Source organism: Chenopodium quinoa, unplaced genomic scaffold (genome assembly GCF_001683475.1).
Source record: "Chenopodium quinoa cultivar QQ74 unplaced genomic scaffold, ASM168347v1, whole genome shotgun sequence".
Lineage (NCBI taxonomy): Eukaryota > Viridiplantae > Streptophyta > Magnoliopsida > Caryophyllales > Amaranthaceae > Chenopodium > Chenopodium quinoa.
Window position 1 is genome coordinate 3,813,530 of NW_018744693.1, and position 72,089 is coordinate 3,885,618.

General features: G+C 37.8%; 1 protein-coding gene across 2 annotated transcripts; it reads left to right on the plus strand.

Moving 5' to 3' along the window:
• Positions 1 to 26,173: 26,173 nt before the first annotated feature.
• Positions 26,174 to 55,539, plus strand: LOC110702621 (alpha-mannosidase At3g26720-like). 2 transcript variants are annotated; one of them, XM_021880359.1, is made up of 29 exons: positions 26,174 to 26,610; positions 29,633 to 29,716; positions 29,840 to 29,928; positions 30,077 to 30,251; positions 33,267 to 33,386; positions 33,767 to 33,850; positions 34,013 to 34,084; positions 35,505 to 35,618; positions 35,767 to 35,867; positions 35,953 to 36,046; positions 36,143 to 36,310; positions 36,387 to 36,461; positions 47,232 to 47,297; positions 47,390 to 47,446; positions 48,238 to 48,454; positions 48,550 to 48,683; positions 49,191 to 49,259; positions 49,412 to 49,471; positions 49,588 to 49,659; positions 49,828 to 49,875; positions 49,956 to 50,075; positions 50,317 to 50,382; positions 51,012 to 51,124; positions 51,227 to 51,311; positions 53,592 to 53,702; positions 53,790 to 53,885; positions 53,964 to 54,011; positions 54,959 to 55,027; positions 55,120 to 55,539. In XM_021880359.1, exons 1-29 carry the CDS (start codon positions 26,401 to 26,403, stop codon positions 55,336 to 55,338), a joined length of 3,036 nt encoding a protein of 1,011 aa, XP_021736051.1. In that variant the 5' UTR covers positions 26,174 to 26,400; the 3' UTR covers positions 55,339 to 55,539. The 2 variants fall into 2 exon arrangements, with proteins under 2 accessions (XP_021736051.1, XP_021736052.1); XM_021880360.1 differs by lacking the exons at positions 26,174 to 26,610; positions 29,633 to 29,716 and having other exon boundaries at positions 29,834 to 29,912.
• Positions 55,540 to 72,089: the final 16,550 nt, after the last annotated feature.

A 72,089-nucleotide genomic window follows, 5' to 3' on the forward strand; every position in this document is an offset into this window, starting at 1 on the left:
ATCTAGGGGAGGGCCTAATATGATTTATCATTCCGTATGCAATTAGGAATGGTTTTAGTCTTCTAGATTCTTCTAGAAGGTTCTTTTCTTTCCTAATTCAATTAGCATTGATAAATTGACTTTTGTTGACTTTTCAGAGTTTTAATTAAAATCAAAGAACATTTTTGAGGAAAAGATACGATTTTATCCTCCTATACGGCAAAATTTATTTGATTTTCGAAAATGCGTCAAAAACAGGACTAGCGCCTCACACCAGGCATTGGCGCCTGGAGCTAGGCCTGGCGCCTGGCGCTGGCATTGGCGCCTAGCGTTAGTGTTGGCGCCAGATGCTCTGTTTTGATATTTTATCTTTTTGGCTGATTTCTCTTTAAATAATCATCTAAAACTCCGTTTTCATTCATCAATAACCAGATTTCATCTTCAACCAATTTTAACGAATACATTCACCTACAATCAGTCATCAATTCTCATCAATTCTTATTCTTTCTAATTCTCACCAACTCTCATCAAGAAATTCTTGATTCTCTTTCTCTTTCTAGCCTAACCTTTTACTAACACAATTCCGCATTCATTAGATATAGAAACACCTAGTCATATTCGAAGTTGCCTTCGCCCTAGACGTGAAAGGTTTAATTTCTGAGGGTTTGGTCCCAAATCTCTATTTCAAATATTTAATTTAATTTTTTTGTTTATTATTTTCCTTGAAGTTACTAACGTGTGTATTTTGTTATTAGAAAGAGGTATGAGGCATCAAAGTAAGTACTTTAATGATTTTTATTGATGTTATGATGTAGAAATCATGTTTAAATTGTTATTATGATATTCCTAGTATCATGTCTAGGGTAATTTTAATATCAAATATGATTGTTACGATGCATCCTATGTTCTTCCTAATATTTATGATTGTTAGTATCATGTTAGGGTTAAAGATTTGATTTTTATTGCTTAGTGACATGCTAGGATTTGCTATTAATCTTGTTAGTATCATGCCTAGAATCTTGCTATTATTATGCTTTAATATTAACATGAACATGATTATGATTATAATTGTTATAATTTATGATGATTATGAATATTATTATTATTATTTTATTTATGACGATTATTATTATGATTATTATTTTTATGATTATTATTATCTTGATGATGATTATAATTTTATTGTCATGATATTTATTATTATTATTATTGTTGTTGCTTGATTTATATTTATTGCTTGGTCACACCTTTAATGCATGTTTAAAGGGAATTATTACTTGTAATCACGCTTAATAAGATAATTAATAATCTTGTTTAGGGTTAATATGATTACAATTCAAGCGATCGCCAATAATAGATTTATTTGTGCATTAATATTCAACCAACATAGATAAACAGGTTTAGGGTTATTCCTATTGATTGCATGTTAGTCAGAAAGCGCACATGAATACGATCAGAATAAAGTAGAGGCCTATTATTAGGGCAGGTTCAATCTCTTTTAGGTTGGATTTGTACCTTCATCCCCGAACCCTATTTGGTTCAAGACCTTATGGAGTTGACGATCTATTGGATCGTTAAGGGGTGTAACCTTCACCTCGTGAACGGTTTACAAGTTCCTAAAACTTGTTGGCGACTCTTTTGCTCTATCTTCTTCCCTTTTGGACGCCACCGTACTTTAGTGTATGATCACAGTGGGGTTCAAGCAAGGGGATTAACGCTTGAAATTTATTCCCTACTGAAGGGAATAATAATCATAATTATAATCATCATCAAGATAATAATAATCATAAAAATAATAATCATAATAATAATCGTAATAATAATCGTCATAAATAAAATAATAATAATAATATTCATAATCATCATAAATTATAACAATTATAATCATAATCATGTTCATGTTAATATTAAAGCATAATAATAGCAAGATCCTAGGCATGATACTAACAAGATTAATAACAAACCCTAGCATGTCACTAAGCAATAAAAATCAAATCTTTAACCCTAACATGATACTAACATGAATAAATATTAGGAAGAACATAGGAAGCATCGTAACAATCATATTTAATATTAAAATTACCCTAGACATGATACTAGGAATATCATAATAACAATTTAAACATGATTTCTACATCATAACATCAATAAAAATCATTAAAGTACTTACTTTGATGCCTCGTACCTCTTTCTAATAACAAAATACACACGTTAGTAATTTCAAGGAAAATAATAAACAAACAATTAAATTAAATAATTGAAATAGAGATTTGGAACGGTTTACAAGTTCCTATAACTTGTTGGCGACTCTTTTGCTCTATCTTCTTCCCTTTTGGACGCCACCGTACTTTAGTGTATGATCACAGTGGGGTTGAAGCTAGGGAATTAACGCTTGAAATTTATTCCCTAAACAAAGAGGCGCACAAGGAAACCACCATAATCATCTCCACAAGATCCATCTCTAGTCTACTTTCAACCAATGGCTAATAAGGAAGATATCGAGAACATCAACAAGATAATTGAAATGTTGTCTAACATGATGCAAACACTCACCACTAGGGTCAACACGGTAGAGAAAGACAATCAAAACAATGTAACTACCGTTGCAATGGACAAGATTAAGGAACAGATGAGTAAGATTTCTGAAGAATTCACTTATGTGGAACAACCTGTCACCTCTTCGTCCATAATGGACAAGCTTCCTGAGAAGTTTTCCACTGCTGATATTCCCAAGTTCAAGCCTATTGATAATTCGCTTTTTCATTTGAAGGCTTTTTCTGCAACCATGGCTCTTAAGGGAGTAGATGTGACACTCTTCCCTACAGTGTTCCCTCTTTCCTTGGAGCATGCCTGTCAACAATGGTTCTACTCTTTGGAATCCAAACATGTCGCGACCTGGGAGGATGTTGCTGAAAGCTTTATGAATAATTACAAGTGTAACATTCAGGCCAAGACTTCTGAACGTGAACTCTCCATTCTCAAACAGAAAGAGAATGAAGGCTTCACCACTTACTTAAGCAGGTGGAGGGAAACAGCCGCGCTCTTGGTGGATCCCCCCATTGAAAAAGAGATGGTTCGCTTATTCATTGCCAATCTGACTCACAAGTACAAGCAACACTTGAAGTTTCTGCCTCTGAGTACCTTTGAAGTTGTATACGATATTGGGATCAATATCGAGGATGAACTAATGAAGACTGCTGGTAGCAACAATAATAACAGCACTTGGAAAAACAAGAAGAACGACACTCCTTCTTCTTCGTCTTCCAAGCCCAATAATGCTACCAACAATATCAATATCAATGATGTGCTGGCCCTTAATGCTCCTCCTTAAAGATTCCAAAGGCAAAGGAGGGTTTACACGCCTTTGGGAATGACTTGTGATGCTGCTTTTGACCGTTTGCATGGTCAAGGACTGATTATGCCAATTGGACCATTTCCAGAACCTCGACCAGAGAATAGGACCGCTAGCTATGACCCCAATTCTTATTGCAAGTTTAATCAAGGCAAGAGTCATAATACTGAGAAGTGTTGGAGGTTGAAGGATGCGATCCAAGACCTAATTGATGTTAATCAACTTCCTGTCCCTCCAGGGGGCAAGAAGCCTAACATTCAAACAGGTCCTCTTTCTGATGCTTTGGCTATCATGGGAGATGAAGTCTCCTTTGATCCGTCAATACTCATTCAACCTGTGAATGAACCTCTGCCAGAAGTTGTATATGACTCGAGTTTTGAAGAAGTGAATGGAATTTGGGATAGTGACGATGAAGACGTCTATCTCAAAGATATAGCCTGTTCGTCTCTTGGCACAAGTGAAGATGTTTGGGGAGACCTTGAGGTCAAGGTTCTCACCAGAAGTGGACGGTTGCAACAACCTAGTCCACCTCCACCTCCCTCGCAATCACATCCAATAGTTGATCCCATCGACCCTGTGAACAACGATGTGATCAAACAATTACAAAAGACCAAGGTGGAGATGAATTTATGGAAGCTTTTGGCCACCTCTCACGAGCATCGAAAGGTTGTGATGAATGCTCTGGTGAAAATAGGAGTTGATGATGATATGACTCCTCAAGGACTGGTCAACTTTCTCACTACTGAATTGCCAAGTACTAGCAATCTGATTTCGTTTTCTGACAAGGATCTGCCTCCGGAAGGGGACCAACATAATAAGGAATTACACCTCACTATGGTGTGTAGGCAGATGAATGTTCCTATGAGCCTGGTTGATAATGGCTCTGCAATCAATGTATGCCCACTCCGCACTGCAAAGAAGTTGGGCATAAAGAATGAAGAACTGACTCCCTCTACTCAAGGGATTCGCGCTTATGATAATACTCGCCGTCAAGCCGTGGGTACTATCACACTAAACATAACTACTGGGGTCATTGAACGTCGCACCAAGTTTCAGGTGGTAGACATTAAGGCCTCTTTCAATCTGTTGTTAGGACGCCCTTGGCTTCATGAGCTAAAGGCGATTCCATCATCGTTGCACCAGAAAGTGAAAGCCATAGTTGGAGGGGTTCCAATTACCATTGATGCTTCTCCCATGTGCATTTAAGTTATCGACACTCCTATCGTCCATGTCGAACATGACGAAGAAGACGAAGATCTTTGGGGTTTTCACTCGATGATGTTCTCATGATCGAAGAAGAGGAGAAGTGTCATCTCGACTTCGATCCCTATTCAAACACCAACATTAATTCCATTATGAAGAAGCAAGGGCATTTCCCTGGAATGACCCTCGGGCTCAAAAAGAAAATGGTTGAACTTTGGGGCCATCCTGGTGCACTCAAGAAGGATACTTTTGGCTTGGATTTAAGCCAACAAAAGAAGATGTGAGACAAGCCTTCTTGAAAATGAAGGCTCGCAATAATGCTCGAATCATGAAAACGGAAATGGACATGGATCCATATCCATTCACTCTCAATGGCCTGTACATCAAAGAAGGGGAAGACTTCCCATGCTATGAATTCCCTGAGCCATTCGTCCACGATGGGAAGCGTGAACCAGAATTCGAGATGTTCCTCGATTGTGACTTTGTTAATGAAGACAAAGAGCTCTTCACAACTGAGAAACCAGCTATCCCGAGCTCTGATGATCTAGGCATTAACCTTCTTTTTGGAATGGAGAAGATTGAATCTAAGCCCGTCTGCAATGATATTTCTGAGCTCGTTCAAGCTGTTATAGCAAACAAGGATTTTGACCCCTCCGAGTTAATTGTCCAAGATGATAATATTTCAAAAGGATGGCGCAAGACATTGAGGATCACTACGCCAAGCGGAGAGAAGTTGGAAATAACAGCTGGCGAAGGTCCTATGTTTGATGAGTCTGAGTCGTCTGGTTCCGAGTCAGAGTCTGAGTCTAAGTCTGTAGACGTGTCCTTAGAGTCTGAGGCTGACCCTCTTTCTGCTATAGAGTCCAATCCCGAGTCTCTTGTTGAGTCTTCTCTTTCCGGTGAGGTCACAGCTGACCTTGCCCCTCTTGATGTATTAACCAATGAATTCAATAAAACGAGTACCTTTGCTTACGATGCGTGTCATTCCCCTAGCAATGGATAAAAATGACAAAGAAATAATAAAAGCAATGGAAGAACACGAAAATAAAACGGCAGTTATCGAAGATATAGAAACAGTTAATATTTCCAATGATACGACTGTTAAAGAAGTAAAAATTGGATTAACACTAAGTCAATATGAACGCAAAGAGCTAATTAACTTGCTTAGTGAATTTGTTAATGTATTTGCTTGGTCATACCAAGATATGCCAGGATTTGACAGGGATATAGCTCAGCATACGATACCACTCATTCCAGGTATGAAGCCTGTCAAACAAAAGTTGCGCCGTATGAAACCGGATGTGGCTCTCAAAATCAATGAAGAAATCAGAAAGCAGTTGGCCGCAGGTTTCATCAAAGTATCCAAGTATCCAGAATGGATAGTGTAGGGAATAGTTTCAAGCCTTTAAAAATCCCACTAGCTTGAAACCCACTGTGATCATACACTAAAGTACGGTGGCGTCCTAAAGGGAAGAAGATAGAGCAAAAGAGTCGCCAACAAGTTTTTAAGGAACTTGTAAACCGTTCACGAGGTGAAGGTTACACCCCTTAACGATCCAAGAGATCGTCAACTCCATAAGGTCATGAACCAAATAAGGGTTCGGGGATGATGGTACAAATCCAACCTAAAAGAGATTGAACCTGCTCTAATAATAGGCCTCTACTTTATTCTGATCGTATTCATGTGCGCTTCCTGATTAACATACAATCAATAGGATTAACCCTAAACCTGTTTAATCTATGTTGGTTGAATATTAATGCACAAATAAACTATTATTGGCGATCACTTGAATTATAATCACAATTAACCTAACAAGATTATTAATTATCTTATTAAGCGTGATTGCAAATACCAATTCCCTTTAGACACGCAATAAAAGGTGATCAAGCAATAACAATATAAAATAATATGCATATCAAGCAACATAATAAATAATCAATAATCAATCATAACCATAATAATCATAAATATTAGGAAGAGTATAGGAAGCATCATACTTTTAATCATACTTAATATTAAAGATACCCTAGACATGATACTAAGAATCAAAATAACAATCTAAGCATGATATCTACATCATAATATCAATTAATCTATTAAAGTACTTACTTGGATGCCTCGTACCTCTTTCTAATAACAAAATACACACGTTATTAACTTCAAGGAAAATAATAATCAAAGCAATTAAATTAAATAATTGAAAGAGAGATTTGGGACCAAACCCTCAGAAATTAAACCTTTCACGTCTCGGGCGAAGGCAACTTCGAATATGGCTAGGTGTTTCTAGATCTTGCGAATGCGGAATTTTGTATGAAAAAGTAAAGTATAAAAAAGAATTCTAAAAGATTAATATTATTGAAAAGTGATGAATGAATGATGTAGATGAATGAAGAGAGTTAATGAATGAAGAGAGTTGATGAAAACTTAAGAATAAAGAGTATTGGTGAATCATAAAGTGATTGTTGATGAAGACTTAAGAATAAGGAGAATTCGTGAATGAAAACGGAGTTTTTAATACGATATTTATAGAGAAAATCATCCAAAAAAGATAATTTAACAAAACAGAGCCTGAAGATCCCAAAACCACCTTGGCGCCAGCCCTGGCTCATTGGTGCCAGGACCAGTGGCTAGCGCCAGGCGCCAATGGCTGGCGTCTGGCGCCAATCCTGATTCCAGGCGCCAAGGCCTGGGGTTGGACGCCAAATTAGATTTCAGCGCGTTTTCAAAAATCTGATAAATTTCCCGTACTGGAAGATAAAATAATATAATTTCAGTCGAAAATGCTATTTGATCTAATTAAAACTCTGAAGAATCCTAATTGAAGTAGGAATGATAACTCATATTAGGCCCTCCCCTAGATCATTGGGCCGTACTTAAAGCTCAAACCGGGCCCAGTCTAGTAAATTGGCCATAACTTCCTCAATATTCATCGGAATTGGGCTTATAATATATCGTTGGAAAGGTCTTTGCAAACCCCATCCAACTACACCACTATTGGACCCATATTATGGACCAACCAAACTGGATTGGCTGTTTTCTTATAATAAAGTTTTCAAAAACAGGAAGAAGAGAAAAGAAATAAAACTTTCCGCAACACTAGACCTTTCCACACTTTCGTTTCATTCGATTATGATTCGACGTGAAAGGTACTCATCACTGGGTTTGGTTTTGGGGAGAGACGAATGGGTGTCTACAGATAGCAAATGTGGTTCCAATACCAAAGAAGGATGGAAGGGTCAGAATGTGTGTTGATTACAGGGACCTCAATAAAGCAAGCCCGAAAGATGGGTTCCCTCTACCTCACATTGACATTCTGGTCAATAACACGTCAAACCATGCACTCCTATCATTCATGAACCCGCTACGCCGGATATAATCAAGTATTGATGGCTGAAGAAGATATGGAGAAAACCACATTCATCACACAATGGGGTACATATTGCTATACGGTAATGCCATTCGGGTTGAAAAACGCGGGTGCCACCTACCAAAGAACGGCTACAGCATTGTTACATGATATGATGCACAATGAGGTGGAGGTCTATGTCGATGATATGATCGTTAAGTCTAAAGATCGCCCAAGCCATATCATTGCACTTTGCAAGTTCTTTGAAAGACTCCGCAAGTACAACATGAGATTAAATCCAGCAAACTAGCAAAGTGTGCATTCGGAGTCACATCAGGAAAATTACTTGGATATGTGATCAGTTCTCGAGGGATTGAAATAGATCCCACAAAGTCAAAGCGATCATGGCCATGCCACCGCCCAAGAATGAGAAAGAAATTCGAGGTTTCATTGGAAGGTTGCAAATATAAGTAGGTTCATATCGAAACTCACGGCGATATGTGAACCTATATTCAAGAAGCTTAAGAAAAATGTCCTAGTTACATGGGACGACAATTGCCAAAAAGCGCCAGCAATACCTGACTTTCCTCTTCGACTCTACCTTACGGTCACAAGAGAAACGATGGGGGCAATGCTAGTACAAGAGATTGAAAGCAAGGAGAATGCAATTTACTACTTGAGTAAGAAGCTTCAAGGATACGAGACACGATACACACCACTTGAAAAGTTATGTCTCGAACTTGTGTGGGCTGCGCAGAAACTAAGACATTATATGCTCACTCATACAGTGCATGTCGTGTCCAAGATGGATCCTCTCAAATACTTGTTCGAAAAAGCAACACTCAATGGCAGGTTATCAAGGTGGATAGTCAATCTTGCTCAGTTTGACTTGAAATTTGTACCACAAAAAGCCATCAAAGGTTCTGCGGTTTCTGACTTCTTAGCAGACTTTCTGCTAGAAGAAGTTGAGAAAGAAGAAGATGAGTACGATTTCCCTGACGAAGATTTACTCATGACCGAAGATGATAGCTGGACGCTCTATTTCGATGGAGCTTCAAACCAAAAAGGTTGTGGTGTAGGAGTCTTACTTGTATCACCCAATGAAGAACATATCCCAATTTCCATGAAGCTAGACTTTGATGTTACCAACAATGCCGCAGAATATGAAGCATGTATTTTGGGGTTAGAAACAGCTGTCGCCTTGGGAATTAAGAAGCTCGGAATCTACGGTGATTCTTCACTAATCATTAACCAAATCTCCAAGAGATGGAAGGTGAGAAGTGAAAGTCTCGCTACGTATCAAGCTCATCTAGAAACTCTCACGAAGCAACTAGATGAAGTGGAATATACGTACTTGCCTAGAGAAGAAAACTAGTTCGCCGACGCACTAGCTAAATTAGCATCAATGGTGTGAATTCCAACATACACAATCATAATGCCGTTGACCATAGAAAGAAGGTATGAACCGGCTTATGTTCACGCACTCGACGATGAACAGGAATCATAAGAAGAAGATGAAGTGCCATGGTATACAGATATCCTTAATTATGTGACAAGAGGAGAATACCCTCCTAATACTGATAAAAGGGCACGCCGTGCTTTGAGGCTCCTGGCCTCACAGTATGTGCTAATCAGGGGAGAACTCCACAAGAGGACTGAAATGGGGAGAAATCTCTTATGCATAGCCAAGAAAGAAGCACACAGAAGCATGCAAAACCTTCATGCCGGTATATGTGGAACGCACATGAATGCAAAGATGTTAGTCCAAAAGATTCAATGACAAGGTTATTATTGGACTACTATGGAGAGAGATTGTCACGAATACGTCAAGAAATGTATGAAGTGTCAAGTCTACGCAAATTTACAGCACGTTCCACCTTCGCTTCTCTACACATATACTTCTCCATGGCCTTTCTTTACTTGGGGCATCGACATCATTGGAAAGATAACGCCACCAGGACAAGGGGGCATGAGTTCATCCTCGTAGCAATCGACTATTTCACCAAATGGGTCGAAGCTGCCTCATATGCTAAGCTAACGACAAAACATAAAGCTCAATTCATTGAGAAAAATATCATATGCCGCTATGGGGTATCTCATGAGATGATCAGTGATAATGGAACACATTTCCAAGCTGAATGCGCGGAATTATTACAAAAATATCATATCAAACATCACAGATCATCACCTTACAGACCACAAACAAATGGTGCGGTCGAATCGGCCAACAAAAATGTGAAAACTATCATCGAAAAGATGACAGAAAATTACAAGGATTGGCCAAGTAAGCTACATTTCGCCCTATGGGGTTATCGAACCTCTGTTCGTACATCAACGGGGGCTACCCCTTTTTCTTTGGTCTATGGAGTTGAAGCGGTACAACCAATAGATCTCGAAATCCCTTCTCTCCTAATCGCGTTGGAAAGTCAACTAGATGAAGTCGACTGGATTAGAGCAAAATATGATGAACTAGTCTTACTCGATGAAAAACGCTTGCCAGCTTTGCATCATTTCCAAACCTACCAACAGCGTATGGCGTGACATTTAAATAAAAAAGTCAAGACTAGGAACATCAAAGAAGATGACCTGGTGCTTAAAGCACTCCGCAAAAATGTGTTGGATCCAAGAGGAAAATTCAGACCAAATTGGTCAGGTCCGTACATTGTTAAAGCCATCTTGTCTGGTGGAGCGGCACAATTGGTAGACATGGACGGTAACGGTTTCCACAATTTAACCAACTTGGATCAACTCAAGAAATTCTATGCCTAGTTGCATGGGTTCATGACCCAATAGAGCTACGTTTGGCCTAATTCCTTCTTAAGGATACGTAGGCAACCCCTCAAGGGGGCCCGGCCACTTTAAAAAATAAAATCCTTCCTCCGTCGATCAAGCATACGCGCCAGTTCAGCATCGCGTCACGACAAATATAAAAAAAAAAAAAAGAGAAAAAAAGGGGGGGATTGCCGCGTCACGGTGAATTTGTGGCACGGTGAATTTGTTAAAAATAAAATAAAATAAATTTTTGCACCACGGGAAACTGTACCGTGTCACGGAAAATTTTCACCGTGGCGCGGTGAATCTGAAAAAAAATGCCGTGACGCGGGAATTTCCAATGTGTCACGGAATTTTTTACCGTGGCACGGTGGAATTTCATATTCTCCGATTTTTTTAGCGATGTAGTGTGTTCGATATTTTTTTATTTTCATTCTTCTATTGCGTCCGACTCCTTGACTCTGATGTTAATAAAAAAAAAGTCATTGTGATTTTTATTTAAGGCGAAAATAAATATGCTATTATTATTGAAATAAATGTGACTACAATTATTGGCATCATGCGCCTTATTTCTAAAAAATTATAAATCATAAAAGCAAAGCAATACTGATCTAATCCCGCTTCACTTTAGGAACCTCCTTCTCCTTTTCAACTAGGTCGGCCTTCACCATTAATGTGTCTTTTGTAGCCCGAACCGTCACACCCCTAGTCGAAATTCCACCGTTCTTAGAATTTTTTGGTTGTTTCTCTCTATAAACCATCTTCTCTTTACCCTTCCCTTTTACATAGTTTTTCCTTTTAGACATTATAAGAGTCTTAAACTCAATCCCTTGTGTTCTTGGACCTAGACGATCTGTAGGAGGTGCTTTCTTATTTCCAAGACAGCTCTTCACATCAGATTTATGTGATCCGACTCAAGATTCAATCATGCCTTGTATGCACTAGATAAGGGAGGAGGAGCTTGGTTACTTGCAGAAACGGTCCACAAAGGTCTTCCAATCCAATAAGTCTCGTATTTGTGAACGTTACTTTCATGCAACGATACTTCACGAGGACTATCGTTATAGCGTGGAACTACTTGTTCAAGTCCATACTGTCGCATCAGTCGAGAAGGACAATAAAAATTCAGTCTTGAGATACTAGGAACACGGAAATACGGAGTATCGTTCATGCAACGATACTTCATGAGGACTATCGTTATAGCGTGGAACTACTTGTTCAAGTCCATATTGTCGCATCAGTCGAGAAGGACAATAAAAAGTCAGTCTTGAGATACTAGGAACACGGCAATACGGAGTATCGTTCATACCAACCATCCTAGTAAGCCTCCACCAAGGCACCACCCAACGAATGGAAAATTCTCTCTTTGCAAAGAAAATTTTCCAATCTTCATACGACATGTTCACAGAGTAGTTCTTCTTTCTGCGGACTAGATCGTTAGGGCCATATTTTTCTATATCGTCGGGAGCTTCAAATAGTTCTAAACGCTCCATCAACCAAATCTGCAAAAAAAAAAAAAACAGTCAAATAAAAAAAATGCAGATTCTACCGTGACACGGCAGAGTTCACCGTGTCACGACAGAGGGCTACCGTGAAACGGAGCCTGTTTTTTGTCACGAGGGCTACTCAGAGCGTGTTTTTACCTGTAGCAGTACTAGAGAGCCCTTCCTGATGGCTTTCCGGTCAGCTTTTGCTTCGTCAAGGCCATGAAATGTTTCTCCAAGGCACGTAGGCATAGGAGACCTCCCAGATTCTACATGTTCAAGCACGGATGCTAGACAAGCATGTCCTCTACCGTTTTCAAATAAAAGCTTGCTAAACAAGCAAAAAATATATGCCCTTCTACGGTATACATGATAAGACTCAGAGATAGGGCGATTGAAATATAAATTTGCAAGTTTTTCTAAGTCTACCTCATTACCACACACAATTCTATTTAAATCTTGATCTGTTAGATTCAGATGGCGTTCAAAGTCTTGGTAATAGTACTCCCATAAGGTAGGCATGGCAATAAGATTTCTGGCAGGAAATCCAAAGATGGCACCAAATTCCTCCAGCAGGGGACAGATTTCATTGTAATCAAATTTAAAACAATGTGTTTCTGGACTCCAATAGTTTGATGCTGCCCTAAGAAAATCATGTTCAATCGCTACATGCCTTAGGGCTAGTAAACCCTTGACATGAAACAATTCCAACTCTCTTTTGTCAGCATTGGTCAAAGAATAAGACCAGTCGCGCAATGTATTTTCAAAATTCTGAGACATTATTATTGAAATATGAAATTCTAATTATTTTGTGTTTTGTAATTATGCATATCACGAATATAATGGTCCTATTTTATAGAAAAAATGCTCGGAACTACTCAGAAATTATCTTTCTATACGCGTAAACCACACCGTTGTGGAATACGCGCACCGTGACACGGGAAGTCCCACCGTGTAACGGGAATTTGTGCCGCGACACGACAGATCTTGCCGTGACACGGTGTACGGTGTCGTGTCGCGGAGCCCACGCGTTTTCTTTTTTTTATCTTTTCCTGTATCTATCCGGATTTTTTTACAATTTTATCTTCACCGTTTATTTTTCTGTTTTTCGAGAGTTTCATTCCTAATAAAATTCTCAAATTTTTTATTATTAATATTTTTATTTTTTATTTTTATCATTTTATTTTTATTTATTTATTTATTTATTTATTATTCATCGTTATTATTTATTATTTCTATCATTTTAATTTTCTTTGAGGAAGTTATAAACCTCGTCCCATTTCCAAACATATTTATTTTGGGAGTAGTTGTAAAACTTATTCAGATTTTTCTTTTTTTTTTTATTTCTTTTTCTTTTGGGGAAGGTCGGTACCCTCCACTTACTCCACTTTTGTTTTTGCGTCATTAATAAATACACAACCACACACTAACACACACTAATAAATACATAAACTGTGAATAATGTACAAAATGAGTCAAGCAGCGTTAAGTGTCATCACAGTATGTACAAATAAAGACCCTTGTCAAAAATCTGCAGAACTAGAAGAGTTAGGATCAGTGTCATCTCCAACATGGGAATATGGGAAGGGTGAGCCAAAGAGTCCCGCCATCATCCGAGTACGAGGAGTAGTATCCCTACTAGTACCTGTAACTCCATCAGCAGTCAAACTCAAAGCAGGACCCGTCCAACCGGTAAACGACGTTGACTGACTCAAAGAAATGGGAATCGTCGGTGGAGGCATCGTCCCATACACTGGAACTAAAAACAAACCCGACATCGGTGGAGGAATCCCAGACGACAGAGCTGAAAATAAGCCAGGATCCACGGGAGTCAAAACTGGCCAAAACTTAGGCTGTGAAGGCTGTGAAAAAGACCGTCGCTGCCTTTGACCCTGAAAGCGCTGGGAAGACTGAGGCTACTGCCACTGAGCCTCCTGAAACGGCTGAGAAATCTGAGGATCCCGCGGAGACTGAGAATGCCAATGAACCTCAGGAGATCGTCTACCACGACTAGGCTCCCCGTCGTCCGAGCCTCTATGCCTCGAGCGTGAGCGGGACCTCCGTTGCTCCTGAAAGATACAAAATCAAAAGACGTCAACAATGAAAAATAAAACAAATGGTAGAAATGGGAAAAAATGATCATACCTCAAGAACATCGCCAAAACTGCTCCGACAACTCGCACCACGCCGAAGCTTGATGATGCAGTACTTCAGAGCGTCAACCAGCTTTATGAATCCCATCATCTCCGGGCGGGTAGGCTAAGAACCAAACAGATAAAAATCAGTAACAAGCGGTGTTAAAAAGGATGAATAATGCATCAAAAACTTACCGGCTCAAAAACCTCAGGCAGAGACTCCTTCGCCTGTCTGAAACCCTCTGGCGTGTCAGCAATATGGTCCTCGGTAATACCAATCGGCCCTGGGTAGCGGACAGATTGAGGCGGAATCTCAATCCTCCCCACGGGGCGAACAGTCGTCTGAAAATACGATCGAATAATCAAGTTATTCGACTATTTAAACAGAGACTAGCGACAAAACTCCTCAAAAGAAATCATACCTCAGGAAGGCGGGGTGGAGGAGCCAGAGAGGGAAGCAAGTCCTGCGCGTAATCACCCTCCATACGCACAAGCTCCTGCCAAGGAAAAGTGTAGCGCTCTCCCCTGTTTATCAACTCCCTAAGCAAGCGCGAGTCCAACATCGACTCTGGTGGAGATAAGGGCACCACAACACGATCACCATTGTGCTGACGAACGACACACTCCCCCAGATACCAGACAAAGCGTCTGGTACCAACCAAAACAGTGCGGTACGCTGAAAGCTGCAAGGCCTCAGGAAGATTAGTCATCCCAGCCCAAGGACAATACTGGACATCAATAGCAACCTGAAAACCATAAAAAGTTGGCATGAAGCACCGGAAATAACGTCAAGAGAGAAAATAACAGGCTACAAAACTAATTCTTGCGCCAACAGAAGAGGTGCCTCGGCGTAGCAGCCCGCGCAGTGCAGAGACAGACTCCACCCGTGACTCTCCTCGGTCACGCCAGCTGGCCCCGACAGGGAAGTCATGAACCGCTCCACGACGCCGTCGAGGAGCCAATCCTGGAAGTACTCGTAGAACCATATCTGCAATGAAAAGTAATCTTTGAGCACATGAGTCGAACAAATTAAAAAACAAGAAGAGGAAAGGATCGTCACCTCTACGACTCTCCATAAACCGTAGACAGTGACAGGGGACTCGTCGTTCAGCTGCCTACAGCCATGACGTAATGACAAGAGAAGGTCGGCAAATCCGAGGCTGGCCCAGTTAAAGGATCCTATCTCACTGATCATGACTAAAGAAGGAAGGTAGCAAAGGAATGCACGTGAACTCCTATCAGGAGAAAGAGTCATGGAAATGAGAATCAAAATGAAGATCCGCACTCGCTGCTCAGCTGATGTCTCCTCCATTTCAAAACCACGGGCTAGAACCGAAGCCAGCTCTGATCGCCCGCTCCTAGGACCACCTCAAGACACTGGTTGGGTCCTGATATGCTGAACGATCGGACCTAATAAATCGGCTGCCTCAGCCGCTCCCCAAGAAAGATCAGACATCTGTGCTACGGCCCGGTCAGTGAAGCGTAGACCGCTAATCATGCTAAAGTCCAGAGGGGTCACTGTCATCTCCCCCCAAGCAAAGTGAAAGGTGTTGGTAGTATCCCAAAAATGCTCCAACAACGCGCGAACGACTGTCGCACCACAACCCCGGGGGCTGCGAAACCCTACGACCGCCGAATAAAAGTCCACTAAACCAGCTAATTCCCATAAGGCGTTCGTAGCAGGATCCCTCGTGATAATCCGGTGAGGTCAAGGAATCAAATCTCCGGCTCCAAAACCGTGGTGGCGAAGCATGCCGTCAACTATGCCGGTAAGTGGGCGATGAGAAACGTGGTTCTCACGACAGAAAACCAACTGGTCTGAGGTCCACGGGGGTGGAACCCACCTACCTCTACCCGTAGAGGCCCGAGGCTCATAATCTAAGGCGTCGTCATCCATACCCTCGGGAATCGTGGGAGTGTGCTCCCGAAAAGCCTGACGTCGGCCATGAGTGGAAAGATCGCGATCCCGTCGTCTAGGCATGCTATTATAAAAATAAAAATCTAAATGCTTAGCATCATTTCCTAAGACATTTTGTTATTTATATCGAGTTGCATTTTAATAAAAAATCTAAATGCTTAGCATCGCTTCCTAAGTTATTTAGTTATTTATTGCATTATACGCTAAATTTTTACCTCAAGGCTAAAAATTGGCAAAATAATGAAATTATTTATAGTACTTAGTTTCTCCATGACGAACTAATACTATGTTCTCCTAATTGCATGATACTATGTTCTCCTTGACAAGGTAGTACATACACAACACAAAACATGTTTCAAAATTGCACAAAAACAATAGATCGACGCATCATAGCATATTCTATAAGATCTACAACCAACATGTCATCATTTCAAGTGCAAAAGAACAACAAGGAACACCATTTACCACAAGTAGCACCAAAAATGGTGATTTGTTCAATTCTTCACCAAATCATGCAATTTTTGTCTCAAATCACTTACAAACACGCATACATACATATACAAGTAAATTCATAGCAAGAATTTCAACATAAACCCCAAAATCAAAAAAATCCCCAAATTGATTTTTAAGGGTTTTGTCATGAAATTATTTGAAGCAAATTCGAGACAAAAGTCAAAGGAAACTTACATAGATCCTTGTAGAGAGCCAAAAATGAAGAAAGTAGAAAAAATTTAGAGCCAAATTGATGAAAATTTGAGCTCCAAAATTCGCAAAAACGTGAAGACACCAGAGCAGTCGTCGCGACAAGGTCAGCCTACACCACGACTTGGTGACCAGTTACCGTGTCACGGAGCTCAGATACCGTGTCACGGTGATTCCAGAAGTCGCCGGAGCTCCAATCAACAGCAACGAGCTTCGAACAGTAGCACAGCAATGAGCAGTAGCGAAATTTCAGCAAAAGCAAAAAGAAAAAAAAAAGAAACCCGCAGAACCGCTGTGTCACGGGAAAACAATCCGTCTGCTGGGAAAATCAACCGTGCGCCGGTGACGAGCCGCCGTTGCACGGGAATCTGGGAAGCTTAAACTGAAAAATGGAGATGATAAGTGCGAGCAGGAGAGGAAAGAGAAATGGGGAGTGAACAAAAATGGGAGCAATGTCCGATATTTAAAGCCAAAAATAACCGTTGCACAACCCCGTTACCGTTCCACATTTTCCGTTATTGAGTAACGGTGTTCAGGCGCGTGGAACGAAGCGCGTGGAATTTTTTATGCCAAAAAAATTCCCGTGACACGGGAGTTACTCCCGTTTAACGGCAATCCAAAACCGTGTCACGGGATTTATCCACGTGGCACGGAGTTCAGGCTTTTTTCCTGCACGTCCCTTGAAGTGGTCAACGAATATTCCTGGCTTTTGGACTAAAATTGAGCGATTTTCCGCGCAATTGGGCAGTTAATTTTTCAGTAAAATTACGCGGAAAATTCTAACTGACGGTTGAAGGGTATCAAAATTACTATTTTGCCCCTAGGAAGCGTCAAAATCAATTTTGTCGATATTTAAAACATCTAATATGGTCGGATAATCGACTTGAAGGTGTGAGTCATCCGCGACCCACATTCGGGGATAATCGAACCATCATGCACTTGCAAATTTCAGCGATTACAGTAGTTGTCGGCTTTCCTCAAGCATGGAAAGCGTTATCGGTGGATTTTTCCTTCAAGTATAGAAAACCGCCAAGTCGGCTTTCCTCAAGCATGGAAGCGTGATCAGTGGATTTTTCTTCAAGTATAGAAAACCGCCAAGTCGACTTTCCTCAAGCATGGAAAGCGTTATCGATGGATTTTTCTTCAAGCATAGAAAACCGCCAAATTCCTTTGTCGGCTTTCCTCAAGCATGGAAAGCATCATCGGTGGATTTCTTCAAGCATAGAACGACACCAAATTCATACGCCGACTTTCCTCAGGCATGGAAAGTATCATCCGGTAGGTTTCTTCAAGCTTAGAAAACTACCAAACTCCTCAGTCGGCTTTCCTCAGGCATGGAAAGCGTTTCAACGAACGTTATCCGGTGGATTCCTTCAAGCATAGGAAGTTGCCAAACTCATTTGTCACCGATACACTGGTGACAGATACGTATTCTATCCTGTTACTCTTTTATCTGTGGAATTAACATTTTTCTGCAGGTATCGGCGTGTAAAGAATGATTTAGGATCGCAGAACGTCTTAAATCATTCTCCGTCCCTATCGACTACTTTGACTATCGTTTTTGAAACTGACATTTCTACAAACTCAGTCAAAAGTGGGGGCTTCTGTAGACACCTAAAAATGTCTCCCCAAAACCAAACCTGATGATGAACAACCTTTCACCGCCACTATTGGTCGGGTTCGGTATTTAATCCCGGGAGTGCTTAAAAAATCGTATTTGATTAAATTCATATTTTTGAATAGTCCTTGGATTAGTCTTGATGTTTGGTATAGTAAAAGCATAGTTTTAATTTTAGCCCAAACCTTTTTTATTTTATTATTTTATTATTTATTTTTGGCCCAAACCTTTTATTTATTTTACTTGCTTATTTTCATATTTTAGCCCAAATAACAATAAATCAGAAAAGGCCCGAAATTATCAATCGGCACTTAAAATGCTGAACAAACTAGGGTTAAAAATGAATTTAGACGGAAAAGCGGACTGAAAATTCCCTCGCCACGGCATTTGTCCACCGTGTCACGGGAAACTTTCCCGTCTGACGGTGGGATTTCCCGTGACACGGGAAACCTGTTGTGACACGGGAATTTCCGTGTCCTTTCCACGTAAACCCTTAACGCGTTTTCTTCCCCGTTTACTAAATATTTCCTGCGTCACACAAAAATTGCACCGTGTCACGGGAATGTTTCCCGTATGACGGTGAGACTTCCCGTGTCACGGTACAGTTTGCCGTGTCACGGAATACTTTTTAGGGTTTTTATCATTTTAGGGTTCCGTGTGTTCCCTCAGCACATTTTTTCTATAAATACCCCCTCATTTCTGATGTACGGGGCATCAAGAAATTCTCTAGTTTTTTCTCTCATCTATGCTCTAGCCTACTCTTCTTCTTTCAAAATTCCTTCTTCAAGCACTCTAAGGAGTCCATACTTTACTCGTGGTTCTGTCCTTAAGCCAAGGCGTGAAAGGTAGAACTGTTTGAGGGTTTGGCCCCAAATCAACTCTACTTAATTTAATTTAATTTAATTATTGTTTTATTATTATTTCCTTGAATTTACTAACTCGTTTATTATTTTGTAGTTGCAAACAAACAGAATCAAAGTAAGAATTATGTTCCTTTTTATTTTTCTAACGATTTTGTATTGTTAGAATTATTGTTCAATTGCTTCCAATATTGATGTTATTCTATTATTATTTATGATCACCATATTGCATGTTAAAGGGAATATGTAATTGAAAACCACGCCTAATAAGATAATTTGGACAACCGTTTTAGGTTCCTTTTTAATCTTGTTGTTTAATCAAGTGATCACAAATATTTTAGAATAATGTGTTGCATTAATATTAAACCAATTTAGCATAATAATAGTTTGGAGCAAATTGAATTTTTGTTTGTATACCTTTGAGATCGCAGGAATGATTTTCACTATAAGAATCGAGTAGAGGCCAATACGGGCGAATGTAACTCCATGACTCACTTCGTACCATCATCCCCGATCCTCCTTTCATGGTTCCAAACCATATGGAGTTAGTAATCTCATGGATTATGAATGGGGTGTAACCTTCACGGGTCAATCGTTGTTGCCTTTCGTTGTCCCTTATCGTGGTTGCCTTTTATGATCCGTGAACGGTTTACAAGTTCCTTAAAAACTTGTTGGCGGCTCCCTACTTTCCTTGTCCCTAATCGTAATGTCAATTCCCACTTCCTATGAGTGCCAAGCATATTCACACATGCTTTTAACGTAGGCGCACTTCGAACGACGCCTACAACAGGTCTAGGTTCATCTCCTAAATAAACCAAGGATATTTATCTAGGGCTATAAATGTCTTTTCACGTCATTAGTTAGGGGTATGGAGGTTATATGAGGGTTACGCAGAATTTTGGTTTGTGAATGTGGATTGCTAAACATCGCCCGCAAATCTCCACATATAGCCCACAAACTTATATTGAAGTTACAATATTGCCCTTGACCTTAAAAAAAAAAAACACAACCTCAATAAAAATCAAAGTACGGGGATGTCGAGGCTCGTGGCGGCAGGGTGGTTGGCTCGTGGCGGCAAGGTAGTGGTGGCTCGTGGCGGCAAGGTGGTGGTGGCGCCAGGTCCAACAGCCACGTCCACCGGCCTGGCGTCTGGGCAGGACGCCCAGCCACGGTGAGTGGCGTTTGGGACAGGCGCCAGTCACTGTGGCTGGGCGTCCTGCCCAGACGCCAGGCCGGTGGACGTGGCTGCCGGACCTGGCACCACCACCAGCCACGGGTCGTCCTGGCCAGGCGCCCCAGCTGCCTTAAATTTTTTTTTTTTTTTTTTTTTTGGAAAATCAGAAAAAATTTCTAATTTTTTTTTAATGTGTTTGATTTTTTTTTAATAATTATTAATTTTATGTGTTATTTTTTATAAGTCTAGTATATATATTTTTTATAAAATCAAATAAAAAACATAAATTTCCACATCCTAAATCAAAACATAAATTTAATAAACATAATTTTTTTAAAAAAAAAGGCAAAAAAAAAAAAATTAAAAAGTAAGGGCGGCGTCCAAACCAGACGCCAGTGCACTGGTGGTGGCGCCTGGCCTGGACGCCAGTGCACTGGTTGAGGCGCCTGGGCTAGACGCCAGTGCACTGGTTGTGGCGTCTGGCCTGGACGCCAGTGCACTGGTTGTGGCGCCTTGCCTGGACGTCCTTGCCATGGTTCCGGCGTCCAAACTAGGCGCCACCTCGTTTTCCGTCGAAGACGACGTATCTCCGGCGACCCTCGCCTCTCCGGCCTCCCTGGGCAACCCAGTACGACTCCACATTTGTTAGATCGAGATTTGTTCACCTTGGGTACGATTTTAAAAATGGGCAAAATTGTCAAACCATGTCTAATTTGTGGGCTTTATGTGGAGATTTGCGGGCGATGTTTAACAAATCCCTTGTGAATAGCGTTAGCTCCAAACATGGATGTCATTAAGTTTCAAATGGTAACCGTAGTTAGTTGGTGTTACTTCTGCAACTAGCATCCGCGGATCAAGTGAATGCTACCAAGTTTTTTTTTTTCCATTTAATTATTTTCCTTCGACTTGCCAATCTCCTGGGTATTGCAGTCGATCGTTTCATAAATTTTCTGTACAAATTGGGGTTTAATTTCTTTTTAATTGGGCGTAGATTTAGGACTTGATTTCTTGATCGTCCAATTTAATTGTTGATTGGAGTTGTTGTCGTCTCGTCGGTGATTAGAGTTATCATCTTAATTAGGTATTGGATATGATTTTTTGACTTCTTATATGTTATTGCTTTTGATTGTTGTATATTTTGTATATTTTGTTATTAGTTCAAATTATTGGGTAAATTAGTATATTGAAGTGTTGAACTTCAATTCTCACAATGTTTTGCTGTAGTTATTATATTAGTGTTGATTAATTGTATTAGAATTTATTTTGGTAATTTTATTGTAATTATGGAGTTAATGTAGATGTTTATTGTTACAGGCTTACAAAGGATCCATTATGCAATTTTCTTATGAACTTGGGTATTCTTATCATAAACTTAATTGGACAATCTAACCACCATCTACCGATGGTATCTACCCAGGACGATCACCGTATATCGATCGGTTCCCACCACCACAATCACTATATACTGACTGGATCCCGCCACTACGATCATCTTTAGATTTTATTAAACCCTTGTCTCAAGATCATTCGCATAACACATAATATATACCATTTAACTTTACTGAAGTCCTAGATTGACTTAACTCACCTTGAGTTGACTTAACTCACCTTGAGTTAAGTAAAGTCGTGGAGCTCATAAAAATAACTTATTTTGGTCCGTGAAACACCTATTTTGCCTACTTTTTGCATGCCATCTAGATACATGGGCTGAAAAATAATTTTTAAATGGGATTTCACGAAACCCAAGTGAAGTTTATTACAATTTACAAGAATGCCATGTAATAAACTTATAAGTTTATCTAGATGTTAACTTGGATTTTTTCATATGATATTACAACTAGATAAACCATTATTGTTTATCACAAAGATGAACTTGTATTTTTGAGAGAAAATTTGCCAAAAATAACACGACCTTTCTGTGGTCTTCCAAAAATAAAAAGACCTTTGATTATCTCAAAATAACACGACCTTTTGTAACACCCCAATAATTCTCTCTTTAAATTTGTGAGGACCCTGAACAATATTCAAGAGAATTACTGGCGTGCTACCGCCACGTGTTCAAACGTTAAGGCTTTATCAGAAAATAGCAGCGAAAAAACTAATTCAGTTATAAATAAGTTTTAAAACCAATAACCAAAACCAAATTAAATCATACAACTTGGAACCATTAAGGTCCTTATTCAAAACCCCACAAAAGTAGTAAATAAATAAATCAAAGTTTAATAAAATTCAAACTTATGAAAAGAAATAAACTACAAATAATAACCACCTCTCCACTCAAAATCCCACAACCCTGATGTGAATGCTGCGTGTGCAAGAACCTGTGGTTAATCTGCTCCCCAATATTACAAGTGTAAAATTGGATCGTCACAGGGTCATTGAAAGGCGAAAGCCATGACCAAAGAAAGACACACACGAAAGCACGCAATCAGCAAAGCTGAGTACATACAAGCTGCGAAATAAATTAAGAAATCTCTAACATGCTACTAATAATCAAACATCATGCATCATTAAATTATAGACTCAATACACGACTCAACTATTTATATTACTAACACTCCATTAATTAATAATAGGTATATCATTATTTTTATTCATTGGATTACGCAAACAGAGAAGGTTGTCCAACCCATGCTCCATTTGGAACATCAATAAAAGAAAAACTCCATGCCTCCTTTCGGAAACATCAATAAACATCCAACGACCACGGGCGCGACTCCGTGACCGTAGTTAGTATGAGATCTCACCTAACTCCTAGTTTTGAAAAATATTTGAAATAAGAGACTCGTAGATCAGACGGCCTCGAGAAAAGTACACGGCTAATACCCCATGTACCCCAACCTCTGATTGTCATTACTCCGGATGTGCACCAATCCAGAGTTTTATTGCTCATCCATCTTGCACTTTACGTGATTTTCAGGTTTAGACTTGGTGATGACTCATATGCAAACAACACAACCAATCCATTATCAATTCAATCAAGTAAAACAACTTTCCAATTCCAATTCTTGATTTATTAGTGACAAGCAACATTTATTATTTATTCTTTTACTACCTCGGTGTATAAACACCTTGAGTGCATAAGGCAGCCCAAAACCTTAACATCGTCTTATAAGACTTGAATTCTTCCTTTACTCATCCTTTTTCATTAATTCTTCCTATTACCAAAGGTAGTAAGTCTTTCTTAAAACGTTATTTCCACATGGAAAACACTACTTTTTCATCAAAATCGGATGAGTTCAGAATCTGATCGGGATTAAAACGGGATTAATATTAATGAACGAAAATCTAAAAATTAAAATACGAATCTACGTGTTCAAAATAATCTGGAATTAATTTAAACTAATCAGTAGTTATAATCACCAAAATTTCAAAACATCATTACTATAAAAGCCCTAAATCAATTGTTCATAAAAACCCTAAAATCATGATTTTCAATAAATTGAAACCCTAGGTTTATAATTCATAAAATATGAAATTTATAACATAAATATAATCTGAAATTTATAATCTTTATACCATTAAAATATAATTTGATACTAAAAATATAATCTTTATACTAAAATCAAAACCCAAAACAATTAAATTAACATTAAGCAAAATAATGAAACAAAGGAGGATGAAAATAAGACTAACCTTTTTGTGTGGGAAATTTTTGGAGATTCATGTGGTATTTATAGGAGAGAATTATTGTAGGGTAAAAAGAAAGATTGGGCCTCATAAAAATAATGGGTCGATTAAGTAAACAAATGAGTTAGGATTGTGTGATTGGACATAAATTGTAGAATAAAGGTGCATAAAACAATTTGTTCAAATAATTTTTGACCCACATTAATAATTTGAAACTTTTGAAATTAAATTATGAAAAATAACAAATAAATATTATAAATAAAATAAATTTTCATTTATAAAATATTTAAAAATACGGAGGATTACAAAAACAAATCAATAACTTAATAATAAAATAGACACCGGGAATGACACCTGTCACATTTTGGTGTTGTTTTTTCCCTCCAAAACTCCCCTTCCCTTTTTAACCCTTTTTTTTATTAATATTTGATTCTATAATAATATCATTTCAAATCTTTTATATTATATTATCTTCATGACAACTATATATTCCTTTTTATTTGGTGTTCATAATTATTCTATATATTTCAACTTCTTTCGGGAAAAAAAATCAACTCCTTTTTAACTATATTTTAAATGGAGTATTATTATATTTTGCCAAAAAAGTTATAATAAATTGTTTCATATAATAGATGTTAAAGAAATTACTCTAAAACATCACTTATTTTTTTAAAAATACCTTTAGCTAATATTTTATTTTAATTCAATATAACTATATATTCAAGTTAATTATAATTTCGTTTATGAAATTTTACTATTATACGTACATATTATCATAAACTGATATACTACTATAAAATAAATGCTGTGTTTAACAAATGATTTTTTTAGATATAAAGGTGATATATTATTTGTAATTTTGTGTATGTTTTCACTTTTGCTAATAATTTTAGAGGAGATTTTAGTTTGTTGTTTGATTAATTTTGGATGTTTCTTAAAAATGCATTTATAAATAAGTATTCACTAATATAGCTACTAGACCTGATCTAGCCCAATCGCAAATTCTCGAGTTCGGGCGGACTAAGGGCCTGTTCACTTTAGCTTTATTTTAACTCAGTTCAGTTCATTTAGCTCCAATCAATTCAATTCATTTCAGCTGCAATGAGTTCAGTTCAGTTCAGCTCCAATCAGTTCAGTTTAGTTCAACTTCTAATTTCTCTCTCTCATAAAATATTCTTTTCAGCTCAGTTTAGTTCAGCTCCAATTACTTCACTTCAGCTCCAATCAGTTCAGTTCAGCTCCAATTAGTTCAGTTCATATTAGTTCAGTAAATGTGAATAGACCCTAAAAAAACCCTTTTTTAGATAATTTGTTGCTTTGCCTATTTATATATATTATGACATTATAATTTCTCTATATTTGATTTGTACGTTTTATCAAAATTTATTTGTTAGATATAATTAATTTTCTTAAAAAAAATTAGACTTATCGGGTCTTAAACTAGTTGACCACTGAAACTTTGACACGTGGCATAGGTAAAGGCCTTGTTTGGCAAATGACTGTTGGCGGTTGGCTGTTGGCTGGTTCACTTTACTTGTTTGACTAGCTGGAATGTTTGGCTGTTTATAATGACTTTTGAAATTGGCTGTTTAAACTAGCTGTGTTATAAAAGTGTTTAGTAAATTAATTGTTGGATATTGGCTGTTTATTAGATAATTTGTGGGCCAACAAGCCAAAAGCCAACAAAAAAGCTACTCAAAGCAGCTTTTTCATTTTGGCTTAAAACCCAGCTTTTTCGCTAACTAAAAAGCCAATTACCAAACACATTTTTTGGCTGTTTGACCACTTAAAAAAGCCAAAAGCCAAAACTTAACCAAAAAGCCAATTACCAAACATGGCCAAACTCTTAAACAAGTTACTAATAGGTCACGTTCTATTACGGAAGAGATGTGTGAAACGTATTATTTTTAACAAATTTTCATCTATTGGACAAAGCTATCCTCACTTCATCGTGGGTCATTTTCCACTCAATTAAGCAGAAAACGCCACATAGCTTGCCGATGAAGTCACTAGAAACCATGACACAAAAAAGACAGTTTGAATTTTAAATAAAATTAAACAATCACACCATCATTTTTCTTTGCTCAAACAAAATCATGTCAACTCCACTATAATCTCCTCTCTTAATTCTATTCTTCTCCTCATAAATTCACCCAAGTCTGGGTGTCTTTCTACACAAAAACCCACCACTAATTTTCTAATTTTTTTTTTTTTTGAGTTTTACCAATGGCGATTTCCACTAGTTTAAGCACCATTTTAATGGGTATTTTCCTGCTGTTTTTGTTGGGTGTAAAATCAGAATATATAGCATATAATAACTCAGGAAAAATAGTTGCGGGTAAAATTAATGTTCATTTGGTTCCTCATACTCATGATGATGTTGGTTGGTTGAAGACTGTTGATCAGTACTATGTTGGTGCCAACAATTCTATCAGGGTTCTTTCTCTTTCTCTTTCTTTTCACTCTTTTCTTTTTATACATTAATATTATACCCATTGATATATGTGTATTTGAATGATTATCTTGTCCTTAGTTTTGGTATAAATGAATTGCATATGGAATTTTGTTACTTAGACCTATCAATTTGGATTCTTTTCTCACTTGATGTTGGTGTAGAATATGGTTTAAATCAACTAGTTCCTCTGATTTTTTACATGAAAGTTGAAACACTTCAGAATCTACACTACTCACACACTATACCATCTTTGATTTTAACAAAAAATTGTAAAAAGAAAATAGTATCATGTTAGATTCATCTCTATTTATGCTTTCCGAACATTAAATTTTAATTTTTTTTACGTATTGATAATAAATTATACTAAAAGTATGCATTGCAGCATCGGCAAACTTCAATAAACTAAAGCTTTACAAATATATGCATTGAACATTTGAACTTATATTGAATTTATATGTTAAGTTTGTTGGGGAATTAAAAATTATATGTATAAAAGAAAAAATTGCTAAAAATAATGCAGCCTTTAGCCCATTCTTTTTTAATTATACAACCTTTGGATTATTTTGTAATAATACAACCTTTAGGGGTGTTCATTTTAAACAGATAAAATTAATTTTTCGGTGGACTTTGGGCGGATGAGTTTTTGGTGGTGGGGAATATCCCCTCCTCTTCTCCCACCTCAAAACTCACCGAAAATTCGATTTTATCTTGTTTAAAATGAACAACCGCTAAAGATTGTATTATTACAAAATAATCAAAAGGTTGTATTATTAAAAAAGAATGGGATAAAGGTTGTATTATTTTTAGCATTAACTTCTGCTACGCCCTAATGGCGACCTCCCTATTTTTTTTATTATACAAAATGACCCCAGTTTAAAATTTCATCTCACTCATAACCTTATTCCATTAAATATTAACTATGGTTAGATTTATATTAAAAAAAATATAAAAAATAAAAAATAGAAAATAAAAAAAATTAACCTAACTACCCAAAAAAACACAGCCACTCCTACCTGCCAGCCCCATCTCCCTTTCCCTTTCCGGCGACAAAACCCTAGGCACCTCCAACCGCCGGCGACACTACCTAGGCTCCCTAACCGCCGGTGACGCTGCGCCAGCTCCACCTCGACCACCTCCAAGTCAGATTCCCAAACCCCCGCCCACGACCCACCCTCTCTCTCCTCCTTCTCACCGTCACCACCACTAGACCATCAAACTCAAAATCACTAATCAGCCACGCACCACCACACAAAACACCGCACCTCCCTCATAAGCCCACACACTTACCGCCAAGCAGCCTGGAACAACCATTATCACCACAATCCCAGCCACGCTACATCTACCTTTCGCAACCACATTTAACCACCTTGCCCCTAGTGCATCCCGCAACAACCACCTTACACACCATCTTACAATTTGTGGCTCTAATTGTTCAAATTCGAACAATGTAGAATGGAATTGGAAGAACCCTAGAAATTGGGAAAAATCTAAGAATTGACAATTGCTTGATTTAAGGTTTGAAAAACACATAGTGATTGAAAATAGAGGACAATCGAACGAATTAAAGCTCTGATTGCTCAATTGCGAACTTAATTTGAGTGAAAATGGTGGTTGCAATGGGAAGAGGAGAGAGAGAGAGGTTCATCGACGGGGTTTGGGTTCTGGGTAATGGTGGGGCTGGGGTAGCGTCGCCGGCGGGGGACTGGGGAACCCTAGACGCTGGCACTGGTGGTGGGCTGGCTGGGTTGGTGGTTTTTCTTTTTTTTTTTTGTTTTGTTTTGTTTTGTTTTTTGTTAAAAAAAAAACTAATTAACTCTCATTAATGTCATAAGTGAGATGAAATTTTTAACTAAGGTCATTCTGTATAAGTAAAAAAAGGGGAGGTCACCATTGGGACGTGAGGGTCACCGTTGAGAATTTCCCAACAATTAATTGATATTTTATTTTAAAATAAGAGATGTGGGAACAAAATAATTAAAAAGTACGAGTTGGGACCATGAGAGTAAAGAGCTATAAAACACAACTACATTATTTCACTTTAAAATGTTTCACAATCTCTACTTTCATCTTTAACTATAGTTATGATAAGAGCAAGTTAAGCCCCAAATCTTAAGACTTGAATGTGATATCATTTTTGGTGGTCCCCATTGAAAATGATGTCATCAAATTCTTGTTAAGACTCACTAAGACTTACAAAAATTTATCACTTTAGTCCTAAGACTTAAATATTTGACATATTATATGTAGAAAAGTGTAAGAAAAAAAAAGGGATAATAAAAATAAAAGTGAGGTGGGAGTAGTGGGTCCCAATCTCAAGTCTTAAGTTGAGTCTTGAAATTTCAAGACTTAATTTGAGACTTACTTGAGATTTTTGAAGAAAAATGGGAAAAATTTTAAGCATAAGGCTAAACTTGCTCTAATTTATTCCAAAAAAATACATAGTATGTTGGATTTTTCTTAATGTGCATGCTCAATATATAAGCTTTGGATAATTTTTACTTATTGAGATATGTTTGATTTGTGTATTATTAAGCAATAACTCATGATATTTCAAAAAAAAAAAAAAGAAGCAATAAATCATGCAATAGATGATTTATGTGAATACTATAAGTCAAATAACTTAATTGGTACAGTCATGTGGAGTGGTACACTAGTCCATGACACACATTTGAGTTATAAAAATAAACTAATACTCGAAAAGTGATTACTCCCTCTGTTTTCAGTTGTTCCAATTTTAAACTTGACACTATTCACAATTATATAAAATAAAATATAGTCAAGAAGGGTCTTGTTTGGTTCATCTCAAAATGAATGCTTTAAGAATATGAAAGTTTTATAAATAGAGGTATTGATGATCAATGTGTAATGGCAAACGTGTTTTGTCAAAAAAGGGATAAAAACTTTTAGAAAATGAGAGTACAATGATAACGTAGAACGTAGATACGTGCTGGACATATATTTTAGTATGATGAGGTGAATTTTACGTGGATTTGATTGGATTAGGGAGCCTGTGTGCAAAACGTGCTGGATTCAGTGGTTTCATCTCTATTGGAAGATAAGAATCGCAAGTTCATTTATGTTGAAATGGTATAAGAATCCAAGAACTTCTATTTCTTTCCTATAATTTGATCAAATACCACTTTAATTTGATGATGTGAGATCATAATTTCAAGTTTTTATTCCGTGTTTGGGGGCCGGGGCATTGTTTAGGCATTCTTTCAACGATGGTGGAGACAACAGAGTCCAAAGCTTAAGGTGAAGGTGATGGAGTTGGTCAATTCAGGTCAACTAGAGTTTATGTACTATTCTTCAACTGAATGTTTCATTTTTTATGAAGTTCTATAAATTTCACAATTTCATTTTGGAGCAGTTTTCTACTCAGACTACTCTTCTTGGTTGTTTGCCGATTTTGAGTTGTTTTCTCATAATAATTTTGGGTTGATATAGAAACGGGGGAATGTGCATGCATGATGAGGCAACTACTCATTACATTGACCTCATTGATCAGACAACTTTGGGCCATCAGTTTATTAAGAATGAATTTGGTCAGATACCACGCGTTGGCTGGCAGATTGATCCGTTTGGACATTCAGCTGTTCAGGCTTACTTACTAGGTGCTGAGGTATTTATATATTTTTTCTCTACATTTTGTTTGTTTATAACTTGCTTGTATTCTCCTGTAGCATTCTATGCTCTGTTGTAAACTGCATATTCCACAAGAAAACATTACTAGTGTCAACAATCACAGCAGCATTCATGACTTTGATTAGGCCTAACAAGGTTAAAATTTGCTCATCATAAATTTTCATTAGTCGAGATTGACAAAAAATGTTTATCAAAGAAGATCTGAATGGCATTGTATCGTGAAGGAAGAGGTAGAGAGAAAAGTCAAAAAGTGAAAGTCAGTAGCCTCTTAAAGCCATAATGGGAAGAAACGATTGAATCTAGGAAGTAGTAATGAGTTATAGAGACTTCTAAAAAGACAACACTAAGGTCAAGTAAAGTGAAGGGAGGTGTGTGGAGCAAAGGTTTCTAAATACCCGGAGGCTCGCTAGATCATCATAGACCACCATTATTTTATCACAGGCAATATTCTTGGTGTGCATTGACATATGAGTCTTACCTGATCATTACTTCTTATATAATCACAAGTCTACCTTGCTATCATCTCAAGTAATCTTCTCATGTATCTCCAGATGCCTCACCTATACATACCTTAAACATTTAAATTATTCTTGTATTTTGAATTCTATACAAGCTACACACAATTTATCTCCTATTGCAATATTGCTTCACAATTTTTAACTTTATCTAATTGACCTTAACATCTTTACCCAGCTCAAGAATGCATATGGTTTAGTTTTCAAGGGTTGTCTTTCATTGAATTTTTGTAGTTTAATTGCTTGTCTATTTTCAGTGACAGAGTCTTGGCTGTTTTAAGCCTTATATGTTACTTTGGGGCAGCTTGTGATGTGTGGTTTCTCTCTACTTCAAAGTTCTTATTAAGTTAACGTGGAAGTAATTACAAGGTCCTTTTGGGTGAGATATTCACCAAGTGTATCTAGGAGCAGTGTATGAATAGAATGACTAAGACATTAGAGGTGGATCTTGGATTTCAAGTTTGAAGGGGCATTAAACCAATCAAAAGACAAACAAAAGTATTATACAATAAGCCGAAGACATATACTTGTATAAACCAATCAATTCATTTAATAATATGAATATTTTAATTTGACATCCACAAATCTAAATTTTATAGGAAAAATGGTCAAGAATAAAATGATATTTCAGTGTTCTTCCAAAAATAAAACAAGCTTTTGATCATTCCAAAATAAAATGACCTTTGAAATACATCTTCTCAAAATAGAACGTAATCGGTTGGTAACCTGTCAAACAAGTTATTGTGACATGTGCCGCTATGTGATTGGTAGTTTTTTAATTTATTATTTTTTACCACTTATCCATCACCCCATCCCTTCACTAACCACTACCCTCTCAGCCACCAACACCACCCCCATTCACCCACAACCCTACCCTCAAACGTCGACCCAACTAGCAGCCCACTCGTGAACCCCCACTTTCCCACCCTTGTCCTTTGCAACAAACTCCACCTTGAACTCCACCTCTACACAGGATTTTGAGGGTCGGTTGAGGTGGGGTTTTTGATTGGGTTGCCAGTGGGTTAGAGGTGGGGAGTTGGCAGGTTGGTTTATAGGGTGGTTTTGGTAGCTGAGGAGGGTTTTGGGGTGGTTTCAAGGGGAGTAGGGTGGTTAAGGGGTGGTATAGGGGGCTGTTGGTGGGTTTTGGGGTGGTGTCGGGGGCTGCTGGTGGGTTTGGGGTGGTATCGGGGGCTATCGATGGGTTTGGGGATGGTTTCGGGGTTGTTTCAAGGAGAGTGGGTTGGTAAAGGGGTTGTTTCCGGGGTCGCGGGTGTGTTTGCGGTGCTTTTGGGGTTGTTTCAAGGGGAGTGGGGTGGTTGAGGGGCTGCAGGTGGATTTCAGAAGGGAGGGAAAGTGAATTAATGTGTTGAGGTGGTGGTGGGGAGGCCGTTCAAGTGGCTCACTAGGAGGAGGATGGGGAAGGGGAGAGGAGGAGAGAGTGAAGGTGTTTTTTTTTTTAAAATTTTATTTATTTATTTTCTTTTTTAAACTTTGTTTATTTTTTTAATTAAAAATCAATTTTTTTTTTAAAAAGAAAAATGTAAAATAAAAATAAAAATTCTGACAAATCACAAAGAGGCACGTGTCCGATTTTAACTTTTATAACAGGTTATTGGTTTTTTGTTCTATTTTGAGTAGATGTATGTCAAATATCGTTTTATTTTGAAATAATCAAAAGGTCATTTTATTTTTGAAAGATCGTTGAAAGGTCATTTTCTTAATTTATTTTTTCCTATTTTATATTAGTCGACACATACTATAAAACTACATTAATGATATTATAATTTATTGATTGTTTAAAGTGTATTGTTGAGATTGCAATTGGGTGTAGATAATATTAATCAATCAATCAATCAATCGGGGCATTAACCATTAATCCCATAAGTGGGTGGCTACATGAACGAAAAGTGATTATTCCGTGTAGTTATCGACAAAAATCTTCCTCCTCCATCCCTTACGATCTAATGCCTCATCCTCATGCAAATCCTTATACTTCATATCCTTTCTAACTCTTTCCAACCAAGTCATTTTCGATCTCCCTCTCCCTTGTTTAACCCCTCCATGGTTCCACTCTTCCACTAAAAGTAAAAAGAAAAATAGGAGTTTACTGCTCTCTTAAAGAAAGAAGTAGAGCTAAAGAGGATGTTGGATTTGAGCTCCTGACAAAAAATGATGCTGAGGCACTTGGATTTGCAATCTTAAAGCTCAAACACTGCAGGAAAATCTGTTACGGTTGTGCATAGCTGACGAATTTAATGTTTATAATACAACTATGTTTCAAGCTGGTTTTATTTTTATTTTTATTTTTTTTTTCTGCGTGGCATGTGGCACCAAGGACCCTTGATGGATCCGCCTCTCTAGTGTCAATTCAAGTATCTTCTTTTGCATATGTGCACTCATTAAGTTTAGCTGTTCTTTTTTTTTTCCCAATTTTTTTTTGGTAAAAGGATTTGTTTTTATGATTTCTTTATTTGCAGGTAGGATTTGATTCACTCTACTTTGCTCGCATTGATTACCAAGATAGAGCAAAAAGAAAATATGAGAAGGCTCTTGAGGTAGTATGGCGTGGTTCTAGGACACTTGGTTCTACCTCACAGGTACATGAGTAACTAAGAGCTTGTTCGTTATCCTTGTAATATTTCATTTTCAATATATTGAAAAACTATGATCAAGCCTTGGGAAACCAAAATTCTTTGAATTAACTCTCTTTAGCCGTCAACTTTAATATATAAAGGTTCGTGTATAAGACCTTTTTCTTTCCACGTTGAATAGAGTTTAAACAAAATCAAGTACAGATAAAGCTAATAACTTAAGCTAAGTTAAAAAAAAGGTATACTGATGTTTCATGACCTTCATCTTTACTTGTAAACTATGACTTGCGAATGTTGATTTTTCCTTCCACAATATTTTTGTTATCTCCTTTTGCGTGGGTCTTTTCCTTTCTTGAATGGTGTGAACCTTGCCAACTCACTTGCAGATCTTCACTGGTATATTTCCTAGACATTATAACCCCCCTGATGGATTTCAATTTGAAGTAAATGATGTGTCCTCTCCTATTCAGGTATGTAAATTTTCAGTAGCTTGATATTTTTTTTTTTTTTTGTTTGAAATTTTCTTTCTTACCGACTTTCTTGACTGTAGTTCAAACTCTTCAAAAGGTTACTAAGCTGCACTCAAAGTCTTCTTCATACAAGTTTTTTTTTTTTTTTTTTTTTGGTTGAAGGATGATCCACTACTATTTGACTATAATGTCCAAGAGCGAGTCAATGACTTTGTTGCTGCAGCCTTATCACAGGTAAGTGTCTATGAAAAAGGTGTCAAAGTGGTCTTATGAATATTTCATTCTATTGCAAAGCTTTCTTTTTACTGAGTCCGTCCAGTTCGTCATTGTACCTTCTCTTTATAAGTAACTTTGATGATGAATTTAAGGCAGGTCTTGTCAATAAAGTTGTATATAGCCTTCCAAAGCATAAGGGACCAATTGTTTCTGCCTGATATTTAGCTGGTCAAATGGCAATAGGATTCTTTTGTTCAACACCATCCTCATTCTTCAATAATATTCAATAACTAACTTAAAATTGGTGATGTGACAGCAATAAGGGTAGATAAGACTTAAGATGATTTTTATCTGACTTTGTTGGGATGAAGGGTTTGGAGGGGTAATTCTGAGTTGGGGGAGCGGTCTCCTCTGTGTGAAGGATCAACACGTCTTTGATTTTCAAGAGATCTTGAATCTTTAGTTTTTAAGAGATCTCAACCAAAAATGCTAACAAGCCTTATATTCTGTGTTCATGGGTAATGTACTGGCTTGGTGCTCTGTATTTCTTCAAAATTGAAAGAGTCCTTATTAAAATGAAGCGTCTTTTAGTGCTGCAAAGGAAAATGTATTAGAAAACTGTAACTTCTGATTGTTTGATGGGAGTAAGTAATGTTCTTGGCTTTGCTTAAGGTTCATAATGGTGGGGGGTGTTTGGACAATTTTGTATCACATTTGTTAGCTGTTTTTAGTTTTGATGAAGAGCTGCTTAACATTTTATTAAACTATATCTTCATTTGAAAGAAAAGAATCTGATGCTTAGCATAACAAAGGAGGAGAAAAAATTGCTAGACTAATTGAATGTGCATAATTTGTTGGGCAAATGTACTTTTTCATGAGGTCTTCATCAATTGTGGCTCTTACACCCTTTAATTTTTCTTTATTGTTCTTCATCCGAAGGTTATTTGACTAGTTAAAACGAGTTTATTTTTTATTTTTTATTCATTCATTTTTTTATCTCCATCCATTGTAAATTTAATTGCCTTCCCTTCATCATCAAAAAATGTAAGTGATATTTTTTTCTTATTTGGGCTGGGATGGGGGTTTATAGCCTTTCTATTGTTAGGAGAATGTAGTGACCTCTACAACAATTGTTTTAAGACTTTTAACTTAAGTGATAGAAGTCCTTAATCCTTTGGCATTTCTTACTTATAGTGAAGACTTAAGAAGGTAATTTGAATTGTAGTCTCTTATAATTCTAAAAGATTTTAATTACTAGCCAGCCATCTTGTTAATTCTCATATTCTGATAGCAATTATTCTCTAACCATCGTTATTGGGGCCTGATCAAATGCTAACACGCAAAATTGTATTTTCTTCAGTATCGTATTGTATCGTGCATTTGTATAATGTTAAGCAATCAAGGAGATAACTTACTATTATTTTCCTATTTCCTACAGGCTAATGTGACTAGGACAGAACATATCATGTGGACCATGGGTGAAGATTTTCGATATCAGTATGCCAATTCCTGGTTTAGACAGATGGACAAATTTATCCATTATGTTAATTTGGTATATACTTCGTATTTGTATTTTCCCTATAAAGACAAGTGCCAGTGTTAGCTCAGTGAATTTGCATCGAGCATTTTATTCATCTTTCGCTTATATCTTCTCCAAATGTTGCATTCACTTTGGTATAATTTTTAAAAATTGAATGTAGGATGGGCGTGTCAATGCATTATACTCAACGCCATCAATTTACACAAATGCAAAATATGAAATGAATGAGTCATGGCCTGTCAAAACTGATGATTTTTTCCCGTGAGTTTTTGAGTTTCTGGGTGGTAGTTGGCTGAATCAATCTCATCCATGTAGTGTACTGAAACAACATGATGTGATTGTTCAGCTATGCAGATCGTGTTAATGCATACTGGACAGGCTACTTCACAAGTAGGCCGGCATTTAAAGGATATGTCAGAGTGATGAGTGGTTACTACTTGGTAAGACACGTAGTGCCTCTTTCATCTTTTGAGGGGCTGAGGGCCTTACCTGCATGATGTTTGATGTGTTGCCCCAATTTTTTTGTTTGCTATCAGGCAGCGAGACAATTGGAATTTCTTAATGGAAGGAACAGTTCACTCTCCAAAACAGATATATTGGCTAATGGTTTGGCAATTGCTCAACATCATGATGCAGTTACTGGTACACAAAGACAGCATGTAGCTGCCGATTATACAAAGCGGTTGCATATGGGCTATGTAGAGGTGCGGTTGTTTTTCATGGTTTCTCATTTTTTCTTATAGTAAGTCTTCTAATTATTCAAATTTTTATCATCTGCAGGCTGAGAAACTGGTTTCGGCTTCACTCAATTCTATGATCAATAAGAATGGAAAAACTGAAACGAGCTTTCAACAGGTAACAGTGTAACCCGCTGTCCATATGCTTTTATGCCTCAAACCTGTCAGTGTCTCTGTTTCTTTTATTATTCAGAATTTCATGTTGTAATAAAGGCTTCTAAGTCATGCATTACACCATCAAGCTACCTATGATAACTTACTTTAATTCTTTTCCCTTGGTACATAAGATGCATATATAGGGGAAGACTCTCGTGAGAATTTTCTTATGTGAGAACACTTTTTATGTTATAAATTTTTACTCGTATGTTCTAAATTTTAAATATGATGTTCTAAACTTTTCCTTAGGTGTTCTAAATTAAATCAGATGTTCTAAATTAGTATTCACATGTTCTAAACCATAAATTAGTTAAGTTAGATACTTCGTATTATAAATTTCGAATGACTTATTCCGACATTTTAACTTATATGTTCTAAATTTTAAAACGTGCGTGTGTTCTAAGATTTTTAGTTTTTTTTTTTTTTTTTTTTTTAGATTTTAAGTTATATGTTCTAAATTCGAAAGTATATATTCCAATTTTGACTCACATGTTCTATATTTTTACTTATATGTTTAATATTTTTACTCCCATTTTCTATATTTTTATACCAAGTGTTCTAAATTTTTTATTCACACGTTCTAAAATTTAAATCAGATGTTCTAAATTTTAATCATATGTTCTAAATTTCATTAAGCAAATTTTTTAAATTTTTACTCTCATATTCTAATTCTTGAATCAGATGTTCTAAATTAGTGCTCACACATATGTTCAAAATTAGTAGTCATATTTTCTAAATTTAAATTTGAGTCGCATGTTCTAAATTTTTACTCGTATGTTCTAAATTTTTACTCATGTGTTCTAAATTATAGATCAGTTCTCATATAAGTATGAATTCTCACATATGAACCTATTCTCATCGGATCCCTCCCCTATATATATGAGAACCACAATAGTGTGTAGTATATTTGTGGTCTAATCACTACGTGAAAAAATGAAAATGGCACCGGTTCAAACCCGGCCTAAGGCACCGGTTTGAACCGGTGCCAATGTGGGGGGTGCCAATAAGTGGTTTAAAAAGGCACCGGTTCAAACCGGTGCCAAAACTCAGAATTGGCACTGGTTAACCGGTGCCAAAAATGGCCAAAAAAAATTATTTGCTTGTTTTTAGCACCGGTTAACCGGTGCCAAAAGTGCCCAAAAAATATAATTTTTTTTTTTTTTTTTTTTTTTTGTCTTTTTTTACTTAAAAATTAATAGAAAATAATATTTTAAACAAAATACATACAATAATCACATTCATCAAATAAATTAATAATGACATATATATATTCATCAAATTACAGAAAAAAAATTTGATATTACATTACATTAATACATTATATTACAATTTCAGAAAAAAAAAAATTACATTACAACATCGAATTAAAACACCAAAATCTACATCATCTTGATATTTGAATCCTTTTTCTGGGTGGAGTGTAAAACCTGATCAAATTTGGACAAAAATTAATAAAAATTAATTTTTTTAATAAAAATCCTCAATAAACTACAATCTCATTATAGAACAATAATAAAAAAAAAAAACAATTACAACCAAATTAAAGCAAAAAACAATAGCAAAAAATCTGGTAATATGGAACCAATAAAAATAGTGTTCGGCTATTCAAAAAAAAAAAAAAAATCCCTCAAATTAAACCCACAACCACTGGCAACCAAATGAAACCGCAACCACCGGCAACCAAATTAAACCCAAAATACAAAGCTAACCCAGAAACACTACCCTCAAACCTTCGAATTCCACCAAAAATCTCAAAAAAAAAAAAAGTGAGAAAAAAAAGAGAATTTACCTCGAATTACACCAAAACCCCCCAAAATTAGCTTTAATTTGGGTTATAAAGGTCGAATTCGAACATGAAAACTCCAGATCTAGAGTTTTCATGGTCGAATTTGACCTAAAAACCTTTAATTTCATCACGAGGGGGAGAGAAAGTGCGAAAAAAATGAGGAAATCGCTGGTGGTGGTGATGATGTTACGGTGGTGGTAAAAATGGCCGAAAAAAAATGAGGAAATCGAACTTTGTGGTGGTGATGTTACGGTGGTGGCGGCGGCTTTGCGGTGTTGTTGTTGTTGTTGTGGTGGTGTTGTTGTTGTTGTACAGAAAGAAAAGAGATTGGGAAGGAGAGATCGAGAAAGAGAGCTAGAGGAGAGAGAAAGGAGAGGAGAGAGTGAAGGAGGCGGAGTGAGAGGATAGAGAAGGAGAGCAAGATTTAGTTTTAGGGTTTTATTTAAAGGGAGAGAGTATGAGCGGTTTTTTTTTTTTAATAATTAAAAGGTCCGGTTCACAAAGGCACCGGTTCAAACCGGTGGCCTTTATGTTTTTGGCACCGGTTTGAAGTGAACCGGTGCCTTTTATTTTGGTTCAGCTTCCCACCAATTTTGTAGGCCAGTTTTGGCACCGGTTTGGACTGAACCGGTGCCAATTAGGGGGTGCCTTTTTGATATTTTCGATTAGTGAATGTAAACAAAACTTTTTGAATAATTTATGATGATAATTCTCGAAAAAAACGAATGCAAAACAAAAGAATGAAAAAGAAAGTTACTATACTTCTTTTCATGCCTTATTTTCGTCATATGTTACTAGAACATATATATAGCAAAGCAAATAAACTCCTAGCACCGTTTGGTTACTTTGTGATGTCTTGTATGAGTGGATAATCTCAACCATTCACAAGAGTATTAATTTCCATTTAAGCCAAATGATGCAATATAACTTACTGTCACAAGTCCACAACCGTCACTAGTATTATTTGGTCACAACCGTCACTTAGTATTATTTGGCCATTTGAGCCAAATGACACAAAGCATTATATAGCCAAGTCATACGATTAAAACCAAAGACAACAGTTAATTTATGGTTATTTGCTTTGATTACTTATTTATTTAATTAATTTACTTAGGTTAAATAACATGAAAATAGTCTACAATTCTCTAAATAATTCAACAATCCTCCCCCATTTAGAGAATTAATCTAGACTCATTGCAAAAACATCATCATCATAAAAAACAATCTTGTGCATAAATGAAAGTGTACAAAGACTTGAACTTCCACTTAGTATAATATACAACTCAAGAATCGGTATCCAATTGATATCGTTAAGCGTTTGAACCAATAGCAATACATATTAGAAACTTGAAGATATTACACACACTAGATCAAATAACTTGAATACATTCTATACTTGACACTTTGTTGCCATATGTCCATATCTATTCATAAGTACATCAAAGCTATGCCCAAATAACTTCTTGAAGCGGCCAAACCTCGTACTTATATAGGTAGATCTTTCATTAACATGCTCCTGTGACTAAGCGCAATGTAAAAAAATCTATTAAGATAAACAACCTCTTTTCATCACAGTAAAAATGGAACTTACCTAGGATGAATATCAAGTTCCCAATCATCAAATAAGGAAATTAATCTTATTGAACTTAGACCCAACGTCTTATTGGGCGTTAAGTTAAGATTTCCTCATTCGTGATTATTATAAGGCTTCAATCCCAAATTGATTGCCATCCTTTTATTAACATCTCTTGCCAATGCTTTTGTGAAACAATCGGCTAGATTAAACCTCGTTCGAACATAGTCAATAGTGATCACACTATCTTTAATAAGTCCTTGGATGTAACTATGCCTTACACCAATGTGCCTTGACTTACTGTTATACACTTGGCTATATGCCTTAGCCAGAGGATTGTTATCACAATGTATCACTATTGGTGATATTGGTTTTGGCAACAAAGGTATCTTATACATGAGATCGTTCAACCATTCAGCTTCTTTACCAGTCGAATGTAAAGCAATGAACTCCGATGTCATTGTGGAGTCTGCAATGCAAGTTTGTTTCTTAGAAGCCCATGAAATAGCACCTCCACCATATAGGAAAACCCATCCACTTGTGGAGGAGTGATCTTTATTAGAGATCCAACTTGCATCCGAATATCCTTCTATGACCGAGGGATATCCACTATAAGACAAACCATAATCCATGGTTTTCTTCAAGTACTTTAACAAACGTCGAATTGCTTGCCAATGTAGCATACTAGGATTACTAGTATATCGACTTAGTTGACCAACTGCATAAGCAATATCCAGTCTAGTACTTGTCATGGCATACATCAAACAACCTATTACTCTTGCGTATTCTAGTTGTGAAACTGCATTACCTTAATTAGGTATCAACTTTACGCTAGGATCCATAGGTGTTGAATAAAGAGAAGTCGAAACATCATTAACATTGAATTTCTTAAGCACTTTCTCAATGTAATGAGATTGTGATAAGATTAACTTTCCTTTTTCTCTCTTTATTCTTATGCCCAAGATAACATCTGCTTCTCCCATGTCTTTCATGGAAAACTGTGAACTAAGGAAGGATTTTGTCATTTTAACTTGTGACAAATCCGTTCCAAAGATCAACATGTCATCTACATATAGACAAATTATGACACCTTGACCTTTGTCATCAAATTTTCTATATATACACTTGTCTGAATTGTTCAGCTTGAATCCATTAGACAACACAACCTCATCAAACTTTTGATGCCATTACTTAGGTGCTTGCTTAAGCACATACAAAGATTTAATTAACTTGCAAACTTTTCCTTCTTGACCTTTCACAACAAACCCTTCCGGTTGTCGCATGTAAACCTCTTCTTCTAGATCTCCATTCAAGAACGCTGTCTTGACATCCATTTGATGGATCACAAGATTATGGATAGTCGTAAGTGCTATCAACAACCTAATAGTTGTAATTCTAGCAACAGGTGCATATGTATCAAAATAATCGATACCAGGCTTTTGCGTAAAACCTTGTGCCACTAATCGACCTTTGAACTTTTCAACCGTTCCATCAATCCTCAATTTCTTTTTGAAGATCCATTTGCACCCTATTGGTTTACATTTTGGTGGTAAATTAGCTAATACCCAAGTATTATTTCCCATGATGGATTCCATCTCATCATGAATAGCTTCTTTCCAAAATGGAGCATCACGAGACCTCATAGCCTCATCATAGGTCAAAGGATCATCTTCCACCTTAAAAATGTATGGAAATTGCGTCGTACTAGAATTCCTTGATCCTTCGACTAAGTACACATGAAAGTACGGGCCAAAAGATTTTTCTTTCCTAGCCTTCTTCTCCTAGGTTGAGATGATAATGTAGATGCCTCATCAAAATGATCTTGGTCATCTATTACTTGATCAAATTCAATTTGGTCAAAACTTTGAGCATCGGTATTTGGAGTTACATCCTTTGGTCTAGGAATTGATGAAATCTAATTTCATCAAACAATGCATCTCTAGACTCAATAGTGGTATGAACCGACCAATAGTCAATTTGTTCAATCACATAGAACCTATAGGATTTGCTATGTTTCGCATATTCTATAAAAATGCATTCCACTCCTCTTTCACCTAACTTTTTACATTTAGGTTCCGACACTTTTACTATTGCCCTACAACCCCAAACTTTGAGATGACTCAAATTTGGTTTCCTTTTATACCATAGCTCATATGGGGTTACCTCATTCCTTTTCATTGGAACTCGGTTTAAAATGTAACAAGCGGTTAATATTACTTCTCCCCAAAATCCATCATTCAAACCCGAATAGGATAACATGGAATTAACCATTTCTTCTAAAGTCCTATTCTTCCTTTCCGCTACACCATTTTGTTGTGGTGTATATGCTGCGGTTGTTTCATGTACTAATCCTATAGATTGAAAATAACTTGGATTATAGTATTCGCCACCTTTATCGATTCTTAACCTTTTAAACTTTTCATTTGTTTGCAATTCTACTTCATTCTTGTAGATTTTAAATTTGTCAAGGGCTTCGTCCTTAGAAAACAATTAGTAAACATAGCAAAATCTTGAAAAATCATCAATAAAAGTTGCTAAATATTTCTTATTTCCGAAGGAAGGAGTGTTATGAAAATCACATAAATCACTACGCACTAATTCAAGCAATGAAGTATTCTTTTCTACATTGTTAGGAAATGGTTTCCTTGTAATTTTTGTTAGCATGCATGTTCTACACTTCAAACAATGGAATTAAATCATGCTTAGACATAAAGTAAAGTTTCTTATAATTAACATGTCCAAGTCTAGCATGCCATAGAGAAGAATTATCATTTACAACATACACATTGTCCCTAACATTATTACAAATACTTAATTTAAACATTCCATCATACAAATAACCAAGTCCTACAAACATACCACCTTTAGATAAAATAAATTTGTCCGACTCAGACACCATCTTAAAACCTAAACGATTCAAGGTAGCACCGGATACAAGATTTCTCCTAAGTTCGGGAGCATACAACACATCCCTAAGAATTAGATATTTGCCCGAACTAAATATTAATTCTACTTGTCCCTTGCCTAAGACCTTTGATGTTGAATCATTCCCCATGTAAAGAATCTCTTCATTGGTAACTTCAACGAAAGATTTGAACAAAGAACGATCCTTGCAAACATGTCTCGATGCTCCTGAATCGATGTACCATGATACATCACCCTGCACACAAAATTTCAGAAATCACATACAAATAACTCATTAAAGAATTAAATGAAACTTGTGTACAAGAATTACCTTGTCATGAGATGACCGGGCTTGCCACACACCCAACAAGCACGAGGCTTTGGTGCATTACCATCAACCTTAGGCTTATTGCTTTTTCCTTTGTTAAAGTCTTTACCCCTCTTTTTGTCATTTGACTTTGAGTCCTCCACCACATTAATGGTAGAAGTCGGATTTGCATCCTTTTGTCCACCATGAAATCGGATTCCCTCTTCAATCCGAATATGGGAAGCCAATTCATAACATTTATTTCATCCTTCTTATGCTTTAAAGTGTTTCTAAAGTCTTTCCATGAAGGTGGTAATTTATCAATGATAGAAGACACAACAAAATTCTCATCCATACTAATGTCATGTTGTTTAAAACTTCATAAAATTCTTTGTAATTCATGAAATTGTTCCATAATTGGCCTACTATCAACCATCTTATAATTATTAAAATTACTAACAAGAAATTTCTTACTCGAAGCATCTTCGGCCATATACTTTGATTCTAAATCATCCCAAAGAATTTTAGCACACTCATAAAATTGATAGACATCAAACAAGTCATCAGATACCGTTAAGAATGTGTCCTCGACATATGTAGTCATCGTTTTCCCATTTGTTCCACTTCCTAGAGTTTTCTAATGTCTCATTTTCTTCCTGTAAAGGCTTCGGGGTAGTGAGGACATAGGCCTCACCAAGAGATGTCAATAGGAAGTGCATTTTCTTTTGCCATCTTCGAAAATCCACGCCCTCGAACTTATCAAATTTTTGGAAATTTGATGTCAATTCCTCAATGGTGGCCATCTTTGTATGTATATTACTTTGGATTGTTGGGGATTTTACTAAACAAGGGTCACAAAAATGATGGAAATTAACAACAACGGAAACCTTCGAGGCGTGAACGATATCACTTTCCCAAAATAATATTTCGACCCTGATTAATGACAGGCTAAAGTCGTATCACCCAATCAAAAGTAATTCCTAAAATTTCTAACTAATGTAGATAGGGAAGTAGGGTCGAATCCACTGGGAAACTGGTCTTTCTATCCTAATTAATTAAAGCAATCTAAATTATCAAGTAACAATTTAATAATATGGATATAAATTTAAACTACGGAGATTAAGAGTAAAAAGAAAACAATGAATTAAAGGCCTAGGGCATAGGTTCACTTATAAATAACATTCCAGGGTAAAACATAATAATCAATCATCAATACATCAATTAATCAGATCATAAAGGGCTTTCGCTACGTATTATAATCACAGAATTAATCTACCGGTATTAAATCTCATCTCTCGAATCTCGACTTAACCATTAATAAATTAATCTGCCTATTGAAACTAGACCTAAACATCAATTCTCATCTCTCGAATCTCGAATTAATATTGTCAAACTCATGCATAAAAGATCAGGCCTAATCTAGTAACAGAGCATTAAATCAATTAATAGGAAATTAATCTAGCATTGATAATAAACAACAATAAATTACCCCTTTATATTATTTATGGATCCCCACAAACCGTAGAAAGAAAAGTACTCACACATAATTAAATCTAAGCTAATCAAAGCAATAAAATAAGACATGATCAAAGGAACAAATAAATAACTGAGATTAAGAGAAAAGAAATCGTTACCAAAGTAATCTGGAATTAAGAGTTGAGTTAAGAACAAAGTATTATGGAGAGAAACTAATCTAAAAGCTAAGTAGAGAGAGAAAATCTAAGAGAAGAATTCAGAAAGAGTAAAAGAAGATGTTAAACTCGGTTAACGGAAAAGTATTTATATTAAGCAAGAATCCTAAACTAAAACAAACTTAAACGACGATTAAAACCTCCTAATAAAGACACGCACCCGATCGGGCGAGGCACTGCCCGATCGGGCCCGCCTTTTCACTCTCAGGTGCGTCTCTCGCGCTCGGCCGGGCGTAAGTTCGGGCTCCAACTCCTCTTCCCCGCCCGGTCGGGCGCGCCTTCGGGCGGGACCTCTAATGGCCGGGCGGCACTCTTGGGCTACTCTTTGGACTTCGATTGGGCTCCAATTCTTCGGGCGAATCCGATTTCCTCTTCGGGTGTTGAATACTCGGTCCAAATGCCCCGGTACCACATATACCGAGCCCTTAATCACCGGTTCGATGGCTCCAACCGGCCTGGGCCATGAAGGATGGTCGTGCATCTCCAATGCTCGTAGATACTCCATAATATCTCGGGAAAATGCTTCAAAAGTGCAAATCCCTATAAAAGTCAACCAAATCTACGAAAACACTAGAAAACACCAATTAGTAATAAAAGTGGCTCTAAAGAGCTAAAAACACTACTAATTATGACCAAGGGACGGGGGTAGAATACTATATAAAATGGACATATCAATTAAACACACCGGTTATCACGAAATTACTAGGAGATACAACGAAGACAACCACAATAGTGTGTAGTATATTTGTAGTCTAATGTAAACAAAACTTTTTGAATAATTTATGATGATGATAATTCTCGAAAACAACGAATGCAAAACAAAAGAATGAAAAAGAAAGTTATTGTACTTCTTTTCATGCCTTATTTTCATCATATGTTACTAGAACATATATATAGCAAAGCAAATAAACTCCTAGCACCGTTTGGTAAATGTCAGTTACTTTGTGATGTCTTGTATGAGTGGATAATCACAACCAAGTATTAATTTCCATTTAAGCCAAATGATGCAATACAACTTACTGTCACAAGTCCACAACCGTCACTTGGTATTATTTGGTCACAACCGTCACTTAGTATTATTTGGCCATTTGAGCCAAATGACACAAAGCATTATATAGCCTAATCATACGATTAAAACCAAAGACAACAGTTAATTTATGGTTATTTGCTTTAATTACTTATTTATTTAATTAATAATACAACACCTTAACCTAAGTAAATTAATTAAATAACATGAAAATAGTCTACAATTCTCTAAATAATTCAACAACATGTTCATAATCTAAATCAGATGCTCTAAATTTCACTCATATGTTCTTAAAGCAGATTTTGTAAATTTTAAATTACTTGTTCTAACTCTTAAATTAGATATTTTAAATTATTACTTACGCAGATGTTTTAAATTATTACTCACGCAGATGTTCTAAATTATTACTCATACATCGTAAATTTTAATTTGAGTCACATGTTCTAAATTTTAACTTGTATGTTCTAAATTTTTACTCACTTGTTCTAAATTTTAGATCAATTCTCATATAAGTATGAATTATCACATATGGACCTATTCTCACTGGATCCCTCCCCAATATATTTTCATACACAACCTTTATTATGGTGTGTGAATAGTTTGATGGAACTGTTACCAGGGTATTGTTGTTATGTATGATAATTTTTTTTCAAAAACTGTATTGGATTCATTCAGAGCAGCATTTCCAATTTTCATGTAGTTACTCACTTTTGAATTCTGGATTTGTTTGCTTAAACTTGGTTTATAGTGTCAATTTTCGTATTGCAGATGTAAGAAATAATTTTAAGAAGTTAATGCTGTATAAGTTGAGTAGGCTGTGTAAATGGGAGGAGGGATGATGTTTATAATAATTATGTTACTCAGACTCGACACTCGGACATGGGTAGGACACTTGGACACTTCATATTGGTTCAAAATGATGGAAAATTTTCACAAAAAAGCCGAATCGCCACTTGGACACGTATCCATGCCGGACATGGGTGCCCGAGTCCTAGTAACATAGGTTTATATAAGATATTTTAGAATGCTGGAGGAATAAGAATGATTCTGATATATTGATACAACAAGCAATAAGCTGAAAAGAGGTTCAAGAATACAATGATCTTGAGAGGTCTGCTCACACTCTCTTCAGCCTCTACCTGAGGTTCTGTATATTTATACCTTGAACTACTACAGGCTTACAGTGTATTAGGACTGTTGACTTCTAAAAATTACTGTTACAGGGCTTTTATGGCTTAAATTAATTTTAATGCTTTGGTGTACTGCTATTAAACACGATAGAGCACTGGAATATTAATCAAAAAAAAAAAGAAGCTATACTGCTATGAAATACTTACCAAAAGCTGCATGCATTACTGAAGCTAACTGTATCCCATGTATGCTGATCCTGCCTGATAGCAACAAGTAAATTTGTTCTAATTATGTTTTTGTGGTATGTCTACAGTGTCCTCTTCTTAACATAAGCTATTGCCCACCATCCGAAACTCTTTTGTCCAATGAAAAAAGTTTGGTAAATACTCATATCTTTCTGTTTGTTGAACACATTTTTATCGTTGAGAAATATGTTGGGTTTAAATAATATGTTTTCTGTTCTCTGTCCAGGTAGTTGTTGTGTACAACTCTCTTGGATGGAACAGAGAGGAAGTGATACGAATTCCGGTTAGTATTTCGTTTCTTCACCGACTTGCCTCTTCTTCTACCCTGAATGCATGCATACAAACTGAACTTTCATGTCTATCTTTGATTCTTATTTCCTTGAAACTATTTGGTAATTGCAGTGCACATATTCTGTCACCAAAACATTCAAATCCCTATATGATTAGCTGTATTCTCTCTATACCTCCACTCCTGAAATATAGGCCACATGTCTTATTAGTTCATCTCAATATAAATAGGTCACTTCCTAAATTTAGTAACTTTAACCTTGTACTTATCTATAACTCCCATATTACCTGTAAAGATACCTAAAACTTCCAAAGAGAGATTACATTGGTGGGGTACTGTGGTAGAGAGGTAAAAGCTTGAAAAGTGTAGGCTAAGTTTGGAATTTTAACACAATTTCTTGAAAGTAAGGCCCTATTCACTTCACCTTATTTTTGCTGAACTGAAATAATTTGTACTGAAACAAAATTATATTTGCTGAACTTAAATTATTTTTACTGAATTTAAATTAATTTTATTGAACTGAAATTATTTTTGCTGAGCTAAAATTTTTGTTACTGATTGTCTATTATAATTCTTCTTTAAGATAGCTGAATTTTACTTAATTGAACTTATTTTTACTCAACTGAAATTGTTTATACTTAATATTATCTTTTTAAGGTGAAGTGAACGGGACCTAACTGTGAATTAAATGTGGGCTATTATCTAAAATTAAAAGGATTTATATTCTTTTCTGTGGTTTAGATTTTCATTGCACATAAATTGACTACAAATATGCTCTTTTGTAGGTAACTATTGACAAGGTCATAGTTCGGGATATTGAAGGAAAAGAAGTAGAATCTCAGCTAATACCTTTGACTAATGCCTCACTCAGTCTTAGAAATGATAATGTGAAAGCATATCTTGGTAAACCCTTAGAAAATGCCATCAACCACTGGCTTGCTTTTGCAGTATCTGTGCCTCCCCTTGGTTTCAGCACCTATATTGTGTCCGGTGCACATGAAGGTTAGCCAGTTTCTTTAATAGCATGTCTTCATGACAGTTATTTGATGTGTTGCTGAGGCAAATACTATCTTTTTTGCTCTGAAATCTTAACATAGGTGCAAGGTCAATAATGTCATCAGCATTCTCTGTTCAAGGAAATATAAATAACACTATTGAAGTTGGACAAGGAAATTTGAGGTTGCTCTATGCTGGAGGGAAACTTTCTCAGTATACTAATAGCAGAAACTCAGTAAGCTGTGTTTTGTTCTAATGATTTCTCTATCTGGTGTTTATTTTGGTTTGCCTGTTTAATATCTTTGTCTGTGTGCCCACTGGCGAAGAGTTCTGCTGTTAGTCACTATTATCTTGTTTGGTTTTCTTATAGTTGTATTGAAGTCAGACTCTCAGATATGTACTTGCCCCTTTCAAAATTTAGACATATCTATAGTTTTGGGACATGGAGTACACTCGGATATGTACCCATATTGGCATATTGTGACAATTTTCACATATAGAAATTATTAGCAAATGTACAGAACGCCTATAATGATGTGAGTATTACTGTAGTATTATGATTGATAAGTTTCAAATCATGTCTGCACATAGTTGGTTTAACATGGTCGAAAAGGTTCACATTGAAAAATTCTGCTATCATACTGCTTTTGACTAAACAGGCTTAGCTAGTTATCTAAAGAAAAGCATAAAGTACACATGCACCAACTTTTATTAATTTTTTACTTTTCCATCGTTGATGAAGGTTAGTGCAGTTGTCGAACAGTCCTATAGTTATTACACTGGATTCAGTGGAACTAATGAAGATACTCAGGTAACCATAAGTATAAGTTGTTTTATTTCTCCGTTTCATGTTTTTATCTATTTAAAATCTTTTTTCACTTTGGTTATAATTGAGCGGAGTGTGTGAAGACCTTTCATAGTTTGGTCACTAACTTTTTTTCTTTTCTTTTATTGTTGTTTTAGGCATCTGGTGCTTATGTTTTTCGCCCAAATGGCACTTTCTCCATTAAAAGTGAGGGAGAGGTATTAATTTGTTTTTCGTACATAATGCTTATCTACTGTTGCTGCAAAGTGCAATTTCAATAATTTTAAAGCTCCTATGTAGCTAGAGATCACAAAGTACTTCCCACTTGTTCCAGGATTCATTGACTGTAATGAAAGGCCCACTACTTGATGAGGTTCATCAACAACCTACTTCATGGATACATCAGGTATTATCCATGAGAAAAGATTAAAGAGCATAGAAAACTATTGTACTTATATCCAGTAGTTTAGAAGAATTGTCTCCCATAGTTTTTACACCTGTGCTTTTATTATAGAGCAGAGAAAAAAAGAAAGTGGTAATGTATGCCATGAGAAATTGCGGTTTCCTTGTGCAGGTAACTAGAGTATACAAGGAAAAAGAACATGCTGAAATAGAGTTCACGGTTAGTTTCTGGTATTATATCTTCATATAAAACAAGTTACAATTGGTTCTAAAGCTCATACTTGGTATATATTTGATTAGATTGGACCCATACCCATTGATGATGGAGCAGGGAAAGAAATTATTACCCAGATCAAAACAACCATGAAAACAAATAGAACTTTCTACACTGATTCTAATGGCCGCGATTTCATAAAGAGGGTGAGTTAATACTTAATTACTTAGCAAAAGGAATTTATATTTGTGTATTTATATTATGTCCAAACCAAGTAGTGTTATAAAAGATGATGATTCATCTGTTACCTTTCATTTGTCTTTCCACCTCACAGTTAAGTATATACTGAGAATGACTTCAAGTTGTTCAAACTTGTTAGATTTTTGCATGACCATGACTTTTAACAAAGTTGAACTGCCTGTTTTGAAAAATTGATTATTATTTCAGATTCGTGATCATAGGACAGATTGGGAACTCGAAGTCAGCCAGCCAATTGCAGGAAACTATTACCCAGTATGTTATGCTCCTAGAATTTGTTCACTCCAAGGTCTTTGTTGCAACAGGTTTTTTATTTTTATAAATGTTTCCTCTTTAAATTTTTTTATTTTATTTTTATAGTGATGTTAACTCTTGGGTTAGCTATATATATATATATATATATATGCTTGACTTTACTTAATGTTGGAGTAGAGTCTGATTGGCTTGTGCTAGTGGCCGGCTCTTTGTTCCCAGTCAAGTTGGATTATTTTGAAGTACTTGTGCTCCTATTGTTGAAGTGGATCATTTAATTGATTTGTTATAGTTCCTTTTTCGAAATTAATGTCATGATTTTGATTAAATTAACTCATGTGCTTGTAAGTCTCATGGAAACATTTTGTAAAAACCCTTACTATGATTTTATAGATGACAAGAAACCTTGGTATGCACTCTTTGTCTTAAATCATTTAATGTGGCCAGTTGCTGCTGGTAGTAATAGATTTTTCTTTGGCTGGTTTTTATTGTTAAACAAAAGCATATGCTATATGGCTGACAACCTGAATGCATTTCGTTTGGTTCGCTCTCTACATTAGAACATCGTACAGAAAGTGAATGTGATTGCTTATCTCATTGACAATATATTGATGATCATTCTTCTTTTGCAGATAAATCTTGGAATATACTTAGAAGATGAAAACAAAGAACTTTCTGTGCTTGTTGACCGTGCAATTGGCGGGTCCAGCATAATGGATGGTCAGATAGAATTAATGCTACATCGGTATGTCAAAATTCTCAAATAGCGAGTTTGGTCTCCTGTGACTTAAAAGTATTGCAAATTTTTGATTCATCTTGTAACAAATAACAAGTTCCTGTTTGATAGGAGGCTGCTTCATGATGATGCTAGAGGTGTTGGGGAGGTTCTTAATGAAACAGTTTGTGCTCTCGATGATTGTAAAGGCTCAACGGTATGCTTCTTACTTTCTTAGGAATTTAAGTGTCCTTGTTCATATTAATACTTTTGTGCGCTGCACCACATGCACTGATGTGCAATATATGTCTTGATTTCTTTTAGTGAAGCATAAATCACCATGACCTCTTTCATAGCAACATGGTGAAACTGATCTGATCCAATACCTGCCCCAATTTCAACCCAAAAATGACAACATAAGCTGAACTAATATGACCCTATCAGAAAGTTTCCAGGAGACCAACCTGTTACCAAGAACAGGGCAACAGTAATTCAAATATTAATATACCTAATGCACTGTTGAACATGTGTACCGTTGAAGGTTGAACCTGTGGAAGCTGAAAAGATCAAGGATTAAACTTGCCTATGTTTTATTATTGATGCTATATCATTTTTCAGCTGCTGCTAACTGTATGATGTTTAAGAGTCATTAATCTAGAAAGAAAAGCTTTAGCTACAATTTCAATGGAATTTCCATGAGAAGGCATTAAAAATTAATCTCCCACGCAATTAAAAGCATATATTGAATAATTGTATTTGATGAGGATAGATAAGTTATTCATATTGTTTCTGCAATAGAATTTCGAAATTTGAGTGTTGGGAGCTTGCTAGTCTGTTCAAATTGAGTCCTGCAAAATACAGAGAGTCAACTACCTCAGGGTTGTTATTGAGAAAGTGCCTCCGATGGTCAAGTCAGTCAATCGTTTAGAGAGAGTGGAGAAAATTAATTAGACGACTGATATGTGTTGACCATTATTTATAGATGAGAACTAACTGACTGATTAGGGCTCAGTTTAGGGTTTTTGGCAGTGTTAAGAACTGCTGGGCTGCATTAGGGTTACTCGGGATGCGTGCCGTACACGGGAATATTCCTGTTTAGGGTTTATTCTAAGGGCATTTTGTTAATTTTGATATTTTATAGAGTTGGGCCCACAGTGGGGGCCCAAACATTAGCCCCGTGACAAATTCGTGAGACGTTCTCCACAATTCAGGAGTTCGGCGAAAAAATGATTTTTTTACCAAGTCATGAATAAGCGTGTATGTTACGAGGTCGTGACCAAGTAGTGAGCGAGCGCTCCCAGCCCTTGCTTGGGTGCTTGGCAAGTTGTGCGCTAGTGCACTGGCAATGCCGCCAGCCTCATTCGTCATGTGTGTGTGCTACTCAAGTAAGGCTTGCGTGGGTGCTAGGCGAGTCACAAGTGAGGCCTGATGCACTTGCTAGTTGCTGGTAGCTCCATATTTGGGTGTTAGGCGAGCGAGGTTTGGTGCGCTCTAGCAGCGGTCGCTCTTGAGCGCGCACCAGGCCTTGCCTAGCACTCACAAATGGGGTTGGCAGCATTCACCCAGGAGTGCGCACCAGGCCTCGCTCGCCAAGCACCCACGCATGGGGCTAGCAGCATTCGCCCAGTGCCCTAGCTTGCACCAAGCGTTGCTCGCTAAGCACCCAAGCATGGGCTGGCAGCGCTCGCTTACTACTTGGGCACGACCTTGTAACGTGCACACTTATTTATGACTTAGTGGTCAGAAAATCATTTTTTGGCCAAACTCCCGCGGTGTGGATAACTTCTCGCGAAATTTTCGGGAGCTAATGTTCGAATCCCCTTGTGGGCCCAACTTTGTAAAATACCAAACTTACTAAAATGTCCTTGGAATAAACCTTAAAACGGAATATTCCTGAATCGTATACAGCGCACATCCCGAGAAACCCTAATGCGGCCCAGCATTTCCCAACACAGCCAAAAACCCTAATCCGAGCCTTAATCAGCTAGTTGGTTCTCCTCTATAAATACTGGTCAATACAGATTAGCCGGGTAATTAATGTAAAGCTGGCCTAATTTGACCCTATTCAAATAATCCGACCGACGTGAACCCCCTTTGATCCATCGATTTTCACCTAAGATGGGATGCCACTACTGATGTAATTACCGCTTTTGATAAGTGACCTATATAGCTACCTTCATTACTTACCAAGAGTTTGCCTTGTGGTAAGGATTCCAAGGAAAGGACTTTTCAACCTTGAGGTTGGCAGTTCAATCCCTACAAGGGGTACTTTCATGGTCACTTACTCTTAGTGTGTAAATGCTAACCTTGGCCAATTGACCTATGAGAGGTTTTGGGCCAGTAGGGCAGTTCTTCTTAACTACCCAAAAAATAAAAAAAAGTGTTATCTTCATCTGAGAACCATTATATAAGAATACTGTTCTGTGCACAATCTTTAGCTTTTACTCACCACTCTCAGTCAGCCTGCATTCTTAATTTCCTTAGCCCCATTTTGCAGATTAAGGGAAAATATTTTTTTAAAATTGATCCCATCGGAGAGGGGGCAAAATGGCGTCGAAGTTATAGCCAGGAGATATACTCTCCACTAATCTTTGCTTTTGCAGAACAGGTAAAAAAACATTACCGTAGAAGGTACTTATATCTCCTGAACTCGTTTCTTAGTTGATGTGAATGTATTCTTTTCCTCTTTTTATAGGATGGGGATGACTGGATGAGCTCCCATGTACCGACCTTTACTGGACTAGCTTCTTCATACAGCCTTCCTGATAATGTTGCTATAATCACTCTTCAGGTAAGTGGTAGGATTGTATTGAAAAAGTTGTATTATGAAGTTGAATGATGAACTGGTCTAATCTCCTTTATCATTCAGGAGCTTGACAATGGGAAAGTACTTCTTCGGTTAGCACATCTTTACGAGGTTTCAACTTCTCTTATTTTTCTCATGGAGATTACAATGTCAATTGCTATATATTTGTATATGTTTTATATTATTTTTGAAGTATATATTATTTATGGAATTTATGTTGATAACTTCATATAGTGGATTACAATCTGTTGATCTTAATGGTAGCGTACTGCCCCTTTTAGTGAGGTGGTACGTATGAAGCATCTTTTGAGACAGGGCACATACTCTGGGACATAGAGGTGGTTTTCATCATAATTGGTCCCTGAGCCTTGTTAATTCTCTCTGATTTATATTGGATCGTAATATAATGAAGTCTGCCCAAGTCCTGCCGTTGGGGACACCCTCAGGCATGTTCAAACCCCTTGTAAACTAACCTTCCCACCCTAACCCTTTCCACCTTTTAACCCTTGAGAACGGAGACCCTGCCCCTATGGAAAAGAAAGAACTCACAGGATATACCTAATAGGGGATCTCCATATATGCAGTTATATTTCGAAAATTCTACCTCTGAATTGCTAAAATTTCTACCTCTTGATATCAGTAAGTGCTAATATGAATGCTTGTAACATCACTTGTGAGCCTCATATCCAATATGTCATTAGAATTAGCAAATTATAGATTCACAATCGACTAAAAGGGGAAGAAAATGTTGGACGAAAACTCATGTTAGTTCATTTGTATGATTTTTTTAACAAGATGATGTTACTGGTAGTGGTGGTGCCCCTATAAGTGGGAAAAACTGATTATCTGGATGGATTAATGTATTGTTACTAATTGTAGAAGTGTTTTGGCCCTTGAAGCTTAGTTTCAGTACCTTCCTAATCAACCTCCACCTCTATAGTTGTGGCTTCCTTTGCTGTTGCTTTTCCGGCCATTTTTGCATATGCTGCTTTATGCACTCAGTTCTGCGTCTGTTTTTGGCTAAATCTGTTCGTTTTGGATATCTTTTGCATCTAAAGAACGGAGAGGACAAAGACTTGTCTGTGATGGCACATGTAGTACTCAAGAAACTCTTCCCAAACAAGAATGTAAGAAATCAGAGTTTAGAGCATCAAATACTGTAAATATTTTGTTTCATACAAGCATCAATATATGGAATTTTTGTTGCTTCTCATGACAGATCATTAAGGTGACAGAGACGAGCCTATCTGCTAATCAAGAAAGGGCTGAAATGGAGAAGAGGAGGTTAGCATGGAAAGTAGAGAATTCGTCAGGAAAAGAGACAAAGGTGTCGAGGGGAGGTCCTGTTGATCCCGTGGAGCTGGTGGTGGAACTTGCACCCATGGAAATTAGGACCTTCTTAGTAGATTTAGAATACATCAAAATGTTTGGTGCTTAACTGTACTTTGTGCTGATTCATCCAGGAACTAGTTCATGTCTCTAATTCTGCCATTGAGCCATCCCATCCCATCCCATCCCATCCCATCCCACTGAGTATGTGCTGACTGAGCTTGGACATGTTGTGTACTTGTTTGTGTATATAATTTACTATGGAATTTATCTTTACACCTTTTCGTTAGTGACATAATATCTTTAGTCAGCGATTAGAATCATTTTTTTAACATTGTAGGGCAGGAGTAAGGCGTGATTGTCTGATGCTAGATAACATGTTTTCACACTTCAATAACTTCATAGTTAGTATAGTTATTCGCTATTTCGCACTCCCGAGTTGGAGTCGCTCGTCCTCACTCTTTGCTCCCTGTTTCCACCATCTTGTTCATTATCGCTAGTTTTCCTTTTAAATCAGTGGAATTTTCTTCGACACAAGCTCTTAAACTAGAGTTTTTAATTTCTATACTCTCGTTTTCCCTAGGTTTCTATACTCTACTCATTTTCTTTAGGGTTCGTTTGGCATCGTTGTTGTTTTCTATTTTTTGGTTTTTTGTTTTTTTAAAAGTATATTATATATGTCACATAATGAATCAAAAATTATTTAGACTTATTAAAATCATGATAATTTTGAAAACTGACAACAGAAAAGTGGAAACAACTTTTACTTGTTTCCTGTTTTTTGGTTTTTAGTTTCTATACTATGCTCGTTTTCAACACAAGGTCTTTGGGCTTGTTTGGCATCGTTTTTGTAGTTTGTAGTTTATTTTTTGTTTTCTGTATTTTTTTAAAACAAAAAAACCAAAAAATTGAAAACAAGAAAAATGTGTATTCACCATTCTGTTGTCAATTTTCAAAATTACTATGATTTTAATAAATTAACTGATTTTTTATTCATTATATGACATAGATTATATGATTTTGAAAAAAAAGAAAAAACCAGAGTGATGCCAAACAAAATCTTAATTAGTGGCTTTTAATTTCTATATTGTGCTCAATCCCTCTAGGTTTCGATTACAAGTTCCCTGATTTTTCCCTCTTTCAACAGATATGGCTTCAACTCAATATTACCCAAGCCAAAATCTGTCTTTTTACGAACCCAAAAATCCAATTTCCATCTTCATCTAGTTCTTGGCAAGTTTGTAGACTACTGTCAATATTCAGAGCAACGAGTCCAAGAATGGGTGTCACTAGATTAAATCTGGGATATTATAGTCTAGAATTTCAATAATATTTTTTAGTTTCAATGTGAAGATGTTCGAGACTGAGATGTCATGTACCAAGTTTCTCTTCTAGTCTTCAAACCTTGGACTCAAGGTGATTCTTTAAGGGATATAGTTTTAACGAGGCTGCTATATGGGTACAACTTGATGCGTCACCTCTAAACTTGTGTGAGATACATGTTAAATTGATGCTTTCTTTGGCCGGAATATTCAGTGACTAATAAAACCCTCCCAGATCAAATTAGATGCTTGCTTGGAGTAAAGCTCCAAATTCATTTTTTTGAACCGTTATTACCAGGTTTCTACTTGGACCTCGGAAACTCTGAGTTTAAATGAATTAATATCATATATGAGAATTTGTTTATTTTGTGCTTTAAGTGTAATATAGTTGGTCACAGGAAAAATTCTTGTTTGTTTGTCTTCTTATTATGACTACTCCATTGGTGGCTGATAAAAATGGTTGGTGTGTCTAGTTTTGATCTTGACCATAAGCTCTCCAATTCGAACATTGGCCTAAAAAGGATTGAAAAATTCAGAACAACTCGAGTAAATCTTCGGAGTATTTTTAAAGACATTGTCCTATCCCAACCCCAGAGTAGCCAATTAAAAAAGAGGCCCCTTATGTTTGCTACTTCATCCTTCCCCCTTTGAAAAAGTAGAGATTGCATTCTGAATCCACAGAATATATTAACCATATTCCTACAACACCCAACCACACACCACCTCTAGCTAACTTTCTCACCTTCTAGAAAACTCTTACCCAATTTTAAGTCCAGGATGTTTAATGTGCCATTCTCCTCACAAAGATCACATCCTCTCAAACAGCCAAAACCTTCTTTTAAGATATTAACATGTATTGTTCTAGTGTTAAGCTGTAGAGGAGAGTAGAAAAGATCTGGGAATGGGTTAAGCATCACAGTTCTAAGAAACAATTGAATAGTGATGTTGAACCTTCTACACCACTTTTACCTAAGGAACAACTTCAAAATTCTTGTGAAACCGGTTGTTTTCCATGCTTCCTACCTTATAAGAAATGCAAAGGAATTTTGATTTTAGCATTTTATAGGCGCCGTTTGAAGTGCGCCTACGTTAAAGCATGTGTGAATATGTTTGGCCCTCATAGGAAGTGGGAATTGACATAATACGATTAGGGACAAGGAAAGTAGGGAGTCGTCAACAAGTTTTTAAGGAACTTGTAAACCGTTCACAGATCATTTAAGGCAACCACGAATAAGGGACAACGAAGGCAACAACGATTGACCCGTGAATGTTACACCCCATTCATAATCCATGAGATTACTAACTCCATATGGTTCGGAAACATGAAAGGAGGATCGGGGATGATGGTACGAAGTGAGTCATGGAGTCACATTCGCCCGTATTGGTCTCTACTCGATTCTTTATTGTGAAAAGTGATTCCTGCGATCTCAAAGGCATACAAACAAAGATTCAATTCGCTCCAAACTATTATTATGCTAAATTGGTTGAATATTAATACAAGAGATATTTCTAAAATACCGTGATCACTTGATTAAACAACAAGATTAAAAAGAAACCTAAACCTGTCGTCCAAATTATCTTATTAGATGTGATTTTCAATTACATATTCCCTTTAAACATGCAGTATAGTGATATTATAAATTATAATAGAATAAACATTAATATTGGAAGCAATTCAACAATAAATTGTTAGTTAAACTAAATAATAACAATAACCCTAATCATGATACTAGAAATAAAGAATAAAAATAAGAGTAATTAAGTGGTTAATTACTGACTTTTCGTATTTTCTTGAATTGCTACATCATGAATAAACTGTTAGTAACTTCAATAAAAATATAAATCAAATAGAAATTAAATTAAAAAAAAGTAGAGTTGATTTGGTCCAAACCCTCAGTTAATTCTACCTTTTCACGCCTTGGTTTAAGTACAGAATCTTGGGTCAAGTATGGACACCTTAAAGTGCTTAGGGGAAGTATTTTGAGATAATAGGGAGGCTAGTGTTTAGGCTAAAGAGGGAGAAGAGAATGATTTTGTGATCAAGCTTGTTGATGATCAAAAAAGGGGTGATATGGACTTTATTTATAATGCAAAAAGAAGGGTAGAAGAATCAAGATAAAATCCGAATTTAATCAGAATAAAACCTGATAAATAGCAGTTTTTGCGATTTTTGTTTTTATCATATCTTTTGATCTAGAAATTGAAATAAGATAAATAATATGTTGTTGGAAATCTCTTGTAGTGTAATTTCTAACCCAATTAGAATCAGGTCAAAATCTTTTGTAGATTTCAAGATATGACCGTTTTAGTGAAATGGTGTCGATTTTGGGCCGGGTTTAGTATTTTGCTCATATCTTCTTCGTTTTAAATCTAAATTTGGCTTATGATATATTTTTGGAAATCTTATTTCAAGGCCTATCCAACCAAATAATAATTGGATCAAAATGATTGGGCCACAAAATCAGTTTCTCTCGGTTTTGTGATGTGGACATGAAAAGTGGAAAGTTATGGTTTAGGAAAATGAGCTAGGAATTGGATTGGTTTATGAAATGTATTGAATAGAAATATGGATTAAGCACTCCAAAAATTAATACTCAAACCAACCAATAATGGAAGTGAAAGGTTGTTCATCATCGGGTTTGATTTTGTGGAGACATTTTTAGGTGTCTACCGAAGCCCCCACTTTGACTGAGTTTATAGAAACGTTAGTTTCGAAAACGATAGTTAAAGTAGTCGATAGGAACGGAGAATGATTTAAGATGTTCTGCAATCCTAAATAACTCTTTTTACACCAATACCTGCAGAAAAATGTTATTTCCATTGATAAAAGAGTAAAGGGATAGAATGCTTATCTGACACCAGTGTATCGGTGGCAAATAAGTTTGATAGTATCTGACACCAGTGTATCGGTGGCAAATATGTTCGATAGTATCTGACGTGATAGATGAGTTTGGTAGCTTTCTATGCTTGAAGAAATCTACCGGATGATATTTGATACTTTCTATGCTTGAGGAAAATCAACAGATGAATTTGGCAGTTTTCTACGCTTGAAGAAATCCACCGGATGATACTTTCCATGCTTGAGGAAAGTTGATAGATGATATAATCGCCGACTTCTTCGTCTTGAGAGGTGGCAACGACAGACAATTTTCCATGCTTGAGGAAAAACTCTAATGATGATATTGCAAGTCTTTATGTATCGAGAACCTTGCGCCGTGAATCGTCTTCGCTTGGGAGATGATCACTAAAATGATAATGGTTTGATGGTCCCCAAACGTGGGCTATAGTTGGTTCGATTGTCCCCGAACGTGGGCTGTAGTTGGTTCGCTTGTCCTCAAAAGTGGGTTGTAGATGGTTCGCTTGTTTCCGAGCGTGGACTGTAAATGGTTCGCTTGTCCCCAAACGTGGGATGTAGTTGGTTCGATTGTCCCCGAACATGGGCTGTAAATGGTTCGCTTGTCCCCGAACGTGGGCTGTAAATGAGACCTGCAAAAATAAATTTGCCAAGGGACTCGTATATTTTGTGATTGACTTGACCAAATGAATTAACCAAGTTTGACTTGAAATGACATGACATGTGTATGACTTGTGGTTGTCTGTGTATATGGTGTGTGTGTGCAGTCACAAGCAACCAAAAATGCAAAGCAAAAACTCTCCGTCATTATTTTCAGGAGACTAGTGGAGGGTACCGACTTTCTTCCGAAAAAGAAAGACGTGAAAATTGAACTTTTATTTTCGAACTTTCGTCATATGAGATTTTCAGGAACCAAAAAAGTCCGTCGAAAATTTTCCGACGGAATAGTAAGATCCGTCAGAAACTTCCGACTGGAATTCCATCGGAAAGATTATTTATGCAATTAAAAAAACGTCGTGCCACCATCGGCGCGACGTATCACCACCTCCACTACCCCCATCAAACCACCACGGCCCACCTAAACCTAATCAGACCACTTACCCCACCCCACCTAACCAGACCCACCTCCTAGCCCACCCCACCTAACCAGACCACCTTACCCTACCCTACCTAACCCTCCTAAAACCAGATCTAAACCCATCCCACCATCCACCGCGACCCACCCAAACCATAAATCGACCCCACCATCTACCGCGGCCTACCTCAACCATACACCCACCCCACCATCCACCGCGGCTAGATCTAAACCCATGAGTCCACCACCACCGCCACTGCCCATGAGTCCATCACCACCGCCCACACATCACCAGAAAGTTTAAAAAAATCGCACAAACCAAAAAAAAGTAAGAAAAAAATAACATACCTTGAATTTCATCAACACAACCCTGAAATTAGCTTGATTTTGGGTTATAAAGGTCAAATTCGACCATAAAAACTCTGGATCTAGAGTTTTCATGGTCGAATTTGACATGAAAAAACTTACTTGTTCAAAATTTTAAAACCCTAGTCGAGTTTAATGTTGATATATACGTGAAGACAAGAAAGTGGAAAAGGAGACGCGGCGGCTGTGGTCTGACTTGTGAGGTGGTTGGAAGGGGGGAAAGAAGATGAGAGAAAGAGAAGAACGAAAGAGGAGAGAGAAAGGAGAACGAAGAGGACAGAGAAGAGAGAAGAGGAAAGAAAGTGAAATGGAGAAGGGGGAAGAAGAGGAGAGAGAAGGAGAGGACAGAGAAGAGAGAAGAGGAAAGAAAGAGAATGGTGACCAGTGCTTCGTCTGCTACGAGGCGGCCATCCAGGCAAGACTACGCTTTCCTCTCCATCCGGTCGTGGAGAGGATCTTGGACGGATACCAGCTGGGTATCTGGCAACTAGCCCCCAATTCTTGGGTTAACATTTTGGGCTACGCTGCCGCCTGTGAGATGCTGGAGGTGGAGCCCAGCTTTGAGGCTTTGCTCATATGCATTACTTGAGCAGGACTCCAAATTCAAGCTGGATCGGCTGGTTTACTCTGACCAGCTATTCCCGTTATATGATGACTCTAGGGAAGGAGAATAAATGGAAGGACTGGAGGACCAAGTTTTACATAGTATGTTCCCTAGATTTTCAAAAGAACAAGCGGTATAACCGCTGGACTTAATATCCGCTCCTTCTGGATGGGAAGAAAGCCCTTTCGCCTGTTCCTAGGCGGGCGCAGGAGGAGATTTTTTATCGGGGCCTTCTTACTATGGCCGTCCGAATGAACCATGAGACGGGGGTCAAGGAAGTCACCCCCCAAAGTTATATTCCCCGATTCGAGTGGCTCTCGGACGGGACGTACTTGGCCGCCTGCGGCCTTAGTACTGAGATGCCAAGAGGTAGCTGGCCGCTTGAATTTATCAGCTTTGTTACCTACATTGTTTCTTATTTATTTCATTGCTAACTCTTTTTGTTGTTTGTTGCAGACGTAGCAATGGCCAAGCTTCCCTCTCATAAGAAACCGGCTATCTCTGCAGCCTTCTACCGCTCGAACCTCAAACAAGCAGATGAGCAGCCGCCAAGCGGCACTCCCCAGGTAACAAACTCTTCGATCCTAGAAAAATTTCTTCAATGAATTACTTAGTGTATTTTGTCTCAAGGTCTCACACTTAGAATTCTTTTCAGGGTGGCTCATCAAAGCCTGCCCCCTCTTCTCAACCTGATCCCAACTTGCGCAAGCAGTCAGCTGGCGACGTTTTCCAAAGTCGCAGAAAAACACATCGCCACTAAGCCGAAGAAGGGAACGGGCACCTCCTCCATCATTCACACTCCCACAAAGCCGAACGCTCAGCATCGAGCGTCGAAGAGTGGCAAGCAGCCACTCACCACTGCTGGTGGCACAGCAGGCGGCAGCGAAGCCGCAAGGGGAGAGAGAGGTAATTCCTCCGACCATCCGGCCTTACTTTTTTTATTTAAAAAATGCAATTGTCTTCAAAAATATTTACTTATCGTATTTTTATTGACAGATGCTCTAGTGAGGCCAACAGTCCTTCAGATGGCTAGGCGGATGCTTAGGATGCTTAGGACGCTTGTGTACTCTTTTGATGTAAGCTCGAGTCATTCTCAGACGGTAGATCTCATGGCGCAAGGTAGCATTGCCCCTGCGCTCTGGGAGTGAGTCCAATGGCAGGCGCATGGTCTCCCATTTTGCATCTTCATCATATAGCATAATCCGAAGAGTCGGTTCATAGTGTTCAATGGGCAAGACAGTTTCTTCCCCATACACCATGAGGAATGGGGTTTCTCCAGTTGCCCTTTTTGCTGTTGTTCTGATGACCCATAGGACGTGTGGTAATTCATCCGCCCATAGGCCGTCAGCTATCTTAATTTTCTTTTTTATTATTGAAGGCTTCAACTTGGCCGTTTGCTTGGGGTCGGCCGACTGATGCAAAATAATTGGATATCCCTTGATCTCCCAACCAAGTCTTCAGGTGAGGGGTCTTAAACTGAGGACCATTGTCAAAATTCATAGACATAGGCACCCCAAAGCCGATGATGATATTCCTCCAGATGAAGGAGATGACGTCCTTTGTCTTGATGTTTTTGACCGGTTCCGCCTCTACCCATTTGGTAAAGTAATCCACAGCCATCAAGATGTAACGCCTGCCGCCTGGAGCAGTCATATATGGGCCCAAAATGTCCATGCCCCATTTAGAAAACGGCACAGGATTGTGGATGGCCGTCAGGTCAGTGGACGAACAATGGATCAGCTTGCCAAATTTTTGACACTTTTAACCATCTCCATAGCATCCGAATCCAGGGTAGGCCAAAAGTAATGCCGCTTGGCCCTGAAAACTAAGGATCTTCCGCCTACATGAGAGGCACAATATCCGGCATGCAATTCTTTGAGGATTTCTTTCCCCTTTTCTAGGGTTAAACACTTCAAAAGAGGCTTCATGAAACCTGCTTTGAAGAGCTCTCCTTGCCTTATCTCAAAGCTTGCAGCCCATTTCTTCAGCACGGCCGCAACCTGAGGTGAATCTGGGAGGGTGCCGTCTGTTAGGTATGCCCGGATTCCGTCCATCTAGGTAGAGCTTTGGTTAAGCACTCTAATGGGGTCTTCATCAGATATACTTCTTTTTTCCATGACTTTCCAAAAGACTGACCGAGGCGTTTCATAGGAGGCGGATGAGGCCAGTTTGGACAGAGCATCCGCCTGATTATTTTTTTTTTCTGGGCACTTGGCTTAAATTGAAGTCTTCAAGTGTCCCAACTTCAGCCTTTACCGCCTGCAAGTATTTGATCATAACCGGATGGGTGGCCTCATAGACACCATTGTACTGGCTTACGACTAATTGTGAGTCAGAGCAGGCGTCAATTCTCGTTTCCCCTGCCGCCTTGCACATCCGGATACCAGCTAGCAGGGCTTCATACTCGACCTCATTGTTTAAGGCCTGGAACTTAAACCGTAATGCATATTCATATTTGTCCCCCTCAGGAGACTGGCAAATTACGCCTGCACAACAGCCGTTCATCGTGGAGCTTTTGTCCACATACACTTTCCAAACCTGATTGATATGGTCCGGCTCAGCCAGCCTTGTCATTTCAACAATAAAGTCAGCGAATGCTTGCCCCTTTATTGCCTTCCTTGGTTCGAAAGTGATTTCTAGTCCCTGTAACTCAATAGCCTATTTGAGCATTCGACTAGAAGACTCTATGGTTGTCATTTGCCGCTTGATCAGTTGGTCAGTGTAGACCGTGACCGGATGTGCCAAGAAGTAAGGTTTCAACTTCCTAACAGCCATGTAAAGGGCGAGACCAAATTTTTCAACCATGGGGTACCGAAGCTCTGCATTTCTAAGAACGTGGCTAATGAAGTAGACCGGGAGCTGGATGCAGTCTCTTTCAGCTAAGAGGACATCACTGAGGGCATGATCTGAAACGACCAGATACATATAGAGCACCTCTTTAAGAAAGGGACTGACCAACCTTGGCAAAGAGTGCAGATGCGTTTTCATCTTTTGGAAGGCGGCTTCAGCATCATCCCCCCATTCAAATCTAGCCTTCTTCCTGATCGCCTGGAAGAAGTAGAGGCACTTATCGCTTGACCGACTGAGAAATCTTCCCAGAGCTGCCAGACAACCGGTTAATTTTTGGATTTCCTTCATAGAACGGGGCGACTGCATGTCGATTACCGCCTGTATATTTTCAGGGTTGGCTCTATCCCCCTTTGGTCAATCAAGAATCTGAGAAACTTCCTAGACTCAACACCAAAGACACACTTTTTTGGAATAAGCATGACCTTGTGCCACCTTAGTGTGGCGAATGTTTCTCGGAGGTCAGAAAGGTGATCCGCCTGTTGTTTGGATTTGACTATCATATCGTGAATGTACGCCTCTACATTCCTCCCAATTTGATTAATGAAGACTATATTAATCATGCATTGGAAAGTAGCAGGAGAATTTTTCAAACCAAACGACATCACATTATAACAGAATAACCCCTAATCAGTGATGAATGCCGTCTTTTCTTGATCCCTTTTCCACATGGGAATCTGATGAAAGCCTGAATAGGCGTCCATGAAGCTCATCAGGGCATGTCCGGCTGTAGAGTCGACCAGACTGTCGATCTTTGGAAGTGGATAACTATCCTTCGGACATGCTCTGTTTAAGTCAGTGTAATCTACACACATGCGCCAGATACCATTCGACTTCTTTACAAGCACAACATTTGCAACCCATTCAGGGAAGTTACGTGGCCGAATGAACCCAGCGTCTAACAACTTTTTAACTTCGGCGGTTGCCGCCTGACTTCTTTCCTCGCCATGGTTTCTTTTCTTTTGCTGAATGGGCTTCTTTTTGGGATCTACAGCGAGTTTGTGGACTGCAAGATCCGGGCTGATGCCTGGCATCTCTTCCACTTCAAAGGCAAAAATGTCTTTGAATTCTTTCGGCAGTTGGCGCAAGCTTGCGCCCAACTTAGCAAAAGTAGCCGTCCTCACCTTAACAGTTCGCTCTGGGCGACTGTCGTCAAGAGGAATATCAATGTGCTCACCAGCCGGCTGGGACAGAGGTCGTTTGACCACTCCCCGGTCAGTGATTGCTATTGCTTTTCTCTTTTGACCACCACCAGCGGATTAGGCTTTCGTTTCTTAACGGCTGGTGGGGCCGGATGGTCATCCTTGATTTCATCAAGGTATATTGGCTCTTTTCCATGACCGGCTGCAGCAGCCGCGGGCTTGACGTCCGAGAGATAGCATTCTTGAGCCGTCTTCTGATCCCCGTTTAGGGAGCCAACATTACCATCATCCTTCTCATACTTGACAAGCATGACAACAAGAATGATGACTGCCTTGCACTCGTTAAGAGTTGGTCGGCCAAGGATGAGATTGTAGGCAGTCAGCTACTCGACCACCAGGAACCGGATGGTCATGTGCCGACAACTACCTTTTTCTCCCAGTCGGATGGGCAAATCAATGCGTCCGACTGGATGCACAACTCCTCCCCCAAAACCCACAAGGGGGTGGGAGACATCCATCATACTATCCAGCCTGTATTTTAGGTTTGATAGACATTTGTAGCTAATGATGTCTGAGAAGCTTCCTGTGTCAATTAGGATGCGACCAACTAATTGGTTGGCCACTTTGCATTCTATGACCACAGGGTCATCATGCGGCCGACGGACTTTGCCTCTGTCCTTTTCGGTGATGATGACTTCAGGGAAGGCGGATGTGCTGGCCGCCTGTCCCTCATCAACAGAATGGACCATCTTTCTCAGATGGTCCTTGTTGCCCCGGATGGTTGGACCACCACGGCGAATCCGCTTGCTATCGTATAAACCGATTCCTCATCCATTTCAGAGCTTATAGCAGGTTGGGGAGTCTTTTTGCTTGACTTCCCAGGATTTGATTTTGAAGCAACTTTGGACTTCACATAGGATTTCAGCGCTCCTTTGTCGGCCAGACGGTCAAGCGCCCGCTTGAGGCTGAAGCAGTTGTTGGTGTCATGGCCGACATCCTCATAGTAGTGACAGTGTTTATTTTTTTTCCGATTTTCAGCGGAACCTTTCATAGAAGTCGACTTCTCAAGAGTCAGCCGATCCTTAATCTCCATGAGGATGGAGTAGCTGTCCTTGTGGAACTCATACCTTGGAACGTACAACTTCCACTCTTTCTTTTTCTTCTAGGCCGGCTGATCGGAGTTATCAACCGCCCATATCTGTTTTTTCTTTTTGCTCTCTTCTGGTTTTAGAGACGACTGAGCAGGCCGACTCTCTTTTTGTCGGTTAGACTTCTTAGATTCCGACTGCTTATTAGAGGAGCAGAGCTCGGTCGCTTGTATATAAGTGTCCGCCTCCATCAGGGCTCCTTGGGGGGTGAAGATTTTCTTGCGGACAAGTTCGAACTTGAAAGTCGACCCGTCCTTCAGACCTTTTAAAAAGTCTGTAAAAGCCAATTATTCAGACAATCCTTGTATCTAGATTCTCACCAGATTGAACCGCTTGACGTATGATCGCAACCCTTCTCTATCTCCCTACTGCACATGACATAGATCAAGGCTCGTTTTCTTTGTAGGGATGTTCATAGAGAAGTTAGAAGCAAACAAGAACGCAAGCAAATTGAAGCTGTTTATATAACCAGCCGACAGATTGCTAAACCACTGCTAGGTTATGCCCTTCAGGGTGGATGGGAAGCATCGACACCAGGCGACATCATCCAACCCCTGTTAGTACATGAGGTGGGTGTATGCCAAGAGGTGGTCTTCAGGGTTGGAGGTACCATCAGAGGTTCCAACCATGACATTTTTAACCTTGGCCGGCTGTTCAACCTCGGCTATTTCCCTGGAGAGCACAGAGGGCTGCTCCCTAAGGTTTTGTAGCCGAAGCTGCCAGTCCAAAGGCTGATAGTTATATACCGCCTGTCCTCCAAATAAGGCAGGCTGGATGTAAGGTAAAGCATGCGGTCTGTATGGTGGTTGTGCCACATATTGCGCGGAATTGATCAGATGAGGCCCCGACTGTATGAGGGGACCGCTCGAGGGAGTCCCGTGTAGACACCCGTTTGTGTCTCCCCAAAACCAAACCCGGTGATGAGTACCTTTTGCGTCGAATCATAATCGAATGAAGTGAAAGTGTGGAAAGTCTAGTGTTGCGGATAGTTTTAACTTCATTTCTCTTCTCTCTGTTTTTGAAAACCTATTTTAAGAAAACAGTCAATCCTGTTTGTTTTGGTCCATATTAAGGGTCCAATAATGGTATAGTTGGATGGGGCTTGAAAAGAGCTTTCCAACGATATATTATAAGCCCAATTCCGATGAATAATGAGGAAGTTATGACCAAATTACTAAACTGGGCCCGGTTTGATACTTATATGCGGCCCAATGATCTAGAGGAGGGCCTAATATGGATTTATCATTCCTAATACAATTAGAATTGATTTTAGTCTTCTAGATTCTTCCAGAAGGTTCTTTTCATTCCTAATTCAATTAGCATTGATAAATTGACTTTGGTTGACTTGTTAGAGTTTTAATCAGAATAAAAGAGTGTTTTTAAGGAAAATATGATTTTGCCCTTCTGTACGGCTAAATTTTATCAGAATTAAGAAAACGCGTGAAAATTATTGCTGACGCCTAACGACAGGGATTAGCGCTTGGCGCTAATGCTTGGCGCCTGGGCTAGCCTTAGCGCCTGGCGCTAACCTGTTTTATTCTCGTCGAAACTCTAATTTGTTTTTCTATTCGTTTGGCCGATTTTCTCTATAAATAGCCTCCTAAAACCTCCGTTTGCAATCATAAACAATCATCAACTCTCTAGTTTTCTTATTCTCTCTAGTTTTTAAGAATTCTTCTCTCACTTTCTATACAAAATTCGGCATTCACAAGATCTAGAAACACCTAGCATAATTCGAAGTTGCCTTCGCCCAAGCCGTGAAAGATTTTTGATTTCTGAGGGTTTGGTCCCAAATCTCTCTTTCAATTATTTAATTTAATTGTTTTATATTTTCCTTGATGTTACTAATGCGTGTATTTTGTTATTAGAAAGAGATACGAGGCATCCAAGTAAGTGTTTTGATTTTTTTATTGATATTATGATATAGAAATCATGTTTAGATGGTTATTATGATTCCTAATGTCATGTTAGGGCGTTTTGATCTTCCTAGTATCACGTTTAGGGTAACAACTATAATTTTTAATATCAAATAAGACAATTGTGTTTCCTGCGATGCTTCCTATTCTCTTCCCAATATTCAAGTTAGTATCATGTTAGGGCTATATATTTGATTTTTGATGTTTAGTGACATGCTAGGGTTTGTTATTGATCTTGTTATTATCATGCCTAGGATTTTGCTATTAATATTATGCTTTGACATGATTATTTTAATTGTGATTATTATATTATGATTATTATTATTATTATGATTATTATTATGATTTATTGTGTTGCTTGATGCTTATTATTATTTATTTCTTGATCACACCTTTTATGCATGTTTAAAGGGAATTTGTACTTGTAATCACGCTTAATAAGATAATTAATTATCTTGTTTAGGGTTAATTTGATTATAATTCAAGTGATCACCAATAATAGTTTTATTTGTGAATTAATATTCAACCAACATAGATAAACAGGTTTAGGGTAAACCTATTGATTGCATGTTAGTCAGAAAGCGCACATGAATACAATCAGAATAAAGTAGAGGCCTATTATTAGGGCAGGTTCAATCTCTTTTAGGTTGGATTTGTACCTTCATCCCCAAACTACCAGTCATGGTTCCAGACCTATTGGAGTGACTATCTCCTGGATCGTTAAGGGGTGTAACCTTCACCTCGTGAACGGTTTACAAGTTCCTAAAACTTGTTGGCGACTCTTTTGCTCTATCTTCTTTCCCTTTGGACGCCACGTACTTTAGTGTATGATCACAGTGGGGTTCAAGCTAAGGATAATGCTTGAAATATTCCCTACAGTTTTTTGGCGACTCCACTGGGGAGGATTTCTATTTTAATTCCTGAAATTTATTTCGGCAATGATTTAGAATGAGTGGATGAGACTCGAAAAGTTCTAAGCATTTCATGTGCGTAATTTTGATTAACATTATTGTCATATGCATAAAAAAGATCTCATTGGAAAGACCATCCGTAATGAGTTAAAACATATGATTTTTACACGTAGGAAATTTGAGGAATATCTTTCACAACTAGGATCGTAATAATACTGCGCAAAACTGGAAAATTTTATCGAGCACAGAAAGCTGCTGAGGCATGTAGGAACTAGCGTCAGAAAACAGAGTCTAGCGCCACTTATTTGACCCTGGCGCAAGGCGACATTCTTTGTCGTCAGATGCCAAAGCCAAGTTCTTCCAATACCGAGCTAGAAATATGCGTTCTAATTTTGACTAGTTTTTAGCACTGTTTGCTCGATCCTACTTCCTGATTGAGTTTTTCTCACTTTTCTGAAACTCATATGTGTTCTACATATGGACATAACCCTATGGGAATTCATGCTCCTTCTACTTGATTGAACGCTCTGTGCAACAAAGGGTACATCCGAGAATGTTGAATTCACCAAACCATGGAAGTGAGTTTTTAACTCGCGGTGTCCCATCCACTCGCGCTAACCCTTCAAAGTTAAGGCTTCCGCGCGGTGCATCTGGACAATTAGCCATGGACCATCTTTGACTAACCCATATCCCGAACTTTAGAGAACTAGAGCCATTGTTAGGTTGCAAACTCATTGCATCATGTTGTGACTACTTGACTACTTGTGCATCTCTTACTTGTGCATACTTATAATGTGACTAAGCTAACCGTTTGGTTTGACTTGTGCTTGTAAATAAGTCTTAATATACTAATTAATGACTAAAGGACTTTCTTTAATTAATTAATTAATTAATTAATTAATTTGAGCTAAAATATATGTCTAAAATCGAGTCATAGTCCCTTTGAGTCAATTCGGATTTTTATTCCCGTATACTGAACAAGCGTTAACTTGTTTTGGTCATATCTGGAGTTCTAGGAAGAACTACGAGTCATACAACCTTTGGATCTGTAGCCCCGAGTTTTATCTTTAATTTGAAGTTGGTTTCATACCAATCAAAGTCACAGATCAAAAGTTATGACAAAAATACCACAGCCTGTCCAGTTTAATGCATATACGTGAAGTCTTAACTTAGTCTTTGCTTGAGTCTAGTCACATAGTCTAGCCACATGGTCATGACACGAGTCTTAACATGTCAGCTAAACTCACTAGTTTTAGCACACACTTTGATTACATTCACCATGACCATGTCTTAGGTTCATGCATGAGTCGGTTTTTTCCGTCATTTGAGTTGGGGGTACATTCTATTCCTAATTTTCCACATCTCTTCATCTACATGCTTTCTCCATATCACCACCCTCATTTTTCTACCTTCTTATATCCATTGCATGTTGAATAGAGTTTGAGTCAAATAATTAACAACCGATATCCTTAATTTCCCTTTCCACAGTACTTGGTCAAGGAGAGAAGGTCGATTAATCAAGGACAACACCTTTGTTCAAGTCTTACTTTTTGATAAACCGATTCGTCAAAAGAGGAAAGCTAAGAAGATAATGGCAACTTAAGAAGAAGTCAACGAACTCAGGAACCAATTGACTGATGTGACTGAGGCGTTGAAGGCTTTAACCCTCAAAATCAATGACCCTATGAAGCAACAACAGATGGACCTCATGCAAGAGAGCTTGAGCAAGCTATCTAGTGACTACAAATTTCAAGGCATTAGTTCACAAGGGGTCTCGGTGGACAAGTAGATTCTTCCGCAGAAGTTCAATGCCAACGACATCCCAAAATTCAAGGTAACTAACAACCTTTATTTTCATCCAAGAGCTTTTGAAACAATAATGAGTATTAAGGGTATTGATAAGAAAGTGTTTCCCTCTATATTTTCTCTATCTCTTGAAACCGTTTGCCAACAATGGTTCTTTTCCCTTGACAAAGAGAGAACCTCTACTTGGGAGTCAATAGTGAACGCTTTCATTGATAGGTACAAGTGAAATATTCAAGTCGAAACCGATTATAGACAACTTGAAATGCTAAGACAAAAAGAGAATGAGGGCTTTACTTCTTTCTTCAATAAGTAGAGGGAAAATTCTGCTAAGATGATTGAGGTGCCCTCCGAAAAAGAATCTGTGAGGATGTTTACCTAGAATCTCCAAGAGAAGTATTTGAAGCATTTAAAATATCAACATAATTTGAATACTTTCAAAGCCGTTTATGACATCGGAATTGAAATCGAAGATGACCTGGCAAAACAAAAAGCTACTAACAATAGTAACCACAGTGGCTGGAAAGGAAAGAAGAACACCAATCCTTCTTCTTCCGAAAACGCCCACTCTAGTAATAATGTTAGTACCTTTTACCATAATGGTGTCTCAGCAATGGACAATCAAGGATCTAAAAGGAAACCCAGGAGAGAGTTCACACCCATTGGAATGACCTACGATGCTGCTTTCGATCGTCTCTATGATCGAGGGTTAATCAAACCTATTGGCCCTACCGAGGATCCAACGCCAGAAAATCAATCTTCGAGATGGAATCCCAACTCTTATTGCAAGTACCATCGAGGACGCGGTCATACTACTGATGAATGCTACAGGTTTCAAAATCTCATTCAAGATCTCATAGAAGCAAATAAGA

Bases quoted from the DNA above. Each gene is read 5' to 3' on its own strand.
- LOC110702621 (XM_021880359.1), top strand. From the start codon at position 26,401: ATGGCGATTTCCACTAGTTTAAGCACCATTTTAATGGGTATTTTCCTG. The intron at 29,717-29,839 runs GTATAAGAATCC...GGCATTGTTTAG, and splicing joins AGTTCATTTATGTTGAAATG to GCATTCTTTCAACGATGGTG. The intron at 36,047-36,142 runs GTAAGACACGTA...GTTTGCTATCAG, and splicing joins TGATGAGTGGTTACTACTTG to GCAGCGAGACAATTGGAATT.